General features: G+C 37.4%; 2 protein-coding genes and 1 long non-coding RNA gene across 4 annotated transcripts; 1 reads left to right on the forward strand and 2 right to left on the reverse strand.

The window, feature by feature from the left end:
- Positions 1–14,922: 14,922 nt before the first annotated feature.
- LOC141642937 (plant cysteine oxidase 5-like) lies at positions 14,923–20,226 on the forward strand. Of its 2 annotated transcripts, none has more exons than XM_074451938.1 (6): positions 14,923–15,168; positions 15,575–15,785; positions 17,799–17,962; positions 18,067–18,214; positions 19,526–19,726; positions 19,823–20,226. In XM_074451938.1, the coding sequence occupies exons 2-6, from the start codon at positions 15,686–15,688 to the stop codon at positions 19,948–19,950; spliced, it is 741 nt and encodes a 246-aa protein (XP_074308039.1). In that variant the 5' UTR covers positions 14,923–15,168; positions 15,575–15,685; the 3' UTR covers positions 19,951–20,226. The 2 variants fall into 2 exon arrangements, with proteins under 2 accessions (XP_074308039.1, XP_074308038.1); XM_074451937.1 differs by having other exon boundaries at positions 14,925–15,168; positions 15,570–15,785.
- A 258-nt stretch (positions 20,227–20,484) lies between these two features.
- On the reverse strand, positions 20,485–23,090 carry LOC141642936 (low-temperature-induced cysteine proteinase-like). Its single transcript, XM_074451936.1, has 4 exons — positions 22,506–23,090; positions 21,654–22,024; positions 21,076–21,573; positions 20,485–20,871 (listed from the first exon to the last, which is right to left on the reverse strand). The coding sequence occupies exons 1-4, from the start codon at positions 22,978–22,980 to the stop codon at positions 20,734–20,736; spliced, it is 1,482 nt and encodes a 493-aa protein (XP_074308037.1). The 5' UTR covers positions 22,981–23,090; the 3' UTR covers positions 20,485–20,733.
- Positions 23,091–48,138: 25,048 nt separating this feature from the next.
- On the reverse strand, positions 48,139–50,680 carry LOC141630187 (uncharacterized). Its single transcript, XR_012537453.1, has 3 exons — positions 50,438–50,680; positions 49,371–49,509; positions 48,139–48,438 (listed from the first exon to the last, which is right to left on the reverse strand). It is a non-coding gene; the product is annotated as an uncharacterized LOC141630187 (long non-coding RNA).
- Positions 50,681–72,089: the final 21,409 nt, after the last annotated feature.

Below are 72,089 nucleotides of genomic sequence, written 5' to 3' on the forward strand. Positions count from 1 at the left end.
AATCCCTGTTTTGAAGCATCGCTGAAAATTTCAAACCCGTCCGTGCCATTTGGAAGGGTAAGAACAGGTGTCGAGGTAAGTCGTTTCTTAAGTTCACTAAATTCTTTTTCACATTTCTCACTCTATTCAAACTTGGTACTCTTCTTTATAAGGTTTGTGAGTGGTTTGGCGATCTTTGAAAAATCCTCCACAAAGCGGCGATAATACCCCGCCAATCCCAAGAAGCTACGTACTTCTGTAACGTTTTTGGGTTTAGGCCAGTTTATAATTGCCTTAACCTTTTGGGGATCCACTTGCACACCTTTCTCTGAGATAACGTGCCCTAAGAAAACAACTTTGTCTAACCAAAACTCGCATTTCTTCAGCTTAGCATATAGCTTATTCTCCCGCAACGTCTCCAAGACTATTCTCAGGTGTTTACCATGCTCCTCTCTGGTTTTGGAATAGACCAGGATGTCATCAATGAAAACAACCACAAATTTGTCCAAGTATGGCCTAAAGACTCTATTCATGAGATTCATGAAGACCGCGGGGGCATTGGTAAGACCAAAAGGCATAACTACAAACTCATAATGCCCATATCGAGTCCTAAAGGCTGTTTTTGGAATATCTTCGGGTTTTATCCTCAATTGGTGGTATCTTGATCGTAGGTCAATTTTGGAGAATACGGTCGAGCCTTGCAATTGGTCAAATAAGTCATCTATCCGGGGTAAAGGATACTTATTTTTAATGGTTACTTTATTAAGCTCACGATAATCTATGCACAATCTCAAACTTCCATCCTTCTTTTTCACAAAGAGTACGGGTGCACCCCACGGTGAGGAACTTGGTCTAATGTAACCTTTTTCTAATAGTTCATCAAGTTGATCTTTGAGTTCCTTTAGCTCTGCAGGAGCCATCCTATAAGGTGCCTTAGAGATAGGTCCTACACCGGGTACTAATTCAATGGTAAAATCTCTTGTAAAAAGCAAGAGCAAGGGTCTCCCAGTTGGTAACCCCTGCGGCCGCGCGGTCCAAATCAGTCAGCCACTCCCTGGCTGAGTTAGTCAAAGAAAAACGGAACAAAACCTCCTTAATCTTGTCTTGAGTTACCCCCTTTGTGGCGGGGATAATAGAACAGTAGTCCGTAAAGACCTTCATGTGCTTCCTCGGGTCTTCACCTGTCACACCTCTATAGAGATTTCTCTCCACCAGATTGATATAGGAAGGACGGATGTCAAATGTATTCCCATCCTCAGTCTGGAGATTGAAACCCTTTGGAATTGAAGCTGCTTTAGGCTCCGAGTGACTAGCAATGTTCGGCATATTTACTGGTTGGCTTACAGAACTAAAAGTATCTTCTTCAAAAGATGGATTTTCTGCAAATAGAAAATGTTGAAGCTCTGGTTCGAAAGTACTCAAGTCTTCCTTTCGTGATTCTCTTTGCAGATGAAGTCTATGCCTAAATAGTCTCTCTGGCTCTGAATCAGCTGCAACTAACTCAAACTCGCCTGACCTGGGCATACACAACACTGAAAGAAAATAAATAAGAACTGCCTCAAGGAATAAAAATTCCCTAAGACGGATAAAATAAAAAAAACAAAGACAGATAGGGCAATTGCCTCCCCGGCAACGGCGCCAAAATTTGACAGGGTTGTCGTGTACCTATCAAAAATAAACTAACTATATAGCTAGGGAAGTCAGGTCGATCTCCTCGGGGAGGCAAGATATCTGTAAAAGTCCGTCTATTTGGTCATAAAATGGGGGGTGTTTAAATTGGTTTTCTAAACTAAAAGGTTTAAAGGAAGAGAAGCAGAGAAAGAGCAATAAAGGCAGAAAAAGGTGATAAACTATCAGTAGAGAGGGGACACGTCAGGATTTCGGATCACTACGATAGTCCAGTGACTCAACTGTAAACAACTTAGATAAATTACTGCGAGACGGATATGGAAAGGTCCTTCCGGTCCAATTTCTATCCTAAACTTCCACTAACTTAACTTCCGTCCTCGTCAGGATAGTCTACTGTTCATAGCAGGTCTATTTAGTCCAATCTTCCGATCCAGGATTAAATTTAACCAGATTAAAAAGGTGACTCAGAAGCGTGCACTCAACTAAGTCGGTAAATACAGTTATATTGCTATGGTGACAGAATCTCACAATTAATTCATCTAACTTATTCACTACATCGTCACATTTCTACCGTAGATCCCCTAATCCCAACATGAAACAAGTTTAACTACTCATATCGCTATTTATATTATCAAAACTAATAATGATGAATGGAATAACAATAAACATAATAAAACAATAAATAAAGTGCATAAAGAGAATTAGGGCAGAAATTAAATGAAGCAAAACAAACAATTAAAGCAAATGAAATAAATATTATTATTAGTAAAGGAGAAAGAGATTACAATCGTGAGAATCCGGCGTAAAGAACACACAAATCCGAGCGAAATAACCCCGAAAATAAAGTTACAGTAGAGAAGGGAAAAGCAACGTAATGTTTTTACTGTGAATGCTAAAAAATGATAGATGATAAGATAGCTAATGACCTAGTAAAGTTGCGTTTAAATAGAAAATAAACTAAGTCCAAAAGCTAAAACAAGCTTACGGGCTAATTAAAGCCCACGCCAGACCAAACCACTCGATCGAGTAGAATAAATCCACTCGATCGAGCAAAACTCCAGAAAATCTACTCGGTCGAGTAGAATAGTTACTCGATCGAGTAACCTCTCTTTCCAGCACTTCTTGATCGAGTATAAAAGTACTCGATCGATCAACCAAGGATGTAGAAACCACTCGATCGAGTAATAAAACCACTCGATCGAGTCTTCTTCCTTCAAATCAGCCTAAACTCATGCCCGACTGCCTCGTAAACCGTGCCTTCACGCTTCCCAATTCAGGAACTCACTCCGAAAAATCCCGTCTCCTCAAAATGCATGCAAAAAGGACGAAAAATGGTACGATTCCACTACTTTCGCGTTCATTTCTACAAAACGGACAAAACGAACCAAAGTAGCCAATTCGGGGGCAAAATGCAATATAAACAGTATGAAAGTGCATAGAAATACGTGCTAAAATAGGCTAAAAAGACTATACAAAATGCACGTATCAGGAGTGAGACCCGCTAATTGTCTCATATTGATTATATTAGTAGGCTAGTTTAAATAAAGGTCCTAGTTTTAGTCACTTCTTTACTCGGGACGTGCAAAGGTTCGGTTTGGGGATGTTTGATGTGACTCATATTTGAGCACATTTAGTCCCCGAATTAACCTCGTTCCCATGCTTTCTAGCACATATTTGGGTTATTTCTTATCTTTAGTTTCCCATTTTGCATATTCTTTGAGGTTTTGTGTCCTTGGTAGGAGAGGATTGCTAACCTTGCATTTATAAGGCAAAATGGAGCCAAATGGATCACATCTAATGACCAAATATCAAAGAGAAGACCAACACTAGAGGCCTAAGTAGATAAATAAAGTGAAATGGGCAATGATGGAAAGATCTTTGCATCCCCAACATGATCCTCGCAAATTGTTAAGGAGCCAAACAAGAGAACAACTCTGTCAAACGATCCGAGCGGCTCGAGCACATAACGAGCGTACCAAAGTGCCAGGATCCGAGCGGACTGATCCCAGGACGAGCGGATTGAAGAGGCACAGGATGAGCGTCTCCATTATGATCCGAGTGGATCTTCTTACAGGATAACCGTGCTTCAGCTAAGGACGAGCGGATCGTGGTGGGAGTAGCAGCTTGATCCGCGCATGTCCCTCGGGAGTTGCATTTCCTCAAGTTTCTCTTAGAGTCTTAATAGTCATTTAAGCCCTTAGTAACCCTAATCCTTGTACTTAATTTTAGTATAAAAACCTCCATTGTACTACCTAGATTATCATGTCATCTTAATCAAGTTTTAATCAAGCTTTAATATCATCTTAATCCTCTCTTAATTTAGTCTTAATTTAGTTGTAATACACTTTCCAATATTAATCACATCTTAATCTTTCATTAATCTCTCAATTGTTCTTCCTTTTATTTGGGTAATTAGAAGATTATTTGGGTTTATTTGGAGGATTGACAACCTTCCATCAATCATCATGTACTTCTATTATTCTTTGCTTTATTATTTGGATTATCTCCATAGGTATAATTCCTTTTTACCCTTGTTTAATTATTGTTAATCACTTTCATTTATTCATCATGTTTTGCTTTGTTAGTATGATTGACAACCTTATTAGCATGCTAAACTTGAACATGAGTAAGTAGTTCTTTAGCTAGGGTTAATGGGGAATTAGGGGAAATAAACATGGGAATTAATCTATGCTTAATCTAATATGTTTTCATAATTAATTTGCTTGCTTGTTGTGATTTCAACATATGCACATGTTATGTTTGATGAAATGCGAGCCTATGAATCTTTGCATTTTTTTACCATCCCTTATCTTTTCAATGAGGCTTGTAAGACATAAACCAACTCGAGCCTCATTAGACCATTCATAGAGTTGAATAGGAGGAGACTAAGTCGACATGTAGGTGTTGTACAGTCTAGACGACTCGGCTCCGGGACCTAAATTCTCCTAGGGATTGTAAGATATACACCAACTCGATCCCATCACAACAATAAGTGCTTGCATCTATTTGAGAACATGTTTTTATAATCTATTCCCATGAATCCTCTATGAACCCATGACACCCTAGTGCTTTTAATCATTTGTTTACAAACCCCTTTATTGTTTTACTTAATTTACATTCATCTTGTTGATTAGTTTAGACCACATCTCATCTCAACCCAATTTGTGACACTCTTAGACATAGCTACTTACAATTGAAAATCCTACATCAATACCCGTCCCTTAAGATCCGGCCTTTACTTACCTCTTTGTTAAAAGTAGTTTGTGAAGTTATAAATATTCTTTTGGTTGATAGCTTTTGACGACGAGTTTTGAACCGAACCATGTGCATTTAAAAAAATCCATAAAAATTAAAAAAAAATCAAAATCAAAAAACATATTTGCCTTTGTTTTGATTCGAGTCTTAGTGAAATATTTAGCAATTATGATAATTTGCATTGTTTTTACATTTGAATCCCAATATAGATGTCCATGTACATTATTTTGACCCGTTATTCATGAAAACAAAGACCATAATTCAAGTCTTGACCGTAATGACATGCCTTATGCTAATTAGATTTGACAAAATTATGTTGGTAAATCACTTAAATTTCTGAGGGCTATAACATTAATAAACTGGTCTCATTGTCAATTAGGCTTGAGTGTGGTTCTCTTTCTGGAATATGTAATATCAAACTGTATAAATGTGACATTAGTTTCTTAATACTTTACGCGTTTATATGATAAATTACATGAGGAAAGGCGGTTCTTACCGTTCAAATAAGCCTTAAATTACCTTTTGTTTAGCCCGTTTGAACCTTTGTAGCCGTTTTATATTCCATCTAATACCTACGATCCTATAATTTGCCTACATTATCGGGACAGTCACAGTTGCATGTTTATCATGTCTACTTAGCTACTATGGTTGGGAGGGGACTATATTTCGTCTTGTGGGTGTAGCAGGTTTTATTAGCAATTGTGTTGTATCCCTTTTGTTGAAAAAAAAAAAGAACGAAAAATATGAAGCAAGAAAGAAAGAAAAAAAAATGTGAAAAAGAAGGAGAAGAAAAAAAATATATGCTTCATTTATTTGTATTAAGGGAACAAAAAGATGGTACTAGAGTGTAATGCATTGTTGGAGAGTAGTTCTTTTGTCTCTCATATGTTGTCAAAGATAAGATGATTTCTCTAGTGGCTTTAATTTATGCTTAATGTTTTAGATTTGTTTTTTGTTAGCAAGTGTAGCTGCGACTACCTCTTAGCCACCTTTATTGTCCTTGATACATGTACTTTTGTCTATATTGTGAATGCGTATTAGTTGGAGAAATTTCTATCACATTAGAATGCATGCATGTTTCATAAGTTGAGTGAGTGTCTTAACTCTTTCTATCTTACATATAACTCACCCTTTATGAGTGCATGAGTGAATTCGCGAGAATCCAACTAATTTGTCTTGTAAGATTGAAAGGTATTTGGCCGAATTACGGTATCATGTTATATCTTGAGACTTGAGCTGCATTTTTCTATTACCCGTACCTTTGAATTTGTTTTATTGGCACAATTTTGGTCACTACTTTGTTATAGATATGGATAGCTTGGGATTTGTATGTGCATTAACATTAGCTTTGAGTTATTCATTCACCATTTGTATGATTGCCATTTTATATTGTGCTTTTCCTTTGCTTAGGGGCAAGCAAAGAGTTGGTTTGGGGAAGTTTGATGAATCATATTTATATATACTTTTATGACTCCCTTTAAGTTGTTTTTTATACGGTTTTCGTGCTAATTGCGTTATCTGTATGTCATTTATATTAGAACGTCGATATTGTCGCTATTTGGTGTTTAATGCAGAAATAATGCATTTATGGAGCAAAAGATGAAATGGAGCGTCGCAAGATTAACATGACGGGATACACGGAGTAAGACACAGAAATCTAGAAGAGTGAAAGAAGAGAAATTAATAAATCCACACGAGAAAGAGCTGAAGATTGTGGATACTCGATCAAGTCAACTTGTACTCAATCGAGTGGATGTGTACTCGATCGAGTGTCTTATACTCGATCAAGTATGCAGTCTGTTGAAGGTTTATCGAATATTATCTAAAATACGTTATCTTGTAATATAAATAGAAGGCTCGTGTTATGTTATTAGGTTACGCTTCTACTATCATTAGAACTCCTAAAACTCTTAAGTTAGTCGGCTACTTTCATTTTTTCGGATCTACAAGCTTGTCCTTCATAATTATTACTATGGTACTTTGTTAATCTTTCTTCGGTTACTAATCATTCTTCTTCCAGTTATTCAATTGCTTCTTTGTTCTTCTCATATGCTTTTAATCATGTCTTTTAATTATGTTGTTATTGTTAATTTCATTAATATGAGTAGCTAATTACTTTATCTAGGTTAAAGGGGGATCTAGGTTGATTAGAAGGAGGTTAATTACTTAATTGCTAGTAATATCGCATGAATTACCATTTCATTATTTTTCCTTCTTCTAATTAATTGATTTAGGCCTGAATTGTTAATTAGTCTGACGAATTAAGACTTTCTCTGACCGAGTTAGAATTAATATAAACTGCGATAATCAGATAGGTATAGATATAGTTTAATTATAGCGATTGCATTTAATCTAAATTTAAAGGGCATAATTGAATCGACTGATCTTATGACCTTAGGTAATTCGATTGACCTTATAATTGATTATATTACACCCCCGGATAATTGACCTAGTGAACACGCTCCCTAAATGATACGAAAATTAAGCGAAACTTTCGTTTTAGCGGAAGCAATAATAACAAGAACCACAAGCTGAAATGCGTGAGATACGTTGTTCCTTTGCTTAACATTGAACACAAACTCGTCATCCTTATTTGAGCTATCCATCTTCGTATCACTAAACCTTTCTAATATTTTTGTTTACATCCTTTATTTACATTGTAATTAGTTCTTAGAAATCAACAAACAACTCTTCAAGAAACTGTTACTTTAAGACACTTTAAATATTAGCAAACTGAATATTACCGCCTCCTTGTGGATTCGATACTTGTCTTGCCACTAGCTATTAGTTAGTAGTGTTATAAGATTATTTTGATTTAGGTGACATGACTTTACCCTTGGCACTCTTTATACATAAGCAACCATTTCCATGACTGTCATTCTCTTTCTTAGGGTAAGATTATTGGTAGTTTTGAGACAAGACTTTGGTAAGTCTTAAGACAAGACTCACTAAAGACTACCAATAATTTACCAAAGTCTTAACCAAGTTTTAAGTAATCCAAGACTCAACTTAAGACGTTGGGTGAGTCTTAACCCCACTTTAAAAGGAAACTATCCAATGAGTGGATCCCATGTGTCATTTACTTTAGTTCTTTTTTTTTCAAGTTTGTAAAAAAAAAATGAAATTGAAAAGTAGAGTCTAAGGTGATTCTGACTGGTAATGTAAGGAGTCTGAGCTGAGTCTGAACAATAACGAAATAATAAAAGTTAGTGAATAGCTGATGTGGCAGAGTATTAAGACTTTGGTGAGTTTTACCAATAATCATACCCTTAGTTCTCCCTTTCTTTATCATCTCCCCTGGCCATTTCTCTCTCTTAGCTCTCACATTTCTTCTCATATTAGTTGCCATTATAGTCGTCTTTCAATCATAAATTACATGTATAAATTAAAAGCTTTTAATTTTATCTATATTATTTGTTAACCCTTTTTCTCCAAATTGGAAATAATTAGCGTTCATCAATTTATGTGAGAAATTATGTTTAGACATAAATCCTAAAATCTAATTCAATTAATTTCAGAAATAACTAAGAAAGGAAAAGAATTTGGAACAACAACAAATTTACAGTTAACCCCACTAACAACAACAAATTTAAGATAAAATTAATTGAATTTTAGGTGCTTGAAGAGTTATTTTTTGTTGGAAAATTAGCGTCAATCTCCCACGCGCAACAGAAGCAACCAATCGACAAGTAAACCGTAAAAGTAAGTAAATGTAAGAAATATTAAGATGAAACGATATTTTAGGGTCAAACCCGGGCAAAATCTTCCAAACTGGAAGTAGAACTCACTAGCCAAATAGACTAGAATCCACTATAATAATATAGAACTAGTACAACATAGCCGTCACGAATTAATACCAATTCGAAACCCACAATAATATAAGATAACAACCTCTAGCCCTTTAGTAATATTAGTCAATGCCACTAATATCACCCCTAGAGTAACCTCCTAAATTATTGTATAAAAATACCCGTTGTACTCCACCTCATCCTCAAATAAACCCCGACTTTTTAGTCACTTTGTTTGATTACATTTTGTGAGATATATTTTCCAAAGGATTTGCCATCCTTTATATAGCCATGTAAAAGTGACGTTACAACTACCCATCATAAATCACCTTACGTTATATGAACAAATGAACTAAAAACTTCATAAGCTTTTACGTAATGTTAAACAAATGAATTAATATTCATTTAACATCACACAATGTTACATGTACTAAATTAATAATACATGTAACACTTCTCATTAAGCCTTGTATTGGATGTTACTCAACATTTTCCGAAGAAGAACTGTCTGACGATGTCACCGCTTTGCCACTCATGGTTCCTTGTCTTAATTGAAAATCGCCAATGGGGATGGGATTTCTACTCAAATTAGGGGAAATTTTGTGAGATGGACATATGAGAGAATTTTGAGGAAAATGAAAGGTTTTAAGGTGAAAATAAGTGGGAGAAGTAAGAAATAATGAGTGAGGAGGAAGAGTTATAAGAAAGGGTATATCGGTCACTTTTTTAAAAAAATTAACTGCAATTCTCATTCTGAAGCAATTTTAGAAGAAAGTGATTAGTTGGGTGTAATTTAAAAGAAAAAATTATACTCCCTCCTATTCTCTAACATCTTCCACATTTCCAAAAACGACAAATTCACTAAGATCTTCCACTTTTCTTATTAATCTATAATTTGTGGTTCTTAGGACTTATGACCCCACATTTTCTCTCTTACTTTCCATTTCCTCCATTTTCCACCACAAACCTCAATTCTCTTAAAAACTACTCAAAAAGCAATGTGGAACATCATAGTGAATAGAAGGGAGTACAAAATTATAAGTTTTAAAAAGTTGTTTTTATAAGGCTGTAATCAACAATTTCTCTTGTTTTAATTTATGTTCTCAAATCAAAATACAATAATCAGAAACGTTAAAAAATTAATAAATTGTCAATTATTATATACAATATGCTAAAAAGTAAAACACATAAATACATTTCACATAATTTATACAGTTAATTAACATTTGTTTTTGACACAAAACCAAGGAGAAAGCCGTGTGAAGCATCGAATACTATCTAGTATCTTATATACCTAGAATGGGTGAAAACATCCGCAAAAATATCTCTAATAAAAACGTTTAGCTACAAGGTATTTTTGTCTGTTATTAAACTGGAATATAGCAAAAGAGTATAGTAACATAGATTTTTTTTTTTTTGTAAAGAGAGCTCATAAAGGTAATTTTGATATTGATATGAGTATTACATCTCATAAAATATAAGTTAACTTAGTTGGTGAAGTTATATGAGACATCAAATTTGCCCTTATGACCTCCCTTGACAGTTGACACCAAAAAAAAAAATTTATATCTCATATATAACACGGAATATGTTAAAAAAATTGAGGTGCCAAATTAAGCTATAACTAGTATTGGTACTCGGCTACGCCCGGGCTACCTCTGTTTAGCATTAAAATCCCCTATTTACTAAATGAATAGGTGAAACTCCCATTTTTTCCGCCTAAAAAATATTTTCTAATTTGGGCTAAGTATCTATAACATATACTATAGGTATGATGAGTAATAAATGGGCATAATTTTTTACATGTAAATATTTACAAGATTCAATATATATATATATATATATATATATATATATATATATATATATATATATATATATATATATATATATATATATATATATATATATATATATTACATCCCCTATAAATATTTACAAGATTCTATTTTATGATAGTGAATTTTTTTTTTCTTTGAAGAGTTTTATGATAAAAATTTATTGACATTTAATGATAAGAAGTTCGGCTAAAAAATATGTGTTTTATAATTCTATTTTTCTGTTTTATGATACAAAGGTACTACAAGTTGACCAACTCCTTTGCAATTTTTGAGGTTATTTTTTTGGTTAATGTAATATAAGGTTCTGTTAGAAGAACGTCAATCGTATCTGGTGTGAAAACTATCAAATATTCTTTCTTACGGAGTATAGTACTTAAACATGTTACTATACTAATATTTGATATCTTTGTAAGTTATTATTTAAAATACCGCGCATTTGCGCGGGACCTACACTAGTTTATTTTCAATTAAATAAAACTATTTTAAAGTTGCATAACTCATAAATTTATCTTTAATATATTTTCTATTTCATATCTTAAAATTACGATGAAATAAATTATGAGACAAATTCACTACTCCCGCCATTAATATTTTACTTAAATCGATTAGTTAGCTAATTTTTCATATATGTTTTCTTTTGTTGTTAGTATTGTTACTTTTAGTACATCCGTTATTACTACTAGTTTCACTACTCCCGCTGTAATTACTGTTACTTTCACTACTGCTGCATGAATATTGATAATTTCACTACTCCCCTTGTTGCTTCTATTACTTTCACTACTTCCCTTACTAATATAGTTACTTTCACTATTCAAATGAGTGATTACTAACATATGATTATATCCAATGTTAGTACAATTATTTTCACTATTAACGTAATTACTGTTACTATTTAGGGCTTGCTTGGATTGAAGGGGGGGGGGGTGTTGAATAGGGAGTGATATACTGATATGTAAGGTGTGAGAGTAATTATTCACCTTTCGAATCTACTACCTTCATGGAGGGGTAATACATTACCCACGCCCCCGGGTAATGATTAAGGGAGTAAAACATTTACTCATTAATCATTACTTCTATATGCCAAACTTAACTTCAAGGGACTCATTACCCAAGTAATTAACTTCCCCGGTAATTATCACCCAATTAAAATTTACCTCCTTATTATTCCATGGATTTCAGGCAAGCCCTTAGCCATACAATTTCAAGAGGTTATATATTTATATAAATATATTACATATATGCATTAAATCAAATCGAAATAATTATAGAATATTATATCTTTTGAAAATTTAGCTTGATTTATTAACCTTTTAATAGTTTCCAAAATATAACCTACTTATATTATATTTGTGTATGTTAAATAATTGTATAATTATATGATGATAGTAATTAATAACATAAGTGGGGCATGTTTATTTTAAGGAAAATCACCATATTTTGATATTCTCTAAATTTATACTTCAACCAAAACTATATAATATTTACATTGAAATCCCTTGATCGTATCCATCACACAATGCTATCGATTAAAAACTATATAGCATAATTAAGTTGCATAGATTTATTTAATTACATTGAAGTCCATTGGTTTCTCGAATATATATAGTACTAGTATTGGTGCCCGGCTACGCATGGGCTACCTCTATTTACCATTAAAATTTATTTTCAATTAAATAAAACTACTTTAAAGTTGCATAACTCATAAATTTATCTTTAATATATTTTTCTATGCCATATCTTAAAATTACGATGAAATAAATTATGAGACAAATTAACTATTCCCGCTATTAATATTTTACTTAACTCGATTAGTTAGCTAATTGTTCTTATACGTTTTCCTTTGTTCCTAGTATTGTTACTTTTATTACATTCGTTTTTACTACTATTTTCATTACTCCCGCTGTAATTACTGTTACTTTCACTATTGCCGCATGAATATTGATAATTTCATTACTTCCCTTGTTGCTTCTATTACTTTCAGTACTTCCCTTGCTAAATATTGTTACTTTGATTATTCAAATAAGTGATTACTAACATATTATTATAACCAATGTTAGTACAATTATTTTCACTACTAACATAATTACTTTTACTATTTAGCCATACAATGCAGTAAATCAAATCGAAATAATTATATAATATTATATCTTTGAAAATCTAGCTTGATTTATTTACTTTTAGTAGTTTCCAAAATATAACCTACTTATATTATATTTGTGTATGTTAAATAATTATGTAGTTATATGATGATACTAATTAATAACATAAGTGGGGCATGTCTATTTTAAGGAAAATCACAATATTTTGATATTCTTTAAATTTATAGTTCAACCAAAACTATATAATATTTACATTAAAGTCCCTTGATCGGGACCATTACACAGTGCTACAGATTAAAAATTATATAGTATAATTAAGTTGTATAGATTTATTTAGTTACATTGAAATCTCTTGGTTTTCGAATATATATATATATATATATATATATATATATATATATATATATATATATATATATATATATATATATATATATATATACTAGGTTTGGTGCCCGGCTACGTTCGGGCTACCTTTATTTACCATTTAAATTTTATTTTTTATGAAATATGATTCGCTAAATTTTGTTAATACATACATTTACAATTTATATCTTGAAATTATGATGAGATGTAAAATTAATAAACAAATTATGAGACACGTTCACCATTCCCACTGTTAATATTATTACTTTCACTACATCCCATGTTAGTACTTTTACATTCACTATTTCTTCGGTTACCGTTGTTTATTTAACTATTCCTGCTATTTTTACGGTTAACCTGGTAGTTTTGTCAAACTCATATATTTAAATAAATTAACATTTTCTTAAAATCGAATTGTTAGTTAATTTTTCATACTCTCTCCGTAGTTTCTACTGTTACTTTCATTACATGTGCTGTGACTATTATTACTTTCACTTTTCCCGCCGTCATTGTCTTTTCTATCACTACTCCCGCATTTATTATTGTTAATTTCACTACTCCCTTTGCTGCTAGTATAACTTTCACTATTCTCGTTGCTATTATTGTTACTTTTACTAAATAAATCTGAAATATTAGATTAAAATATTATTTAAGAGCAATCATTATTATTTACTAATTAAATTACAAATCTAATGAATTACGGAATATTATATTTTTTGGAAATCTAGATTTATTTATTTACCTTTTAATAGTTTCCAAAATATAACATACTTATATTATATTTGTGTATGTTAAATAGTTAAAATTTTTATACTAATTAATATCATAAGTGGGGCCTATTTATTTTAAGGAAACTCACCATATTATGGTGTTTTCTAAATTTATATTTCAACCAAAACTATATAATATTTATATTGAAGTCCCTTGTTCAGGTCCATTACATAGCGCTACGATTTAAAATATATATATATAGTATTGATGACAGTATATATATAGTATTGATGACAGTATTGATTGATTGATTGATGTTTTAGGTTCTGTTCTTTTTCGGCTGAAAAAAGTTGAACTTAACTTAATGAACCGAATTGAACGAAGCTAAATTATATTGAAATAAGAGTTAATTCTTGAAGAAATGAGATGAACTGAACTTAATTAAAATGAGTTAAAATTAAGTTCAAAAGAAGAGCGTAATTGCTAAATCCCGCACACCATTTTAGTAAATCCTACACAAATTTACGTTTTATTCCAATTTTGCCCCTCATTTAACCTAGACAATAACGAAAATTAAACACAATCCCCTCACTCTTCCATTTCTCTCTCCTCTCCCAACCGGCTACCCTCCTCCGCCGCCTCAAACGCCGTCGCTAGCCACAACCGACGACAAACCGACAATAACTAAGTCAATTACCTATTACCTCTCCGCTGGCCCACCTTTCGCCACTCTTCAAGACCAATACCCATTCGAAGGAACCATTAATACGCCGACGCCGTCTATAAAATTCTAACGGCAATTTTTTGCGCTGAAGTCAATTCCACCTCTTTCGACAATGCGACAGACGATTTCGTTCCGTTAACGACATCGATTTTGAGCGGTGTCCCCGTGATTTTGATTTTAGTTTGAAGTGTTATGTGAATTTAGCAATTTATTGGTTTAATTATATTGAAATGAATTAGTGTTAATTAGTAAATGATCTCCTTTGAAACTAATATGAGAGGAGCTGTGTGTACAAGTGGTATCGTTTGAGGCAAAGGGGAGTTAGTTGGGAGAGGAGAGAGAGAAAAGGCGAGAGATTGGTTTATTTTTTTTGGTCGGGTATGTGAAATGAGAGGGGTAAAACTGAAATGAATGACAATTTTGTGTAGGATTAAATAAAATGATGTGCGAGATTTAACACAAGAGAAGAGCCTTATTCGTATAATTGTTGGGTAAAAATATCTTTCCTCGTATAATTGTTGGGTAAAAATACCGTCATAGCTCATAAGATGACTTGAGGAAGAAAAACTGGATTTCAGGAATGTGGCACACGGTTTCTGAAAATATCGCATCCAAACCCTCTCTATCAAGTCTCAAGTAGCTCAAATAAAAACGCAACTCCTTTTTTGCTTCACAATTTTTTTTTTTTTTTTTTTTGATTTAATTCATTTGGACGCTCACGCAAAAATGGACCAATAAACCCCTCTTCCCTTTCTTCGTCATCCTCGTATTGCCAGGTACTCCGTATCTACTTCCTTCTGATCTAAATCTTTCCGCATTTCTTCATTTTATGCTTCTTATCTTTTACTCTATTTATCTTCTTATTGATTCTTCATTTTTTATTTATACGGATGCTTGTCATTTTCAATTTCGGTATTTGCAATTTAGGGTTTTTCTGATTAATTGTAGGTAATAATTGGGTGTATTAGGTAAACATTGAGGGAGGATTTTTAGGGTTTATAATTGGGGGTCCAGAGTTCTGTGATTTATGAATTCATGTTGGTAATAATCATGTGCCAAAAGCTCAGTTCTTTTTACTGGAGTCGAGCTTTCTATTCGGGTTGCATGACTTGGGTTTTGTTGGATTTTGCTCTTTTTCTTGTTGAGATGTGCTTAAGCATATTTTGATCTGTTGTAGGGTAGGTATTCAATCATTGATATCTTCACTAAGTTGTCGACGAAAACCCGATCCCCCTTGGAGGTTTTTAAAGATTGGGAGTGGTCAGCTAATTGATTATTTAGCCTGGCCACAACATGCCCTATGTGAAGAAAATATTCAACGCTTGCAAGGATTCTTTCACCCCTAATGGTCCAATATCCGAGGAGGCACTTGAAAAAGTTCGCGCAATTCTAGGTTTGTGAATTGTGAATTTCTTTGTTTTACATGAATTTGTATGCTTTGTGAGTGGTAACTATAATTTTATCTTGTTCCTAGTGGATAGCTCACTTGCAACAAGTTGAGAAATAACACCCGAGTTTAGGATTGATTTTCTATGTAACTAACCTTTGGAGCTGCTCTCTTTTATAGAACTTTGTTTATTTTCCATGTTCTCTAAAACAACCCTTTTATTTGGGGTGGTTAGCTGTGATATATTGTCTGGTTCCTGGAGTACTTTTATAAACTTCATTAATAGCTCAATCTTAAATTCTGTTGACCACAACAATGTCCTTACAAGAATATACTTGCTAATTATAAACGGGATTGATGTAGCTCCTTTAAGTTTTCTGATTATGACTTCTAGGCCTTGTTTTGATAGATGGGTTTGGAGGGGGAGGGAGGGAAGGGAGTGGAGGGATATAATTTCCCCTGTTTGGTTAGCAAATAGGGTAGGAGGGTTAGAGAGACGCAGGGATCCATTTTCTCTCGTCTAAGGCAAAATTAGAATCTCTTTGACATAGAAAAGATTTTGAGGAAAAACCCCACTTACTCCGTCCCCCCTTTCACCCCCTTCCCCCCTTGCCTTCCCTGCATCTCCCTCCTCTCCGTTTCTCTTCTAAATTCTATCTTAATGCACTCCTAGATACACTTTTATAGGAGTATATTGCATATTACCCCCTCTGTCCCGGTCATTTGTTGTCCTTTTCTAAGGTGTCTCAGTCAATTGTTGTCTTTTCTATTTTAAGAATGAACTTGATGAACAATTTGATCATTTACACTCAATTTGTTCCACTTGTCATTTAGTAATTAACCCCCTTCTCTTTCCTTGGTCTTTGTGCCAAAACCAAAGGATAACAATTGACCGGGACAGAGGGAGTATATAATTTTCTGATATGGAGTATATGAATTTATTTTTTCCATTATTGTAAGACCTATGGACAAGAATCTGGGAGCTTTTTACTTGTTTTTTTGACAAGAACATAAGGTTCTTTAGATGACATTGCTTTGTTACATTTCTGGGTTACTTAAAATTTGCTGATATGAACTGAGGAGGCCGCCGAGGCCGGTATATACAGATTGTGTTGCCCTTGGGTATTTGTCAGCATCAGCTTCCTTTTCCAATATGAGTAATGGTATCTACTCCTTACCTTTTCACGCAATAATTTCCCCTCACAAACTCATGCAATAAACAAACATTACTCTTTATAATTTACTTACTTCACTTGACATTGCAACCTACAAGATTGGTATGACAAGTGAAATAAGTAAAAAATAATAATTTTGTATGAAATTGCTGTAGGACAATGTTGGAGAGGAGAAGAAATAGCATTACTCATAATAATAACTTTAGAATTTTTTCAATTGGCACTTCTATGTTCTACGTGCAAAGTAGTTGTTGGTGCAGAAATAAAGTTCTGTTTTTTTCTCATTTTTTTGGATAGATTTTAAGGTATCCAAGAGGGTCATACATGGTTTAAATTGCCTTTTATTTCAGCTACAAGTGTATTATGAAGGATATATCTTGTCCCTGAAACTATGCTTCTGTTATTGGGCAATATAATAGTACTTCAAATTACCCGATTTCTAGCTGAAGTGATAGGAAACAGAACTAAGATGCAAGAGCAACTACAAAATGCCACACTGATGTGGTAAATGCATCCTCATTGTCACTTTAAGTAAATTCAGTGGCGGTACTATGGCACCATATTACTACATAACAGTCAATGAATCTACCTATGTCACATCTCTATGTTGAATTATGGGCCATCGGTCGCATGCAGTGATGTGAACCTTTGGCGAATATCATCCATGAAATCTCAGTGTCATAAGTAAATTTAGTGATGCCACAATACAACGCATAAGATTCAGATGGCACCTTGTACCCATACCATACTATTGCTTTAGTCAAATGGAGTTTTCTGATCTCCCACCAGGCTTTGCTTGTTGTAGTCTTGGCTATTAGTCATCAACATAGGTTAAATCTTGCAGATGATCTAAAGGCTGCAAACGTGGGTCTCGATCAAGAGGCACAAGCAGCAAAGAAATGGAAACCTACAGCCAATGGTAACAATGGAAGACGAGATCGCAATGGCAGCCAGCAGTATCCTCCTCCTATCAAATATCTTCACGTACATGAATGTGAAAGCTTCTCTGTAAGATTTAACTCTTTTATTCTAAGTGGCGTGCACCCTATTTAACATTTTTGTCATGGGCTTTCTGAGCGATGTTTCTTAGTGAGACTTTTGATTTGTTGCAGATAGGAATCTTTTGCATGCCACCATCATCAATAATACCCCTTCATAATCATCCTGGAATGACTGTATTGAGCAAGCTTCTCTATGGCTCCTTACTCGTAAGGTCTTATGATTGGGTTGATCTTCCCGAGCTTCCATCGTCATCTCAAGGTATCCTTACCTTGCTTTGTTTAATTGGACTCAAAAGTTGCCTAATTTATTATGTATACAGTTATATACTACATCTGCTACGCGATAGTCTCGTAAGTTTTTGCTGTATAGATTCTAAGTAAGCTACTAGATAGGACACACTTGAACCGATTTACGATTCTCTAGGGCTCGAGTGAATCCAGTAACCAAGATTGAACTCTGAGATTTTTTTTCCTGGATTAAATGACATGTTCATAGGACTCCGCAGTATCTCGCATTCTTGTGTCTATCTGCGACACTTTGGAAAGTGTATACATGGACTCGTCATTTAAAACCAAAAACATGAGAATATGTCATAAAATAGCCGGGATCTTGGAGACACATAGATATCAGATACTTCTACTGAGGCTGGGGACTACAGTGGAACCAAAAACTGTTGATGTATCATGTTTATGATTATACCTTACAGGCGGCTTAAACTACTCAGAAACTCTGGTACTTCTGCTGAGTTTTTTTAGCACTTGAAATATAGGCCCCAGTTTTAGGCTCTTCCAATTTTCACTTGTGATTAATTTACGCGTGAATGATGGTCTTGATGTTACAAATACTAATGATTTTCTATGTGGATTTGTTATTTGATTAACTATTTCCTTTTCAAAAAATTATACGGGGGATAATGTATCGAGTCTGAACTCCTATCTATCAGACCTGTGTCCATGTGCTAGCAGCTATCAGTTAGATAAAAATACTAGTCGACAGCATAAACCCCATACTGCGTGTTTTGTTACTCAGACTCGATTTGCAGTGTCAAACGCTTAGCGTGCAATGAAAGTTGTTATGCTTTCGATTTAGCATGACGCGTCTCTGTGTCATAACAACTTAGGAGCGTTGAGTGTTGACACAGGTGCGCGAGGATTATGAAGAGTCAAACCAACATATTATGCGGAGTAAGGAGGTCGAATGTACCCAGAGTCTTACTCCAATGTTAAACAACAAAGAGATACTATTTCATTCCAAGTTATTCAATAATGATAAATTTATGGGGTAAGGAGATACGGTGATATGCAGCCGACACGAGGGGTATTTTTGAGATGAAAATTTACTCTCATGTTAATACTTAAGAATGAGATGCGCTAATGCTCGAATATTTCTGAATGATTTAGTAAGCTATGTGGAGGTAAAGAGGGTATGTGGGGAAAGCATGGAAGCAATGAAGCTGTGGACATATACATCTCTTTTTTTCCCCTCATTTTTAAACATGAAAGTTGAAGAGAATTTACTACAGCAGTATTTTTACTCGTACGATTTTTGTCCTTTCTTTTTGACTTGCAGCTCGACCTGCCAAACTGGTTAAAGACTGTGAAATGATGGCTCCGTGTGATACAACTGTACTGTATCCGACAAGAGGGAACATCCATTGTTTCAAAGCAATAACTCCCTGTGCCTTCTTTGACATTCTTACACCACCATATTCCTCAGAAGACGGGCGACACTGTTCTTATTTTCGCCAGTCTCTTATTCAAGAGTTACCAGGTATTTGACCTAAAAATTTCCGTAATCACATTTTATCTACTCTATATCCTCCAACGTCTCAATATTGACACTTTCGTGTACTCTCCCTACTTGTAGATGGCATAGAGGAACAAATAGAGGGTGTAGATGTCAGTGAATTAATTTGGCTAGAAGAAATTCAACCCCCTGACAATTTTGTCGTTCTTCGAGGGCAGTATAAAGGTCCTGTTCCGAAGAAATCATAGAAGTATTGGCAGGCTGGTTTACACACTATCATTAAACCAACTGGTTTTTAATTAGGAATAATCTGTTTTAACTACTACTACAACATGAGGAGTCCACATAAAGAATTGAAAGGTACCTACCTCTATTGTTTTGTACATAAAGGATTTTCACTTTGGATCATTTTGTGATGGGTGATAATTTGCAAGCCGGGTTCATCTTGTTATATCCACATGTTACCATTGTTCATCACTTGTATTCTACGACACTATTTTCCTAAGGACTCCTCATGCTTCCAACTATTCTTTCTTACTAGCTTTATGTCACTGCATTCTTTAGATATGTTTTACAAAACTAACATGTACTCCCTATGATTGTCCCTTTCGTGGAAGTGCCACGATAGTGTACACTGAGCTTCAAAACCCTTTCAGATTTGTGTTTGTGCTGCCTTTGATGGATGGATAATCACTGACCAAATTACATAAAACATACCATACATGACTGGATTTGAAGCCATTAATTTTTGGGCGGGGCTCGAATTGAACTCCAAGTAGCAGTTTAGCAAGACCGGCATTTTCAACCAGACAATTTCATTGGAATACCAGAGTTGCAATTATTACACAAACAACAGTTTACAGATAATAATAAGAGTTGGTACAATATGATACAAGCCATGCCCCATATCGATCCTTCACATCAACTGCGGTCTAGTATATCAGGAACAATGAGAAAGGATTAAGGACCATGCTTATCCATTTAGTGACGAAGGCGACGAACTCGACTTTCATAGCTCTCTGTTATTAACATCATTCTGCAGCTATACCATTCCTCCTCTGTTGCTGCTTGAATATAGCTGCGAAATTCTCTTCATGTTTGCGCCAGGGCAATTTCTGTCTTGCCAACCTCTTCTTCTTTGTAGGTACTCCTAAAGAGTCTTCGGATTTCTACATAATATCAGGTTAATCACTAAAGGTTAGATCTCAATAGTTGTCAACGAGTGAGGGAATGCTTGACTCGCGTGTTGTGTTAAGGTCTCAATTCAGGCTCTTAGGACCCATTACTATCCTGCCTATTCCAAAGATGAATTTATGTTGGATAATAGACAAGTGTAAAACGAGGCAAATTCTGAGTACAAGAGGGAGTAATACCTTACGGCATAATCCGTTGTGAACGTCACAAATAGGATAGTCTTGAGGACAACAGTAGTCAGTTCCAGCACAACAAACAGCATCCTCGTACTCACAGCAACCGTACATCATACAAAAATTAAACATCTGATATAAACAGCAGCATGTCTGGCTTGCAGGACAGTATGAATACTCTCCGCAATCCGTTGGGGCAGGAACAGGTGGCGGCGGTGGCGGAGGAGGATTATGTGGTGGTCGTGGAGAGGAAGGTGGTGAAGGGTACGGAGATGGAGCTGAAGATGATTGAATTGGGTAAGATGCCTCGGCATTTATGGCACATACACCATATGGTAAGTTTGTGTTCCTTGTTATGTAAATGTAGCCTTCCATTCCCCAAGACGTTCCCCACGAGTTCTTCACTATCCAGTAATCTTTGTCGCCTTCAGACCCATAGCCGACTATGAGAACGGCGTGGTCAATATCGTCTGGGTTGCTCGAACAATCCCCTTCATAGATTCCCTGATACGAAGAAAAACAACTAGTAACACCAAAATGTCTGAGAAAAGAGAGATGAAAAAGTGAATAGAGGCACTACTAACTCGGGTGTATAGCTGAAAATCCAAAGAGGAAGCATGAATAGCAACACTAAGAGGCTGATTGACAGTAGCACATAGGAGAGCACTATCTGCTTCTTCAACATCTTCATACCCATCTATGCTTACCACTCTTTTTCTCTCCTTGTTTGAGTTACACATAGCGCCAATTCCAGTATAAGGGTAAGCAGTTTCAGTATCAATACCACCATTGTTGATGACCCACTCAAAAGCATAGTCCATGTAACCCCCATTACACCCTTGATTACTACTATCGCAATCAACAAGTTCTTGCTCTGACAGGCTAATCAGTTCACCATTGTTTATCGCGTTGATCCCTTCCATTGCTCCCGTTGACGAGAATGCCCAGCAGCTTCCTATAGATATGGTCAGTTTATGTCAAAGTAGCCTTACGTGCGCGGAATTGCTAATTTGAAGCATGAATTATATACGGAATACATTTATTATTATTATTATTATTATTATTATTATTATTATACTCCCTTCTATTCATTTTAACTCTCCCTTTTTTTTTCCATCTATTTATATAACTCTTCCATTTTATACTTATTTTAATCACCTTATCCCACAACAATACCCTACAATACTCATACTTTATTTTATTTTAATCACCTTATTCCACAACAATACTTATTTTAATCATCTTACTCCACAATAATACATTTCCTCTCTCCAATTACCTTACACCACCACAATATTTTACAATAAAATAACTCTCCCCTTAATTTGCGTGCCTTTTTGAAAGGGGAGAGATAAAATAAATAAAAGGGAGTAATATTTATCTTTTACAAACAGGGAAATGAGTCCCTGTGAAATCAATTTAAAATGAAGACTTACCACATGAACCTTGATCCTTAACCGGCGTAACCATACCCTTCTTCCTCCAATCTAGCGACACCGGCGCATTGCAAGTCGATACCAAGCTCCGCCACGTATGCTTCCGGTTCCCCAATCGGACCGGTCTCCTCACTTTTCTCAGATACATCTCCTTAAACTCTTCATTACTCAAATCAGCAAACCGGTTCAAACCAACCATATGACCGCTCCGGTTCAAAGTTTTCTCCTCAATATACTTCAAATTTCGCTTAAAATTTCCAAAACGTTTCCTCATTTCCTCACCATGTTTGTACACCTTTCCATGTTTAACCCTCCAGTTTTCGAATAGTTCAACCTCTCGGTTCTCTCTCTCGACAACGCCTACTTGAGAACCAGTGATGGAATACTGAACCGGAAGACCGGTTGAGTAGAAGCATTCCAAGAGGACTATAATGGAGAATAATGTCAGGAAATAAAATAGTTTTTGGGCACCCATTTGTGAATAACGTGTGGGATTATGAACAAAAATTGATGATAATTCATTTTATTACAAAAAATGATGATAATGTTTAACAAATTTGAGCAACAGTCGGTCAAATAGTTGAAGGAAAGGTGCATAAGCTGCATGAAGACTATTACTTGTATATGTTATCTCGGAATGTTTTATATTTAAAAGAATATTATTATCACATCAAAATCGACATTTTTTAGAAAATTGTGGTAGTTGTCTTGTTGGCTGTTTTTCTTTAGTGTTTTGACTTGTGGAGAGAACGTGTTTACTTCTAATTGTCAAACCTAGCTACCACGTGAAAGAATTCCTAATTGTTTTTTCTTACAAGGATTAACTAGTACGGAGTATATATTAAAGGTAAAGGAAAACAAACAAATGTATCTGGTACACGAAAGAAAATCATCCCGTAGCTAAGCTTATAGACGGCCATTGATGATACGTGTGAAGGAAATTTTGAAGTGCGCGTAACGAGCGTAGCAAATTGATTGATATTATGAACAATACGCCACACTAGAATAAGGAACTTGGTGTAACACCCTCGTACACCAAGGTGTCTTATCAAAGACCACCCTAGTGTATGGAGGTGTTACCATCTCGGTTGCCTGAGATAGTAGACCAAATAAACAATAAAAGAACATTTACTAATAGTTTAAGTCTTTAGAATGTAACAGCATGCATGGTAAGGTACAACGTGAATAATTATAAAGACCGCTAAGCATGATTGTCGATGACATCTATTCCGGTAGCGTGGTGACTCAATTCCCTTCCAAGCCCGCAAGCAACAAGACCAACTGCACCTGCTAAACCAACTGCTCACCATCCCCAAATGGATCACCACAGTTTTGAAAACACAACACGGGGTCAGTTTACTGCATAATAAAATTAAGACAAATACGATAAGATAAACAGCTGATCACAACATATAACTGACTACACACTAAAGTGTGTAGCCCTGCCAGTGGGGGACCGCAGCCGTACCTGTAATACTACGGTTTTCTATGTCTATGGGTACTCTATCGAGTGGGGCTTACTCTGTCGACTAAGTATGTTTTTATACGAAACAGTAGTCTGCCTGATGGGTACTCGATCGAGTATGTGTGACACTCGATCGAGTAAGGGGCACTCGATCGAGTAAGTTGGTCTTACGGGTTGTTTTAGCGGGGATTTGTTAATAACGCGTGATTAATATATAAAGCCTTCCGTCACTTTCTTTATCATTTTTCACCTTTTCTAAAACCTTTCAAAAAGAAAACAAGTTACGTTGCTTTCTTTCGTCGCGTTGCTATCAAATCCCAAAGGCTAAGGTTGTCGGATCGTCACGTTCATTACGCCGTTGATTTCGTCGTATTGTGGGTAAGATCCTAGTATAGTTTTTATGTTGTTTCATTGATTTTGGTTGAAACCCTAATTGGGTAACTGGGAAACCCTACTCGGTTATTGATTACATAATGTTGTGTATTGTTGTTGATTCATATCATATTGGAATTGGTGATTGGTGATTATTGATTGTATAGTTGGTTGTGATTGTTTGTTTGTGGTTCGCGAGGTGCGCGCTCGGCTGAGTGGAGTCACTTGCGGGAGTGGCTTCACGCCCTTGATTCGCCCTTTGTGGAACCCGCCACAGAAGGGGATGTGCACATTAAGGAACATGGGTTATCGCTCAGATGAGATTAGCGGGGCTTAGTTGGGAACGGTTGCGGTCCCTCACTAGCGGTGTGGAGTTCTAGTTGCGACGGGTATTCTGGCAGGAGTACACACTTTAGTGTGTAGTCAGGTGTGTGGAGTTATGTTGGAGAATTGGATAATTGTGTATGATCGGGTGATTGTCGTCGTGTCTCCCAAGTCCCAATCAAACACATTTATATTCTCAACAAACAACTAGTTAGTGGTTAAGTCGAGGTCGATTCATGGGACGGTGTGCTTTGGGTTCTAAGTCTATCTATCTCAATTTGTGCTAGTGTCACAATTGATTTGGGTTTGTAGTTGTGTTCTAAACTAATGCAAGCAACAAAGTAAAACAAGCAATAAGGGTGTAGACAAATAATAAAGGATACTAGGATGTCATGGGACCATAGGGGATTCATGGGATTTGATCATACAAACATGTTCTCAATTATATTCAAGCAATTATTGTTGTGATGGAATCGAGTTAGTGTATATCTTACAATCTCTAAGAAGGTTTGGGTCCCGGAGCCGAATCGATTAGATTGTACAACACCTACAAAACGACTTAGTCCTTCCTATTCAACTATATGCATGGTCTAATGAGACTCAAGTTGGTTTATATCTTACAAGTCTCATTGAAAAGATAAGTGATAGGTAAAAATGCAAGGATTCATAGGCTTAGCATTTCATCAAACATAACATGTGTATAAGTTGAAATCACAATAAGCAAGCATATTAATTATGAAGACATATTAGATTAAGCATGAATCATTCTCCATGTTTGTTTCCCTTAATTACCCATTAATCCTAGCTAAAAGACTACTCACTCATTATCATGGAAAACATGTCATCGATGGTGTCAATCATTACAACAAGTATAAACATGATAAGAGCTTAAGGAAATAAACAATAAAAAGTAAAGAGTAAAAGAATTATACCAAAATTGAGATGATCCAAATAATAAAGCAAAGAATAAAAGAAGAGAACTTGATTGATTGATGTAAAGTTGTCAATTCTCCAATAATAACCCAATAATCTCCAATTACCCAAAAGTAATAAACTTGAACAATAATTAAGGAAAGATTAATGTGTGATTTGTGGAAAGATTAAAGAGTAATCTATTCTAATCTACTCCTAATCTAATCTAAGAGAATTTCCTACTATGGGAACCTCCTTCATAATCCCCTTTCATTATTACAAAATGGGGTATTTATAGTAGTGCATTAATAAATTAAGTACGGATAAATTAGTAATTAACATTGCCAAGTTCTAAATTAGGGAAATGCAAGTCTCTTCAAGGAGATGCGCATATCGTGCTAGAGTCATCATTATCCGCTCGGACCAAGGAAGGAGACGCTCGGACTGTGGGTTGCGGCGACGAGCGGTTGATGGTCGGGACGCTCGGATGAAGAGGCGGGAAGACGAGCGTCGCCTGCTCGGGACGCTCGAATTCTGGGCAGGGGAGACGAGCGTCTTCTTTGTAGTCCGCTCGGATTGTTCCTCAGAATGGTCCTTGCTTTTCCTTCTCTTGCATGCTCTTTATTCTTGTGTTGTCGGTCTTCATTCTTGCCTCCTCTTTCACACTAGTCCATCCAACATCATCAAAAAGCTTCCAATTATGCACGGGAGACGGGAATTTCCGCCTAATTTGTCTTCTTTCCTACAAGACATACGAAATGCACTAGGAAAGAAAAATAGAAAGCATTTGACGGATAAAATGGCTATGGAATGTTATAATAGTATGCAAAATAGGTTCAATTAGGGGACTAAATGTGCGCAATTATGAGTCACATCAAATATCCCCAAACCGAACCTTGTCCCGAGTAAAGAGGTGACTAAAATTAGACCTTTATTTAAACTATCCTAATAATATAACCGATGTGAGACAATTAACGGGTCTCACTCCGCCCCTTCAACTCACAACAAGACAACCATGAGGTAGGATGCCTTCTTGAAAGGCAAGACGGGGCTTGCCAAAATGGCTATACATCCAATCATTAAGCACACAAAACAAGTAATGGATGCATCTACAAAAATGAATAGCCATTTTCCTCATCTAAGTGGCGGAAATTATCTACAAGGGAAGCAATCTAAGGGTACACACTCCCTCATAGATATGGTTTCTTCAAACTACTAAGCCTAGAAGGATACCAATAAATCACCTCCAAGTTGTGTCAAGTTAGGGTACCTTTGTCCTCAATTGTTAAATGCTTTCGTTAAGAGTAGACTCCCTAAGGTGTTAGAAACACTGGAGGATCGTGGAATTCCCCTTCTTACCTAGACAAGAAGAAGGGCCGTCCCCTCTCTACCATGCACAAAAGTGGATTCTATGGAAAAAGGGATCAATATGTTTTGAGTTTCATATGGGAGTTTGCTTTTGTTGTTGTTATTTCCCCCAATTTGTTGTGGCATTTGACATTTGAGAACACTTTCTTTTTGCCATTTCTTTGATGTTTGACATTTTCAATACTTGACAACTTTCGACTTTTTCTTGCATTTTCTTTTGAACATTTTCAAAGTCACCCCATTTGTAGTGAGGATGCTTATATTTGAAGCATAAGAGTTTTCATTTTTGTTACTCCTCTTTTCTTTTGATGCAATTGCAAACTTTTTGACTTTCATTTCAATTCTTGTACTCAAATTTTGAACAATTTTTGTGTCCATTCCCTTTTTGATGACAAAATGTGGTAGAACATGGATGATGGTTGCATGGTTTCAAGGGTCACCTTGGAATAAATGGTAGCCAAGGAGTTATCACACCACAAGGTACTCTTGACTAGGCCTTAATCCATGGATCAAAGGATACTAGCAAGACACATCCTAGGGTGTTTTACACGCATTCTAACAAGCAAAGTCTTAAGAAGAAAAAGTATCTACAAGGGCCTTATATACACTTGTCAAGTTTCCCAAATAAGTGTTTTCACAAAAATTTTCCTAAATGCAACTATATGCCATGATGCAACTAACATATATACATCCTAATGCATATGCTTCTACCAACTAGTATGCCAAATAATCTAGATGCAATCCTATAATCACATTGTTTGTACCGCATCAATCAAAATAAAGCCACATAGTCATTAACGTAAAGAGGAAAAAGGAGATTGGAAAGATCATACCATGCGGTCTTCAATATCCTCATGTCTCGGATGTGGCGTAGTCGATCAATGTGAAAAAGGATAAACAAACAAGCAAACAAGTATATACAATATATACAATTCTACACTAAAAAGAAATGAACATGTTTTTGGTTATTTAAATTTTTCAAATTTTTATGGTTTTTATGATTATGAAATTAAAAGACATGTTTTTGTATTTTTTAAAATTTTTCAATTTTTATCATTTTTGGAATATAAATTCCCATCCCCCACTTTATTTTGGACATTGTCCTCAATGTACATGTAGGAGTAGGAATGAAAGGGAAATACATGTTTTTGGATTTTTAAAGTTTTATGGAATTTAAAGTACAAATGCAATGATATGAATGAATGCATGCTCTAACTAAATGCAATTCTATATGACATATATAACAAATGAATGCAATCTAAACTACACTAGTTGATGCATGTTTTCTATTAAACTATGGTCACCTATGATCAAATCTCCCCAAACCGATTTAAGCACTATTTCTAGTGTAGAAAAGAATAGGATTGGTCATTAGTGACTATGTATGAATTCTAGTCTATATGCAACTAACTACATGAATCATATGAGATATATTACAATGCAAACTATACTATATGAACTAACTAATGTAAATGCAATATGGAATATAATGCAAATGCAAGTGAAGCGTAAACTAAATGCAATGCAACTATACATAAGAGATAGGGAGAGAATAGTATCATACAATTGGAGATGGTGTGGTAGGCATCTCTCATTCGTCATCGTCACCATCATCGCAGTATCCATACCCGCTAGAACCTCCTTGGTCATACCCTCCTCCTTGACCATAGGATCCTCCACCTTGACCGTAGAATCCTCCACCTTGCCGCCAAAGTTCCCGTCTTAGTTCCCTTGATTAGGGAACAAAAGGTGCGGCTGAGGCCAAGATGGACGAGGGCCATTAGGGTCTATATACCCTTGTTGTGCCATTTGGTAGTATTGGGGATAGAGGGCCAAATAGTTGTCTTCTTGCCCTCGGTGTACCCCGAGATCGACCCATTGCATATGGCTCATCAAATCATTCACATCCGGAGCATTGGGGACTTGTGGTCTAAATTGCACATACGGAGTGGGGTATGGTGGGATGGGTACATAAGATGGTGGTGCAATGCCCCTTACCGACATCACACGAGGTTGTTAAGGTTGGCGAGGTGCTTCTTCTCTTTGAGGCGGGTTGGGGTAGATCTCAATGTCGAGGAGGTAGCTCGGAGCAGGTGAGTACCGGCTCAACCTCGGGTCGGTAGCGGGTACACTCCACCCCGTAAGAACAATAGAAGAACACCCTTTTGTAAACCACTCCACACTCCCGGTTTGAGTGTAGGTACACCGCCGGTGGTGGTTGAAGATGACATCCTCATCAATTAAAGTGCTACCCTCAAGTTTCACATAAGCCCCATGAATGTTAAACCCGGGACAAAGATCATTAGCCAACATTGTAACTAGACCTCCCATCACGAAGGTCTTGATTTGGGAGCTCCCTTGAGCAAAGTCGAAGAACCTTGTGAGCATCTCAAGAGGGGTGTTGAAATTATAAGGCCTCGTCCCTCGAACATTTAGATAGGACTCTAAAAAGGTCAAATCAAGGAGAGTGCACCTATCTTGCTCAAATCTCCCATTAATAGTGCCGGCAATGAAACGTTCGGTGATTCGAATCACCGGATGTTGGATTGCGAAGGTATAACATTGTTTCAAATGTATGAAGTCCCTCCCGGAAATAGCCCTCCAAACTTGGTCCACATCAAAGTCGGTGGGTTTGTCGATGTTTTCTGTTGGCACAATAAGACCAAAAATATTCGCAAATTGGTTGAGGGTTAGTCTAGGGTCGTCATTGCACAATCGGAATTCCATACAAATGGTTCTTTGCGTGTTTGTGACGATGCGGAGGCTACTCAAGAATTCCAGGGTAAGGCTAAGGTAGGTCTCTTCGTGGGCATAGAATAACTTTCCAAGCCCCAAACGATCAAAGAACATTTCAGTATGGTACCTTATACCTAGGACTTCTAACACTTTGGTATCAATGAATTGAGTCGGCTCATAATGCTTACCTAGCAATGTGACGAACTTTTTGCGGTGCTCATTGGATGTGAAGATCACTTCCGGGAAGTAATAAAGTTGCTCCACCCCTTCTATCATCACATTGCGATGGCCTCTTGCCGGCATCCCTCCTTGGGCGGATGAAGAAGAGCCCTTGCGTTTCTTGGTGGCGGACTCAACGATCTTCTTGGCTTTTCCCTTTAGCTTCATCATTTTTGATTTGAGAGAGTTAGGGTTTTGGGGTTGATTTTTGTGATGAGAGTGTTTGGGAGATGATAATGTGAGTTTTAGGTTTAGATAAGGTAAGGAAATGAGGGATGGTGGGGGTGTTTATATAGAAAAAGGGGTGAGGGACGAGCGGCTGAGGGTCGGGCTCGGGCGGATTTCATAAGGTTTCAAAGGAATCCGAGCGTCTTGATGTCGGGACGAGCGTCTCGCAGGAGGAATCCCAGCGTCTTAGTAAGAATCCGCTCGGATTCTTAGTCAGTGATTTTGGCTCTTCTGAGATCAGCTGAGGACGAGCGTCTTGTTGTTGAGACGATCGTCTTGTGCAGGACGAGCGTCTTAAATAGAATCCGCTCGGATTCTTTTCCAGTCCAAAATTATTTTCATGCTGCTACACGGGACGAGCGTCTCTCCTCTGGTACGAGCGTCTTCTTTTAGGACGAGCGTCTTTCTTGTAATTGTTGGGAAATGTGTCCTCAACAATAGTGCGATCACATGATTTAAATATCATTATTAAATCTCATTTTAAGAATACATGTGGGATGTAATATTTTACAGTCAACTGGTCCACACATATCGGTAATGATTGGCTGACTAGAGTTTGACATTACTGTCGTGCGACGGTGGTGATCAGTTGATCCCCTTAGGTCATACCTAAAGGGTAACACTCTTAATTGATTATTTAATTGATCGTATGACGATACGGGTTAATTAAATTACTTAAAATTGACGGACGATTTTGGAAGTAAAATTTACGTATTTCATTATAGTATGATTAAATGAGATACGGTCTAAGTAATCGAATTGTTTCATTACTTAGATGAAATTATTGTTTAAGGAAACAATTGCATTTAAATGAATAAATTATTATGGGGTTTTCTACAAGGTAACCCTTTGTTTTTTCAAATTCTACGGGATAACCCTATCTTTTTATTCAAAACACACGGTAACCTTGTACTCTATAAAAACTAATTAGGGTGACCTCTACCTTGCATTATGTCAAATTGGGACATTAAGTTGATGACTTTTTGGCAAATTTTTTATGAGTAAGCATTCCATCACAATATTCACACCATTTCCGTTTCTCACCCTCACCATTATCACCACCACCACTAGTACAGTTCCCAAACTCCCACCGTACCTACCATCCCGACGTACCACAGCCCCACTCATCTATCACCACTTGCCGTCAAATTCTCTAGTAAAAAAAGGACGTCATTGTGATTTTGTGAACTATCATTGTAATTCCCACGGTGGCGTCGATCCACTGTCATTCCCGTAGGCCAGCCACCCCACAATTACCCCCAAGACCATAACGGATACCACGACGACGACCACCACGTAGTAATGCAACCAACCGCTCCACAATCAAACGCAAGAGCATCTTTGACATTCGGCGCCGACGAGTGAAGTGACGCAGATGAGGGAGGTGAGTGTGGGTGTGGGTGGCAGGAGATTTGGGGAAGTGGTGGGCAGGAGATTTTCAACTTCGGTGCTTGGAAAGTTGGAATTGTGGGTGCGGTGGTGGTCCGTGACTGGGGTGATGATGGTAGTAGTGAGTGTAAGAGGATAAAGATGAAAAATAAAATGGTGGCTGAAATGGTGATTGATGGTGGTTTGGTATTCAGTCATGTCAGCCTACATAATTATCTAAATTAACATACTTAACATCCCCAATTTGACGGAATGCAAAATAAAGGGTCATGCTAATAAGATTTTATAGAGTACAGGGTTACCATGTGTGTGAAATAAAAAGGTAGGGTTATCTCGTAGGATTTGAGAAAATACGGGGTTACCTTGTAGAATAACCCAATTATTATAAATACAAGATGTTGTGATTTATAAATTGGTAAAATTTTTGGTACAAGTAATTATGAATTACTAGGTCGATTTTGTATATGACGTATTTTATTAATACGTTGATTTTTAATATGTTAAAAATACATAACAATTTTATGTGACATGTGACATGTGACATATGACAAATTGACTAAAATAAAATGGAATCCATTTTATCTCATTTGGACCGAAAATAAGGAGGGAGTATGGTGTTTAAATTATGTTGTATTTTTGAGTGGAAAACAATATAATTACACCTAGCCATAGCCATGCAAGCCTATGTTTTCTTGGATAGAAAAACTTCACCATGCATTGGCTCCCTCCCCCTCCTTCCCACCGGTTTTCCAAGAGCAAAAGAGAGAGTTTTTCTCTATCTTTTTCATTCATACTTTTGCATAATATTTTTCTAGTGTGAGAAATAAAAATGCTCTCTACATCTTATGAAATTAGAGAGATAAAAACTCCAAAAATCCTTCCTCTATATACCGAAATTATAGAGTACAAAATAATTATTTTGGGTCAATTTTTAGTAAGATTATTATTATTCTAGATCTAATAATATTAATCTATTAAGGGGTTATCTTGGGTATATGCTTTTGGGAGAGGTTCTAATTTGAACCTTGTTCATCCAATATTTGGAAGCTCAAGAACAAGTGAGTAGGTGAACTCACTTGTGCCCATAAAACCGAAACATCCAATGTAAGATGATGATTTCTTCTCTATATTTTATATTGTTTGCATGCATAAGATCACTTGTTAATTTTATGACAAATTAAATTAAAGCATATATGAATATGTTGAGTATATAGATCTACTTTTCCTTTCAATCGGTATCAAGAGCCTTGGTTGTTTGCATGCAAATCGGTTAAAAGTTTTTCCGAGTTATAAGAATAACATATAAAACTTGAATAATTAGTGTTATTATGAGATATCACGAAATTAATTTATGCATGTTAAATTTCTGGTCCTAAAATTTTTTTAGGATATTTTGGTTAAATTTACGGATTTTTATTGTTCATATTATACAATAATGACATTTAAATATGATTTTATGAGTAAAAATGTCATTTTCGGACTAAAATTAGCTATACTTCGTATTTTCCAGTGATTTTTGTATATGTTGTCACATATATTATTTCGAGATAACCTGTAAATTTTCATAATTTTTGGACTTCTTATGCTCGAAAAATGGATTTTTTCATTATTAAATTCGGATTTAAGTGATAAATAGGTTAATATGAGATAAATTTCGAATCTGGTCATATAAATTTAGTATACACATGCAATTTTACAAGATGTGTGTAAAATAATAGGCTATAGTGAAGTCTTTTTGCATGATTTATGGATTTTTGAAGAAAAATAGCATAAATAGTGACATTATTAGTGAAAAATTAATAAAACATAATCTATGACTAATAAAAAACATTATATGTTGCATTTTATTATCTTTTTCAGATCTAAAATTTAAAAATTGATGTATATAATTTTTCACATGTTTTTATGATTATTTTAGTTAAAACCGATAAACCGCAACATTGTTTTTCCGGAAAAATTCGAAATTTTTAACCTAAGGTTTTGAACATTATGAGTGTCATGGTATTTTTCCAGAATGTTCATGAGTTTAAATTTCAAATTTCAAATTTATTTGAAATTTTGTGATTTATTTGAAGTTTATAGCATTTTATTATAATTTTAAGTCCGTTATGAACAATTTTTAGTAATATGAGTTAATTATGGTCAAATTATTAGTGAAGACTAAATTTTGAGTCCTAAGAGGTTAGGGTAATTAACTTATGCATAAATATGAATTTATGTAATTTTTGTGATTGTAAAATGTTGAAATCACGCAAATCCGTAAAAACCGAGTAATATACGATATTGACTAATTAAAGGCGATTTAGCATAAAATCGGCATGTTCATACATATTATAATGCTGCATTTTCTTTATGATTGTCATAATTTTAATTTATGTAATTTTACTTAGTATGGCCTTAGATTTTAATTGGTATTTCCCGAAATGTATGGGAATATCGATTCGGTTGTAATTTTATTGTGATCTCGTATCACCGTTTTGTAATTTAATAGATTTATTTTATTTTAGTTACAAATGTATAATAGGAAATTATGTAATTTATTATGTAATTTAAATTCATCTCGGAGTTCCCAAAGACGGATTTCTTCAAGATGGCGATACATAAAGACGGTGTTACCTCGAGATGCGTGCCACAACCGAAGTTCAAGGGACCAATGGAGTTGGTTTCCGAATATGTAATAGTTAAATAGTTTTTCTATGTTAGGAAAGGCCATACTAGGATTTATTTTATGCTTGCATTTTATTTTATGTCACATGCATCGCTAAATCGCCATAACTAAAACATGCATCTTCTTTCATCGAGTTTATCGACCGTGTCAATTAAAATTATCGTAGTTCACCGCTTTAGTTCACTTAAAACGTGATAGATAATAAATTGACATGACCTCTCGCTAAAACAATTAATTGAGACATAGCCTTACCAAATAGTAGAAACCATGAAAACCTATTTCGCGAGGGAGTGCACTCGGCTACCCCGGGGTACAAACCTTGTTACGTAGGGGAAGCGGGTGATAAATGTCCATCCACCGAATTCATGTTGATGAGAGTTTCATCGGCTACCCCGTGCCTAAGTTAATGTGGGTTTGGATAATGGACACATTTATTCGAAATTTGGATTGAACTCAACAAAAGTTATTGATAAGGGTTTCATCGGCTACCCCGTGCCCTTGTTGATGTGTTTTGGGCTATAGATAAACATTAGAGTAATTTTATCGACCAAGAGTTCTAAAAGTAGAATCGGTTAAAAGGTTAATCCACCGAGTTATATTGATAAAGGTTTCATCGGCTACCCCGTGCCTAAGTTGATATGAATTTGGATCTTGGAATCATTTATCATAGTTGGGTAGAGGTCACTATGTAAATGCTATACTAGTTTTTCAAGTATTAATAAAACGATAAATGTTAAGTTTTCCACTATTCCGTTTTTATATTGTTCTATTTCTTTACCACAATTCATATACGATATCATTTCGATTTTGATACAAATCTCCATTAAAACATCGTAACTAAAGACAAAATTTGAATTTGCTTCTAAAACCTCAAACGAACCATTGCTAAGGATCTCTTGTAAAGAGTATAGATTAAAGTTATTCATTATCAAACAGGTTTTTGATTCTTGACTAACACTTCTACTTACAATGTATTATGTTTCATATACTTAATTGAATTAAGTACCTTGAAGCGATAAATTGTTTTGGTGATTAGATTTTCAGAATTCGTAATTGACCAAAATAACGCAACCACTTCAATGAAAGTTTTAAGACTAAAACGAACAAATGAAGAGTAATCTTCATGAATTCAATTTTGCTTCTCAAAGCAAAAACTCATTGAAATGAGTGGGAGCATTCTCTTAAACCGTTAAGATAAGGACGAGGTTCGAGAAGTAAAAATTATAATGGAATTGATACAAGGTAATGTTAAAAGTAAAGTTATTGAGAAATAACGATACTAAACCTATCAATCCCGACCGATAAAGTTTCCATTGTCTTAAATGTTGGACACAAGAAAGGAAACTACCCCAAATTATTGAAGAATCAACAAGTTAGTTGTGGGACATCTAATGGGACCTTCTTCTTTAAATGTTTATTTGATTAAACATAAATTTTGCTAGTACCACTTCGTCAATATTAGAAACCAGTTGAGGTTTTCATCATTGTACTTGATACATAGGATGATTAGAATATGACGACTAGCAACAAGAGATAGAGTAATTGTGTACTCAATCTAGTTTTTGGATTTAAAGTTGCACTTAATTGTGACTATTAAGTGCATAAACTCTAAATAAGAATATAAACTTGTTAAGTGACAAAAGAGGTTTCACTTTTGTGACCCTATACACCATGATTTGATGTATGGCTAGCCCATTATCAAGGTGATTATATTCTAAACCAAACTAGAAAGATATATCATGTAGATGATGTAAGACTCAAATTGGTAACCCAAGATTAAACCTTAAATTTTGGAATGATGAACGCAAAGAGTTATCGAGTACTCTTGAAACCACTAGATTGTTAATGGTATATGCGTATCTTGTATTCAAAGCAAGATGTCTCGTGCCTTTTGGTTGAAAAGGAGATCGAGGTTGTAAATCATCGATCCAAAATAGGTTGATCATTATCTTTACCGACGAGTTAAGTTGACACTAATATGTTCACTTAATAAGGTAAATAGAGAAATCTTTGAAGAATTTCAAAGAGTTCAAGGAATTACGATTTAGTCGTGATGGGATTATCAAAGTGAAGACTTTGATATAAGCCAAATGAATTGTGATATAGTATCACAAATTAATCTCTCTTAGCACGCATTATGGAATAATGTGTGGTTGGATAAGAATTCAAACGCTATTCGATATGGTTTGGACTTCAATCAAGTTACTTTGAGTTACTTGATCCTTTTGGGGAATTTATCATTTTGTCTAAATTATTTTTCCACTAAATCATATGAGATATGAAATGGTAATGTACCATGTTTGTAAGTTTTCACAAGAAACAAATGCTCATTTTTCCCTTACAATTATCACGAGTACGACGGGTTTGCGGCTCGTGAAGCTGTCTTTCTAAAATACAAGTTTATTTCTAGAAGACAGAGTGAGAGAAATTATTCAAGAGCCACAAAGAATGTTATGTTGCAAGAAACTGGTCTTTCTTGGCTACATGAGACGTTTAGTGTAAGACATTGTTTCTTCAAAACCTAGGAGGTTAAATTCGTCACTTGTTAAAAATGATGAATTCATGCTACTTTTAAGAAAGTAAAGAGCTTATAACTTACAAAAGAAATTGTTTGATTCAAGTTGATTACTTCTAGAAAGTAATGAACATATGACTTACATAAGAGTGTTTAAGTCACAACTCAATACAAGGCTTAGAGCCATGAAAATCCGAAACAAAAGGGCTTGATTAGTGACAAAGGGTTTTGCACTAATAAAGAGATATTTCAAAGCAAGATTGGTTGCAAAGGGTTTTGCACTAATTGAAATGATTAAGTTTAATTGGATCTTCTTAGGGATTGTATTTCATTATGAGGATATGCATACAGCAAGTGAATCTAAAACCCACTTCTTCAATAGAAGGAATGTATTCAATACATGTCATGAGTTTTATAGATTCTTGCAATCCTAAGATAATGTGAAACTTAAGAGAGGATCTTAAGTAGGACATCAATGAGTTGGAATCAACATTTTGATCATGTGATAAAACATTTCTCGATAAGTCGAGAAGTTGTGTTTATACATGGAGTTTAGTGGGAGTTACGGAATTTTTAATTAGTCTGATATGTGGATGACATATTAATCATTGAGAATGATTTAAGACTTTTGGAGTATTATAATACATCTTGAATATCCGGATTTATGAAGATAAATCCACATGATATTAGCGTCAGTAAGAAGTCTTATGTTGATAAGATTCATGACTAGTTCAATTAAATTGAACATATTTGATTGATTTCATTTGCTTCCGCTGCCGAATCAATTAAAAAGAAATGATGTATAACACTTCATATGATTTAAGTATGATGAATTGTTTTCAAAATCGAATTTAAGTAATCTTTACCAAGTAAGCTATAAAGATTACCCTTAAGTGCTTGCAGAAGCATTAAGGAAGTAAAGCAAAGTGTTTATGATGCAATTTTGTGTAAGGGTGTTACACAAGTGACAATTGACAATTGAGATTGCGCATGGTTTCCGACAAAACCATAATCAAAACACATTAAGATGGTTAAGATACCATTGTGGCTATGTTAATTAAGAAGTAGATTTTCTAGAATCGTTCTAGGCAATAAAGAACAATGAGAGATATTTATAACGGAAATAGAGTACACTTGCAATCATGAGATGTGCAAGAGGATGAGTCCCGCACACTGTGAAAACAGTGGGAGCTATTCTTAGGCTAGAGGACCTATGTCTTGATTGGATCTCGACACGTACTCAGAAAGTTTTGTGATGCAAATGTATACATTACAGAGGAAAACGAGTATGTAGTAAGGTTGAGTAAGGTACAAGAAATTGATAAAACCTACTAACCAAAGCCTTCTCAAAGGCTAAACATGATGAGTCATGTCATTACAATTGAATTGAAATGAACAACTACGTACAAGATCAAATTAGATTATAGAACATGAAATAGTAATCAGGCATTGACTATTCATATGTGATAATCGCATTTGTCGTTCGAGTTTTACTTTAAAACTATTTTATTATACTTTGTTACATCCAAACGGGTTGCAGAGACAACGTTGAACCCCGTTAAAGTGAACCCGGATTAACATAGTATTAGCCCATAGTCGCTTGTATGAGGTGACGTCTCGAAGTGACTAGAGTGTGATGCGATTGATGGCAAGTTCAAGTGCCATAGAGTCATGTGAGATGACTAGTCGATCACATAGGCAGATTGTTAGGAACACTCTGTCGGGCCTTATGACCGCTTATAGAGTTCGCAATTTATAAAGCCCGGTCGTGGCGAGAGCTGCTATAGTATTCTAATGAGTCGATTCTTTTGACTAAAGACTGCCTAAGATGGCACAGTTTGATTAACTTTGATTTGTGTTACTACGACCTTCGTAAATGGGGTCAAATGGGCATATTTTGGGTTATGATGGCCGTGGCTAGTCGAAGGGAATAAGTGCGATAGAATTGTCCACCCCCTTGTCGTGGTTAAAACAATATCTCGGGGCCACTCTAGGAGTAATGAATCGGAAATGCGTGGCCACGCTCGGAAGGTATCTGTGATAGATAAATCCGGTCAAACAGTTATTCTCCAGATCGAGGAAACCACTCTCGATATGATCACTTGCAAGTACGACCTGAAAGACACCTTGCATTGAGTGGGAGATTGTAATAGGACAAGAGAATTGGTGACGCACACTTATCGAGGACAAGTGGGAGATTGTTGGGAAATGTGTCCTCAACAATAGTGCGATCACATGATTTAAATATCATTATTAAATCTCATTTTAAGAATACATGTGGGATGTAATATTTTACAATCAACTGGTCCACACATATCGGTAATGATTGGTGACTAGAGTTTGACATTACTTTGTCGTGCGGCGGTGGTGATCATTGATCCCCTTAGGTCATACCTAAAGGGTAACACTCTTAATTGATTATTTAATTGATCGTATGACGATACGGGTTAATTAAATTACTTAAAATTGACGGACGATTTTGGAAGTAAAATTTACGTATTTCATTATAGTATGATTAAATGAGATACGGTCTAAGTAATCGAATTGTTTCATTACTTAGATGAAATTATTGTTTAAGGAAACAATTGCATTTGAATGAATAAATTATTATAAATACAAGATGTTGTGATTTATAAATTGGTAAAATTTTTGGTACAAGTAATTATGAATTACTAGGTCGATTTTGTATATGACGTATTTTATTAATACGTTGATTTTTAATATGTTAAAAATACATAACAATTTTATGTGACATGTGACATGTGACATATGACAAATTGACAAAGATAAAATGGAATCCATTTTATCTCATTTGGACCGAAAATAAGGAGGGAGTATGGTGTTTAAATTATGTTGTATTTTTGAGTGGAAAACAATATAATTACACCTAGCCATAGCCATGCAAGCCTATGTTTTCTTGGATATAAAAACTTCACCATGCATTGGCTCCCTCCCCCTCCTTCCCACCGGTTTTCCAAGAGCAAAAGAGAGTTTTTCTCTATCTTTTTCATTCATACTTTTGCATAATATTTTTCTAGTGTGAGAAATAAAAATGCTCTCTACATCTTATGAAATTAGAGAGATAAAAACTCCAAAAATCCTTCCTCTATATACCGAAATTATAGAGTACAAAATAATTATTTTGGGTCAATTTTTAGTAAGATTATTATTATTCTAGATCTAATAATATTAATCTATTAAGGGATTATCTTGGGTATATGCTTTTGGGAGAGGTTCTAATTTGAACCTTGTTCATCCAATATTTGGAAGCTCAAGAACAAGTGAGTAGGTGAACTCAATTGTGCCCATAAAACCGAAACATCCAATGTAAGATGATGATTTCTTCTCTATATTTTATATTGTTTGCATGCATAAGATCACTTGTTAATTTTATGACAAATTAAATTAAAGCATATATGAATATGTTGAGTATATAGATCTACTTTTCCTTTCAGTAGTCCGCTCGGATTTCAAGTCAGGACCAAACAATACCCATAAAGAGGCTTTGGACGAGCGCCTTGCCCTCGGGATGAGCGTCTCGTGCCGTCTTTCTCACTTCTTTATTCTTTTATTCCAAAAATCATTCCCTTGCACCCTTTTGTGATTCCTCCTTATCTTTTTCTGAAATTATGCTCAATAAATGGGTAAGAAAACCCTCTCTCACTACTCTCATGCAAGAAATGCGAAATTACATGCAATATTATACAATTTTATACAATGCAAATATTATGGGAAGGAATATCTTACTATTGGTGGTTTAAGATAGGACTCCACCAAACTAGTTCAAATTGTCGAGATTCTTTGTCCATAGAGCTCAAGGCTCTTAGAAGGAGATCAAAGGCTTGTGAACAAGCCCCAAATAAGCATAGGTATGGTTTGCTTAACTTCAAAATGAAGCTCGGCCAAAGGAATTTGTCATTTATTTTCTTTTTCACCTTTTTCTCGGCACTTGAGTATTTACGATGCTTCAAACCAACAAGCCCATGATTCTTGTCAACATAAGGTATGAAGTATGGTTCATACTTGTCCGGAGACTTCCACTTACCATCTTCCTCTTCAATTTTGGTAATGATGATAGCATTTTGATTACTCAATCCTTCCAAGGTAGAAGGAGAATTCTTATGGCATTGATGATCGGGTTCTTTAGAAGTCGAAATTGTGGATGCCAAATTTCCACAAGCAAGTTAATTTGTAAGTTTCTTCTTGAGCTTTTCCACCAAGTATCCTTTATATGATGTTTTGACCTTTTGGAGAAGGTCCACCATATCATCTCCAACAATCATAGGTTCCATGGTGGGTGTAAAATAGTCTTCATAGGCAATAGGGGAGGGGCATTCTTCTTCTTCATGATAAGGTATCTCAAATTTCTCAAGGATAGGTTCCTCAAGTAGAGTGATCTCACAACCTTCCGCTTCCTTGTCCCATGAGTTCTTGCAAAACACGATCTTATCATCATGGCTATCTTCATAGGAATCATAAATGGGGGTTTCATCTTTCTTCAATAATCCTTCCTCCACCATCTTAATGTTCACATCAAAAGACACACCCTCATACTCACAAAGGCTAAGAGTAATTGGCGTACTCAACCTCATATCTTCTTCATCAAATACAACACTTTTATACGCACAAGAGCTCAAGGAGATTAGCTCTTCCCACTTCTCATCTTCTATACCAAAGGTCACTACTTCAAATTCGCATTCATGATAAATGTCTAAGGATTGGTGGGGAGTAGCCACTTGGGCTTCCTTCATTTGGGCAATTTGATTTGCCAACTCCTCACCGTTGGTAACAATGCTTTGAAGAACATTGTCTCTATTTTGGCTCTCCTCTAGCATTTGTTTGAAAAAGTTTTGTTGATCTCCCATCATTTGGAGAATCACATTTTGAATGGGTTCATCTTCTTGTTGTGGGTGGGTGTGAAAGTGGTTGTATTGTGGCAATTGAAATTCATTATGAAGTGGGTATTGGATGTGGTGATTTTGGTGGGAAAATTTGGGGTAGTAGTTAGGATTTTCATTGTATGAATAGTAAGGTAGGTTTGTGTTGACTTGCTCCTCAAACTCCCTATACCCATAGTCATACTCAAAAGATCCACCACATACTCCATATGTCAAGTCTTGAGCCATCATCATAGCTATGACAAGGAAACAACTACAACCAAGGAAACCACACAAAAACGGTAAGAACAAACCTTGGGGAACTAGTCCTCAAGGCTAAACCACAATTAAAATAGACAAACAAGTAAGGACTTAATCATATAACACCCTCCCCGGCAACGGCGCCATTTTGATCGGGTGATTGTCGTCGTGTCTCCCAATCAAACACATTTATATTCTCAACAAACAACTAGTTAGTGGTTAAGCCGAGGTCGATCCATGGGACGGTGTGCTTTGGGTTCTAAGTCTATCTATCTCAATTTGTGCTAGTGTCACAATTGATTTGGGTTTGTAGTTATGTTCTAAACTAATGCAAGCAACAAAGTAAAACAAGCAATAAGGGTGTAGATAAATAATAAAGGATACTAGGATGTCATGGGACCATAGGGGATTCATGGGATTTGATCATACAAACATGTTCTCAATTATATGCAAGCAATTATTGTTGTGATGGGATCGAGTTAGTGTATATCTTACAATCCCTAAGAAGGTTTGGGTCCCGGAGCCGAATCGATTAGATTGTACAACACCTACAAAACGACTTAGTCCTTCCTATTCAACTATATGCATGGTCTAATGAGACTCGAGTTGGTTTATGTCTTACAAGTCTCATTGAAAAGATAAGTGATAGGTAAAAATGCAAGGATTCATAGGCTTAGCATTTCATCAAACATAACATGTGCATAAATTGAAATCACAACAAGCAAGAAAATTAATTATGAAGACATATTAGATTAAGCATGAACCATTCCCCATGTTTGTTTCCCTTAATTAGCCATTAATCCTAGCTAAAAGACTACTCACTCATTATCATGGAAAATATGTCATCAATGGTGTCAATCATTACAACAAGTATAAACATGATACGAGCTTAAGGAAATAAACAATAAAGAGTAAAGAGTAAATGAATTATACCAAACTTGAGATGATCCAAATAATAAAGCAAAGAATAAAAGAAGAGAACTTGATTGATTGATGTAAAGTTGTCAATTCTCCAATAATAACCCAATAATCTTCAATTACCCAAAAGTAATAAACTTGAACAATAATTAAGGAAAGATTAATGTGTGATTTGTGGAAAGATTAAAAAGTAATCTATTCGAATCTACTCCTAATCTAATCTAAGAGAATTTCCTACTATGGGAACCTCCTTCATAATCCCCTTTCTATATTACGAAATGGGGTATTTATAATAGTGCATTACTAGGTTAAGTAAGGATAAATTTGTAATTAACAATGCCAAGTTCTAAATTAGGGAAATGCAAGTCTCTTCAAGGAGATGAGCATATCGTGCTAGAGTCATCATTATCCGCTCGGACCAAGGAGGGAGACGCTCGGACTATGGGTTGCGACGACGAGCGGTTGATGGTCGGGATGCTCGGATGAAGAGGCGGGAAGACGAGCGTCGCCTGCTCGGGACGCTTGGATTATGGGCAGGGGAGAAGAGCGTCTTCTTTGTAGTCCGCTCGGATTGTTCCTCAGAATGGTCCTTGCTTTTCCTTCTCTTGCATGCTCTTTATTCTTGTGTTGTCGGTCTTCGTTCTTGCCTCCTCTTTCACACTAGTCCATCCAATATCATCAAAAAGCTTCCAATTATGCACGGGAGACGGGAATTTCCGCCTAATTTGTCTTCTTTCCTACAAGACATACGAAATGCACTAAGAAAGCAAAATAGAAAGCATTTGACGGATAAAATGGCTATGGATTGATATAATAGTATGCAAAATAAGTTCAATTAGGAGACTAAATGTGCGCAATTATGAGTCACATCAGTGTACTGTTTCTGTTGTATTGTTTTGTGTAATCAGTAACTGACCCCGTTTAAATGTTTTAAAAACTGTGGTGATCCATTCGAGGGTGGTGAGCAGTTATTGAGCATGTATGATTTGGATGCGCAAGGGATAGCTGGACATGTGTCACAACGAGTCTATTTGAAGTCTTCTGCTGTTATGTCGAACATTGTATTTACTTTAGTTGGTTTTAGTTTTGGAACGGTTGTATCATACTTTACAGTTTTTGGGTTTTGATGTATTCACTTAAACTATTTTTATTAAAGTACGTTCTTTTATAGTCTATTTGATATTCATTGCCTCGGGTAACCGAGATGGTAGCACTTCCATTTGCTAAGGTAAGCCTTGGTAAGGCACTTTGGTAGATGGGGGTGTTACAAAGTGGTATCAGAGCGATGATTTTGGAACCTGTAACTAATGAGCCCAATGAATATAGAGAGTCGAATTACAATGAACCCGGGTAGGAGTTGTTAGGAGCTAATGCAAAGACTTGGGAGACGTCCTAAAGCCGCGAACTCGCCCTACAACTTTAAACCGGTCACTATGGGGTGTCATGAGATCGCTATGTGTTTACTTATGTTTATATGGATATGTTGGATGAATGTTATGTGGTTGAATGGAGGTGTGTTGGAAAGGATGAAGTTAATTGTTTATGATAACATGAATTGTGGTTGGGATCGCTACTAGTTTACTATTGTTTATGTGAATATGATTGGATGAATGTGGTGGTTATATGTTGGATGAATAAATTGTATGAATACGTTGTATGAATATGATCTATGAATTGGTCTGAAAAGATGAAGTAAGGAATTGCATGAGAATATGAATTCACGTGGAGAACATGTTTATGTGATGGAAGTGGATTTTTTACCTTTGCTATGTTAGTAACATGTGAATAGAGGATTTTATGTCGTATATTATGTTATTGTTGTACGTAAAGTTATAGAATAAAAGCATGTGGGTAATACATGATTGACAAGTTAAATAATATATGTGCATGATGGATGTTGTTGCTTGGCTTTTGAATATAGTAACATGTGATTAGGAATACTGGTTTTATGAGTATTGAGTTGTTTTTGTCTACTTTGTTGTTGTTTAAGTTGTTTGGAAGAAAGAATCTAGTAGTCATGTTGTCCGATTATAGAGAGGTTGTCTTTAAACTATTATAACTTGAGATGTATATATGATTCTGATGTGATTCCAATTGGAGGTGATAGCTTGTTCTTTTACGATTCTAACGATAGGTTACACGCCCAAAATGACCAAGAAACGAGTGAGATATGGCCGTTTTACGAAAATTGGACAGTGCTGAGAACTGCGGAGGGTACTCGATCGAGTGCACCTCTTGTTACTCGATCGAGTAATCCTTACGCGATCGAGTAGCCCTGGTAATTTATTATACGTGCTTCTGACCTTCACCTACTCGATCGAGTAGGCTACACTCGATTTAGTGACCCCTGTTTTGGGTCATATGCTTATCTTTTCACTTCGTCGCATATCATATTTAATCCAAAGGTGTTCTTTTGCTTCTTTATACATTGTTTTACGTATTTGTTGGTTCTGATGCGTAAGTTACCAGATCTTATGATGTAATGAGTAACACCTTGTGATGGATGTGAGTTCGGTGGGGAGGAAATGCGTTATATGTGGTGGTGATGGATAGTGGAAAAGGAAAGGGAAGATTGATGAGCTCATTGAGGCATGTAGCATATTTTGTGAGACGTGGTGAGTGATATAATTGCGAGTTTGGGTCATGTAAGGTAAGTGTATATGGGCAAGGGGTGATGTAAGTGTAAGGAACATGAGAATTAAATGAATGAGATGAGGGATGCAAATAGTGGCAAATTGAGATATGTAAGGATTTATAGAGAGAGATGGTTAGGAATGTGTTGGTTAAGAATGTATGTGATGGAATGTCGTTGTAAAGGGATGAAGAAGAATGGTGTATAATGAACTTAGATTGAGGGATGCCGCGACGTGGATTTGTAGATAGTGATTGATTTGGGAATTTGGATTATTAAGAGGTGAGCTAGTGTGTAATTTTCTTGGGCAATTAAGTGGTATGAAATGAATTTTGATTTCTAGAGATGTAAAAGGGAGATGCAATTGATTGAACAGTAAACGTTGATTTTATGAATAGATTAGTGGCAAGTGTGAGTCAGTAGCATGATGGGAGAAGATCCATGGTAAGAAAGAGTGAGATGGTACTGATATGAAATAATGGGATTTGATTTTTGGAGCAACGAGAAGGTAACCGGAGCGCTAAAGAGTTAGGTAGAAGAAATAAGGAGTTGAATTGTTAATTGATTTTGTCGAGTGTAAAAGAAAAAGAATGAGGGGAGTCAACTAAGAGAACGTTGACCGGAGTTGAGGAGCATGAAAGTAAGGAATCATGGAGATGTACGATAACATTATGAGAGGGTATGAGTTAATGGTTATATAGGAGTTTCGGGACAACATATTAGCCATGAGTTTCGAGGAATTAAGGAGAGTAAAAGTTGGTAAAGTATCGACACGATATGAGATTTTGATGGTGAGTTAGGTGGCGATACAATTAAAGACAGAATTGGGATAAATGTTCAGGCAAATTTTATTGATGGAATTGATGTTCGTTGTTTGGGATGTTAACCGAAAATGGGAAAGAAACCGTGATATTTAGAGATGAGTGTAACAGGTTTGATATACGAACGGTGGTAGTGTTTAGGTGTTATCACTAGTGGTTAAGGGAGATGATAAACAGGAAAGATAGTCATTCTAAAGAGATTGATTTTGTAGAGACCAGATTGATATGTATGGTTGTGAGGAAGTATATGACGTGGTTATAGGAGGCGGTTGCTAGTAGTTGAGTATTAGCGGTATGTTTATAGTTGGCAGGAGGTGATGGTTATGCGAATGGGAGAATGTGTTATGAGGGGCATACGAGTTAAGCTCGGGCGAGAGGTAACCTTTATCAGGTGGTAACTTACGTGATCAGGATTGACTAGTTGGATGTGATTACGGGTCTATGATGTGTATAAAGTTTTGTGTGAGGTTCTGACCTCACGAGAAATGGTATGCTGTGATAGTTATAAAGTTGTTGTCTGAATGTTCTGTAATATATGTTGGGCATGGTAACCTAATGGAATGATATTCAAAAATGATAGTTTGGGTGTTCTGCAATGGCTAGTTATACTTGTATGTGTATTCATGATATATGTTTATTCCGTGAAATGGTAGGGATGATATTCATGAGGTTCTTATCTGTTTATTCTGTGTAATATGTTGCGTTGTGATCTAGTAAAGCGGTTTTAAGTAAGTTTTCTTGTCTGGGAAGTTATACCGAGTCAGTGATTATGGGAATTGTGTAAGTTGCGATGACTGCGGATGTGGCTGTTGTGCCTCGGGTGGTGATCCGGGCACGATACTTCGTGTTGTGATGCGGGTATCTTCGCGCTGCGGTGCGGCTGTTGGTGGCGGTGTTGCGATGCCATCACCGGTTGTGGTGGAGTAGGCGGGATGATTACGATACGAGTTTTCGAAAGTACATACCAGTTACACATAGATTGTTGTTTTGTTTGCTGCTGCTTCCTGTGAGTTTCGGTTTGTAAATATAGACGGTTGTTTTGTTTATTGATGTTTCTTACCAGTTTCAGCTTGGGAGTGAGGGTAGAGTATGATATGAAAGAGAGTTGGGTATGTTTCTGTCGTTGTTATGATATAGTAATATTCTGTTGATGGGACACAGTTGCGCACTACAAGAAAAAGTGCTTTGGGCAACAAAATAATTTGTCGCACAAAGACTGTATTTCGTTGCCCATTCATTTGTGCGACGAAAATCAAGTCGTCGTGGGCTCGACGCCCTTTGTACCATGTGCAACGGCATTGTTTTTCGTCGCCCCTGCTTTACTTTGTGCAACAAATTTTTGTTGTTGCCCATTGAGTGTTTGTGCAACGAAAAGCTTATTTGTCGCTCATACAATTCTTTTTTGGCGTCAACCTTTTTCGTTGCCCCTTCATGTTTGTGCAATGACAGCAATTATCATTGCCTTTCCGCAGCTACTTTGTGCAACAAAATATTTCGTTGCACAATACTTGTTTTGTGTGACGAAATGATGGCCTTGTTGTCATAATGTCAGTTTCCGGCGTCCATGCATTTCTCTAGCTATAACAATATCCTACGAAACTCGAGTCTGTTGCTTTTCCAGATAAATGATTTTCATTAAAATATAATACAATGTGCCTCTTTATACATATTTCAACCACCTTAAAGATGTGTAACATATACAAAAATTAAAACCGTAAGGAGCTAAAAAGTTTATATCTAAGGCTTCGGTGGTAAACAAAAAAAAAAAGAGATTCAAATGTCAATACAACTTGCAACATCCCATTTGCCCAAAAATATCCGAAAGATCCATGAAGGTTTGTGTAACTCCATTCAGCACTCCCTCCTGTATATCAAGACATAAGATATTACATAAAGCAATGTTTGATTGATACTCCGTATAATTTAGTCTCCAAGTTGTCCCATTTGTAAAAGGTCAGATCCTTTAAATACTGAACTTGGCCAAAATAAAGAGAAATCAACCTCTATGTCCAGTAGACTTAGCTTGTGCATTGAAATCGCAAACAATTATAAAAAGAACTGGTACTATACAAGGAGTACTAGAGCACACTACCTTGGTTTTAACTACTATATCACGACTACGTGGATACGAGGATTTGTGCATTGAAATCGCAAACAATTGACATTCATTTGCTTGTGTACATACGAGGACTCGGTTGAACAAGATTCCTCAGATATTCCACTTTTGCCTGCAGAACCATTGGACACAGAATCAGAGTCTAAATTGAAAACATGAGACTTCAGAAGAGTGGCACGGCAATGGATACGACTCACATCTCATTTTACTCTCATTCTGAGGTGCAGCAAAGACAATAAATGAAGACCAGAAGAACTTAGTAAACTCATACACATAAATACCAAGTGAAACCTCGAAAGAACTTGTACCAGTTCATAGTTTATCAGAAAAAAACCATCATCTATTAAATCACTTATTCAATGCCCTTCCATTTACACCTCCTTTTGCAAATGTCCGACTTTTAGTAAACATCAAAACATCCAGCAAACATCATTGAGAAAAGCTTGAACTACAAACCAATTACCCCATGTGATCCCTATTCAACATTTCTCTCATCTGGCCATTCAATAATCTAAACTCTCAAAACTTTATCTTTTCCAAATGAAACAAACAAGCACAAAAGCTTAAAATCAATGGGTATCAGCTATTTCTAAAAAATTAGTCTAAAGCAATATTAAACAAACTAAAAACACTATAAAGAACATGAGTTAAGAGCATTCATTAAGGAATTAGGGAAAACAATTGGCACTTACTTGATTAGTGAGAGTTTTAATTGGGTTGTCTTTTACTAGGAGTTGCAACACCTTCTTCATCGTCATCCTAGATGATGTTTACGGCTTGAGGAAATGCCACCTATATGATACCCTAAAATCCTAAGAATAAAATGCATATTAGCAAAAACAGGAACAAATTGTGAAGAACATTTACTTGCCCATCCTTCACATACTAGATAGTACAGCTTCAGCAAAGCAAGAACAAAATTTCACCTAAATCATTTACACACTACTTATAGCACCAAACAAAGAATAAATTATATTTCAAAGAAATTCTTAGACGTTCATTGTTAATATTACTCTACCAGAAATATAGCACATAGAACATTACCTTTTGCTTATCACTATCCCAATACCCGTAAACCAACCAATCCCAATCGTCTTTATTCACTGTCAACGATCTGCTGTCTTTTGCTTATGCTAACGACTTCTCTCTGAAATGCTTTCCTTTGAGCCGATATCGCCAGTGTCTATATAAAGTTAAGCATTAATAGTTCAAAGAAACGATCATAAGCTTGTCATCAACAAAATATCACACAACATGCATGCCTGGCACAATGAACACATCATAGTCCTCCCTTTTGTCTGCTTATTTTAACAAAATAATTACTAAGTCGGCAGTTCAGTAAACAAGAACAGTTCAGTAAACAAGAATAAAGATCATGCCACCAAAAGACCAAGCAATACGAAGAAACCAACACCACCAAAAGGACCACTTTGCTTCTTGTGACCAAAAGATCAAGCAATACACAAAGGTACGTCTCACAATGTATACCGTCTTATGCAATAACTACTGATGGAATAATGGCTCACTTTGAGTGAGGGAGCCATGATAAACTAATTTGACCCTACAAAAATACTGAACACAATTTGAGGTACAACTCCCAAATTTTAGACCGTGATTGATGTTTTATATGAACCATACAAGGCAGTGGACTATTACATTGTTCAAATTCAAAGCACTTTATTGTTTGAATTTTCAATCTAATTTTGCTAAGTTTTTTATCTTTTATATTGCTTTCCATTCTTTCTTCTTCGGGGTCCATGTCGTCAAGTTCCGTAATCTTGCAGAAGATGGAGTTTTTCTTAGCCCAATATGCTCTCGATTCTTTGCTACAAACTCAGATTTTAGACGATGATAAATCAAAGCCCCCACAACTCTATAACAAAATTTTACCAACAAAATTTTACAGTAACTAAAAAGATGATGAATTATTAACAAAAAAAACAATAAACTTATGAAATATGATAGATTAGTATAACTTTACCAACAAAACTAAAGAGTTGATAAAACAAACACACAATTGTAAAAGAATCAGATTAAAGGTACAACTACTATTTCATAACCAAATCCATTAGATGATAAAACAAACCCATAAATCTAATTGAAGAACTAACCTGCTAAAGTCCACAGTCAATGACAGGAAGTAGGGTTCCGGTGAGGCGATGACGGAAAGTACGATAGAGGAGAGGTTTTAGGGTTCCGGTGAGGCGATGACAGGAAGTAAGATAGAGAGAAATTAAGGTCGAAAGAAAGTATAATAGGGAAATGAGCTATGCCTCTTAGTTTCTAGAAGTAACCAGTGAAATGTTTTTTACAAATTTTTAGGGAGGTTTTAGGAGGGAATTTTTTGCGCCTTATTTTTCGACCAAGGGCAACAATAAATTAAAAGTTTGGGGAAGATTGACGGTTAAGGGCAACAAATATTTAATGTCGTTGCCCAAAAGTGGACCATAGGCAACAAAATTTTATCCCGTTGCACAAGCTATAGGTTTGGGCGACAAAAACGCGGTCGTTGCTTAAAATATTATTGTTGTGCGACGAGTAAAATATTTGTTGCACATATTTTGCCCTTTTGTCGCCCAAAGTCATTTTTCTTGTAGTGGCGAGAGGTTGTTGGAGTACTTGTGATCTTCTTTTAGAGGAGGCATTGGTTGACATAGTAATGGCAAGTGATTTGTGGAACATGTGTTGTACTGACCTGGAAGCTGAAGGTGGTTCATAATCTTTTATTGGGACAGTGAGTATAGGGTGTTGGAAATTAGTATCATGTTAAGTTGTGGATGAGTTGTGGTAATAAAAGGGAGAGCTTGAGGATCTAGTGAGAGCGTGTGTAACAATTGTGGATCGTGAATTATGATTATGGAGATAAGTGCATGTATAGAGGAGTATGTCGTTTTGCGGTAATGTTGAAGAGTTGGTGTTGTGATGTTGCTGAGGATTTTATGGTATAGATTAGATGGAGTGCAGAATGAATTGAGGAATGAGGACTGTTAGAGGAAGAGAGACCTGGATATAGGAATGGTTGTAGGTGTTGAGGTTATAGTCGGTTGTGGTTGACATGTGGTGGTGATAAGTATTTTGGGAAGTATAGCAAAGGATTTAGTATTAGTGGGTTACGAGGACGTAACACCTATCTTAAGAGGAGTAGGATGCAACAAACAGAGCTTGATGGTTGTACATGTTGCGGTATAATTGGAAGTTTGAGCCTTGGTGTAGAATAAAGGATGGATTTGTGTTGTGGTTGATATTATTAAGGTCATGCCCGTGCTTGTAGTAGTTCTATGTTTAGGAATGGGAGAATACTTCGATAGTGTTGACAGTTGGATGATGTTGTTTATGAGTTCGATAGTGTTGACAGTTGGATGATGGTGTTTAGGAGTGTGAGTAAACTTCAAGGACGAAGTTCTTTTTAAGGGTGGTAGAATATAACATTTCGTTTGATGTTTATGCGTGTCTTGATATTAGATTTTCTAGGGGATAATATGTTAGTGAGACGAATCTAGCGGCGTTTGTGGATGGTATTTGGAAGTGTACGGAGTTAGTGTCGAGAGAGTATAAAACATGATAGGAGATGATCACATAAGGTTTTGGTGTGGTTTTATGTTAGTCTTTGCATAGTTAGTACTCGTTTTGAGTCGGTTTGAGTTGTGATCGGGAGTTTTGTTTGAGTTTTAGTTGCGTTGTTTTGTCGTATTTGAGTTAGTATGTTTTGTTTGTGAGTACGGGTTGAACTTCGGGGACGAAGTTCTTTTTAAGGAGGGAAGACTGTAATACTACGATTTTCTATGTCTATGGGTACTCTATCGAGTGGGGCTTGTTCTGTCAAGTAAGAATGTTTTTATACGAAATAGTAGTCTGCCTGATAGGTACTCGATCGAGTAACGGGCACTCGATCGAGTAAGTCACTTACTCGATCGAGTAAGTTGGTCTTACGGGTTGTTTTAGCCGGGATTTGTTAATAACGCGTGATTAATATATAAAGCCTTCCGTCACTTTCTTTATCATTTTTCACCTTTTCTAAAACCTCTCAAAAAGAAAACAAGTTATGTTGCTCTCTTTCGCCGCGTTACTATCAAATCCTAAAGGCTAAGGTTGTCGGATCGTCACGTTCTTTACGCCGTTGAGTTCGTCGTATTGTGGGTAAGATCCTAGTATAGTTTTTATATTGTTTCATTGATTTTGGTTGAAACCCTAACTGGGTAATTTGGGGGCTTTGGGAGTATTTTGATACTAGATGGTGATTGTATAATTGTGTATTTAATAGGAGGTGATTTCGTAGTGTAACTTTGCTGATTCGCTATTGTGACGGTATAGGTGATTGTTTTTCCAGGCGGGGTTTCCCTACTCGGTTATTGATTACATAATGTTGTGTATTGTTGTTGATTCATATCATATTGGAATTGGAATGGTGATTGTTGATTGTATAGTTGGTTGTGATTGTTTGTCCGTGGTTCGCGAGGTGCGCCCTCGGCTGAGTGGAATCACTTGCGGGAGTGGCTTCATGCCCTTGATTCGCCCTCTGTGGAACCCGCCACAGAAGGGGATGTGCACATTAAGGAACATGGGTTATCGCTTAGATGAGATGAGCGGGGCTTAGGTGGGAACGGCCGTGGTCCCCCAATGGCGGTGTGGAATACTTGTTGCGACGGGTAATCTGGCAGGACTACACACTTCAGTGTGTAGTCAGGTGTGTGAAGTTATGCTGGAGAATTGGTTGATTGTGTACTGTTTCTGTTGTATTGTTTTGTGTAATCAGTAACTGACCCCGTTTAAATGTTTTAAAAACTGTGGTAATCCATTCGGGGGTGGTGAGCATGATGTGACTCATATTTACGCACATTTAGTCCCTTAACTAGCCTAGTTCCTATGCCTTTTAGTGTGTAGTACGGTCGTTTCTTGTCTTTAGCTTCCTATTATGCATGTTCTATGAGGTTTGGTGTCCTTTGTAGAAGAGGAGTACAATGACCAAGCATCGGAGAGGAGACCAATACTAAAGGCTTAGGCAAATAAATCAAGTAAATTGGGCAATGATGAAGATCCCCATGACCCTAAATCAATCCCCACGGATTGTTAGGGAGTCAAGAATAGAGGAGAAACCCTGTCCCAGGATCCGGGCGTCCCGAGCTCAGGAGGAGTGTCCCAGGCCCATGATCCGGGCGTCCCAAGGCTTAGCTCGAGCGGATTCTCTTCAGGCCAGGCCGCACGTGTCCTTGGGGACTTGCAAATTGTTAAACTTCTTTAGAGACTTAATCGTCATTTAAGCCCTTTCTTAACCTAATGATGTACCACTATATATACTCCATCTTGTAATAATCAAGGGGAATTAAGCCCTCTTGGTGGAGGCAAAGTTTTCTTAAATTAAATCAAGCTCTCTTAGATTAGATTATGAGTATATTAGAATAGATTATCCTTTAATCTTTCCACAAAATTACACATTAATCTTTCCTTAATTATTGTTCAAAGCATTCTTAGATTTATTATTGGGTAATTGAAGATTATTGGGTTATTATTGGAGAATTGACAACTCTTCATCAATCAATCAAGTTTTCTGTTATTACTATTTCCTTTCCATTTGTTCATCTTAAGATTGGTATAATTCGTTCACTCTTTACTTATTTATTGTTTATTGTTTCACTCTTTCATCATGTTTATACTTGTTAAGATGATTGACATCATTGTTAACATGTTTTCCATGATAATGAGTGAGTATTTTCCTAACTAATATTAGTGGGGGTTTAGGGGAGTTAATCATAGGTTAAATTTATGCTTAATGAGTTCATATGAATGCTTGCTTATTGTTTTCCAACTTATGCACATATCATGTTTGATGAAATGCTTGATTGACAAACTAGCATGTTTTCTTATTCTTTCAACAAGACTTGTAAGATATAAACCAACTCAAGCCTTATTAGACCTTGCATATAGTTGAAATAGGTAAAACCCAAGTCAACTTTTAGGTGTTGTAAAGTCTTAACCGACTCGGCTCTGAGACTTAAGTTTCCCTAGGATTTGGCTTGTTAGATCTTGCATGTAGTTTAATGGGAAGAACTAAGTCGATTGTAGTTGCTGTAAAGTCGTGAGTGACTCGACTCTGGGACCCAAATCTTCCTATGAATTATAAGACATGAACTAACTTAATTCCAACAATAATAATTGCTTGCATCTATATGGTTCATGTAACACCCCCATATTCAGAGAAGCCTTAACTAGGCCTTCCTTAGCATATAAGGGCATTACCATCTCGGTTGCCCGAGGACAATAATAACCAAACGTCGATAAAAGAACTACTATGTTATATTACAAGTGATTTAAAACCAACTAATGATATAAACGATACAACTCAAGGACTACTCGCTACAACTATCAGATCTCGTGAGGACTCATCCCTGCCCGGACTCCAGCTATCCACGATATCAACACCTGCTAAGACAGACTGCTCACCATAAGGGATCACGACAGACACATAGACAACAAGACAACCACACAAGGTCAGTACTGAGATAAGATACAATAAAGCCAACAACACCTAACAATGCAACACAACACAATCATTCACACACAAGCAACCCACACCAATCAATCTCCGTCACCGGCTGTCCACTGGACCAGCCCTGCCAGTGGGGGACCGCAGCCGTACCCACCAAATCCCCACTCATCATACCGAGCGATAACCCTATCCCATTAATGTGCACATCCCCTTCCGTGGCGGGTTCCACGAAGGGCGAAACTAGGGCGTGAAGCCACTCCCGCAAGTGACTCCACTCAGCCGAGAACGCATCTCGAGAACCAGAGACAACAATCACAATCACAATACAATATCAACAACCGTCTGAATCAATCAACAACGACACAACAATCGACACACTAGACTATCTACAGAAACTGAGTAGGCGAACCTACCTTTAAGCAACTGCAACCAATCCATGCCAACATATGACATATCCAGCAACCAAGCAAAGCCTATAACCACAACACAATCATCTATTACTACCAAGCAAACCCTAATCGTAAAGACAAGGACACGGATGATGATGATGACATACCTATAAAGAGAAATCCGGCAAAAGACCGCTACCCGACTCAAACTATGCTCTCCTAAGGCACAAGGACCTTCAAAAGGCTTCCATGGAGGTTTTATGGTGAAGGGAAGGGAAAGGGGCGACTAGAGGATAGAAGGAATGAGGCGGAAATGATTTGCGGATTTAACAAAACGCGATTAAAAACCCTCGCTGCAAACCCGATACTCGATCGAGTACCACACACACTCGATCGAGTGACCCCCTACTCGATCGAGTAATCACGCTACTCGATCGAGTAGCCTCTACTCTATCGAGTACCACTCATAACTCGAGACCCAAGATAGCTTTGGCACGTACTTCTAAGAACTATTCCCGCTCCCAAGGTCAGTCAACGCTGGTCAAGGGTCCCTAAAAGGGCGGGTATTACAGTCTTCCCCCCTTAAAAAGAACTTCGTCCCCGAAGTTCAACTCACCTAACTCAACGCACAAGACACGGGATGACACGACATCACTATTCTTTTGACACAAATCACCTACTTCCCTGAAACGCCATCCCCCATGTCATCATATCATCATTACCTAACGCTCTATTCATATCGACTCTTACAGCTATCATATAAACATCAACCTCACAATACGAACCAGCACAAACAACGATCACCCATCATATGGTAACAACTATCAACCCGAAACATATCACATAACAACTTCATGCTACACAACTAATACCACCATGTTACTCAACAACGCGATTCTATTACGACACATTGCACCACAACTATCTCTTTATGACCGTCCTTTAAAACATACTATCACAGTCACTTCAATGAACTAAAGTAACCACTTACACTTCATATAAGCCATGTGATCAAGGTACTAGAAAATTTTGTAATTAAGCAACAAAACATTATAAACGAATAACAACATAACTTCAAAATCAGCCTTTTTATTTTACGACATTACTCTTCCCCTCTAAAAGGAACTTCGTCCCCGAAGTTCACCACCAAAATTACCACACATATTACCTATTACTTGTATCATAACATAAATTAGAACCATATTATTTATTACGAACATTACTCACTAAGCCTATACTCGTTAAATTAGAAATCATACACAAACCACCGGAATAACTAGCCGCCGTCGATAAAGCACGTTAATATCGTATGCACAAGCGTATGAAAAGATGTAACTCCGATGAATAGATCGTAATATGGCGGATTTAATATTAAAGCAACAAGAAACCATCACCACTTCACTATTTGTGACGAAAATGTATATAAAACTCAAGCACGACTTTTAACATATGAAATTAACGGTTCAAAGGTGTTACTAAGCATCACGAACCATGCTAAACATCAAACATGTAATTATAAAACAATTAAACACTTTTAATTTTCGAAAATTTCCTGTAACAGTGCTACTCGATCGAGTATGTAAGGGTACTCGATCGAGTGCCATGCTACTCGATCGAGTGTCTTGGCTACTCGATCGAGTAGCCCCGAGATCAGAATGCATCAATTCTGTCATACCTGTAGCTACTAGACCGAGTATGAGGGTACTCTGTCGAGTACCTACAGGTCAAATGCCTTTGGAAAACTTGTCATAAACCCATGTATATACATAATCATCGCATAAAAGTGAGCCGAGATGACTTCCCGACCCCAAAATCCTGCAACAAGGTCAAGTAGTAAATCCGGCCTTATGGCCAAGCATACAAATCCAAAACTAAAAGGTTCTAACAACCAAAAACTACCAACATCCAAGACCAACAATCGTAAACAAGGATAAAGAAACTAGGAGCATCACTCCTGCTGCTGCTGCTGCTCAACCATCAACTCATCTCCTCCACCATCACCTCCCGAGGTGCCCGCTCCTGATGACCCGATGCCTGCATCAACTCCCGCTCCAACTCCCGGGCCTACATGCCATGGGGTCAAACCACCGTAGGGAAAGGACTGAGGCGTCCCCCAAGCTGACTGATCCACTCCGTAAGAGTGGAAAACCCCAATATTGTCCCCAACACCACTCCACCAAACCGGATGCGGTCCCTCGGTCCCAATCCCCTGAGTGTACGCCATCTCATTCATATTCCTGAGTGTCAAAGTAGATGACACTCTCTCTGCCAAGTAGCTAGATCGCGTCTCCGGGGTGTCGAGGTAAGGGTAGCACGGAAAAGGGTGCTGCTGCTGCTGTGGTGCTACCGGCCGTGGCCTAGTCTCCGCGGTCCTCTCCCTCACTCGACGGGGTCCTCTCCCCAACCTGGGCCTCTCCACCACCACTACCGCCGCATTCTCGCCCTTCTTCGGCTCGGGCATCACCTCGAGAATCGCGTCATCGATGAGGTAGGTCTGCAACTGTCGGGGCACGTCATCATCCTCCTCCTCCTTGTCGGAGTCAACAGCTGTCACCACCGGCTCTAACGGCTCGGTCGGTGGAAGGTGCTCAGGAGCCGGAATCCCCATCTAACTCATGCCCCATACCCTCCAAGCTAGGCTACCGTCAGCCAAAGTTCTCAACCACTTCAGGTCGAGATAGTAATCACGGTCCATAGTAGGCACTGGGGTAGCCAGAGGCACATACTCCGAAGAAGCCTCAAAGGAGGTTAGCTTTTCAGCTAACCGAGTGGCGATAGCGCCACAACTCAAGTACCGGGAAGAGGTAGTAGCCATCAAGGCAAGGGCAGCACAGAAGATGGAAGGAGCATTAAAGACCACTTTCCTGGCCCGCTCCGGGTTGAGGTAAGACATCAAAATCAAAACCTCATGGTTGTTCAGCTTACTAATGTCCGGTCTATCATACAGGAGGTTCGAAAGAGAACGGAGGAAGACCCTCAAGGTAACATGCTGAACGTCATTTATCAACATGTTACTTGAGGTGGGAGCTGGCCTTCTAGTCAGACAAGGCATTAGGCGGCAGACACCGCACTCAGCAGGAATATCAGTGATAGAATCCTTGGGAGGCTTGGCCAACCCAAGGTGAGACGCAAAAAGATCCATAGTCAATAGAAAACTGGTGTTCATCAACCTAAACTCAACGGTTTGGGCAGCTGGGTCATAGCTGAAGGAGCTCATAAACTCCAAAGTAAGGAATGGGTAGGAATGTTTCCTCAGCCTATACAAACCCGTAAAGCCCAAAGTCTCGAATATGTGACGGACATCCGTCTCTATTCCCAAATCCTCCAACAGTGTAGTATCTATACACCTCGTCGGCCTTATTTTGCGTTTTTGCAAAACTACAAAACGCTCTCTCTGTTTGAAATCTACAAACACAACAGAAGGGTACTCCGGAACTGCGGGTACCACGGGTCCACTCCCTTCCCCAATCTCAGGTTGTGTAACCCTCCCCCGTTTACTCTGACGGGTCCCTACGTTCGGTCTCGGCATCTGTTTCAGCATATAACTTAAACAAACTTGCATAAACATGTAAAGCATATACTTCACGCAATTGGATATCACATACTCAGCTAGGTACACAAATTCACCAACAAGTTCCCTAATTTGATATATAGACTCAGTTTATAGCTACTCATAACCATAGTTGTGAAAAGTTTATCATGGTAGACACACATACCCAACCAATTCCAACACCCTAGCATGATTCTAATGTTACTCTATACACCCATGTAATAACATGTGAGACATTTGTGCAAGCTCATGAAAAGTAATTTAGAACATATCATCATCACCTTCAACATTAGAAACAAACAACTCAATTAACTTGTCAGACGGTCTCTACAGCTGTAATTATTTTGACATATTCTTTATCAATTAACATCACTACTATCATATTGAAGTCCAACCTTTACTTAAACAGTCAAATACAACACCAAATTTCAAATATAGCAACGAATTTCCATTTGGGGCACTTTTAAGACGGAGTTTTAAGGCAACTTTTTAAGGTGATAATCATCAAAATTCATTCTTCAACATGATATAAACAACGTATAGTACTCAATTTCATCATCTAATCCATGTAAAACAATCAAAAATCAATTTCGATTTTTGTAAACCCTAGAAATTTCGGTTTCAATTTGGTAACTTCTAGTCTATTTTACAGCAATTAATCACCAATAATCAAAGAAAGAAGGCATGTGAATCATATTACAACAATTAAAAGCAACAAATTGATCATATGAATCGAAATTTTAGATTATACAATCATCCCAACAATTTAAAGGCATAAAAACATGTAAATAGGGAAGAAATCATACCTTGATTAAGTAATAAAGTAAAGGAACGAAATTAAACAAAGAAAATAACCCCAAATTAACCACCACCAACACAAAATTATGAGAGATTTTGAGGGTTTTGAGGGCTTAGGTCACAAAAAGAAGAAGGAATGAGAAGAATAGGAAGAAATAAGGGTTTTAAGAAACCCGTAAGATTCGTTGTACAGTAACCTACTCGATCGAGTGTCTAGGGTACTCGATCCAGTACCACCCTACTCGATCGAGTAGGCGCTATTTCATCGAGTGTCTGCAGAAATTTTTCCACATCCCAATGTCGTAGCTTCCTAACTAGATCAAGTAAGGTCTACTCGGTCTAGTAAGCACTCGCACTTGGTCAAGTATAGTTAAGTACTCGGTCAGAAATACGAAGTAACTTGAAGATTCCTACAAAAACAATACCGCGTGTCGATTCCAAACTAAGTTCGGAGTCGTCACTAGTTATCATGCTCGTTCACGCATTACCATTATTACCCAAGCCTAACGTGTCGTCTCCACACGTAAGGTTTATGTCACATTACGCTACACGAATTACCCAACTCGGTTTACCTGCTACCGAGTCATTCATAAGCATAATCACGTCATCATACTACACTTAAACTTATTTTACACATTACTACCAAACTCGTGTTCACTTCAACTTGAAACATATAATTAACATTAATTCATTCTTTTCATATATTAAATGCATACTCTTCATCACAAATTAATCTATCATGTTCCAAATTCAATCATAAGCAAATCATCTTACATAAATCGTTTGTCACGCAGCGGAAAAATTTCAACCAATAAACAAGGCATATACGCATTACTACATGCCATGTTTCATATTATAACTCAACAATTTCATAACTATCTTCGTTGTACTTACGGTAGGGCTTATAAACTCATATACGACTACCGTTATCACCAACTTATGGCAAACACCAACATGTTCACTCTTCTATTATAGCACACCCATTCACATTTCCATGCATTTTTGTCGAATAGACTTTTGTTACGTATCTCAAAATCATCGTACAGGCTCACTAATCATGCCAAAACTTCACTAAGCACCATTTAAACGCAACTACTATACCCATCTCTACGTTAGCAAAGACTCGACCTCAGATAACTCCGACACAATTAACATACACATCACACATATACACACGGACTCCACATTCCCATACCATGTGACTGGCTTAAGTATCATGGGGCCAAGATTTTGAAATGAGGGCGCCTACTCACCCAAAATCTAGCATCAGCGGGGCTCCCATTATACATACACCAGGTTCATTTTATTAGACTCACTACGTTCATTAAGTTCATTTGTAACAGGTTCCAAAATCGCCGCTCTGATACCACTTTGTAACACCCCCATATTCAGAGGAGCCTTAACTAGGCCTTCCTTAGCATATAAGGGCATTACCATCTCGGTTGCCCGAGGACAGTAATAACCAAACGTCGATAAAAGAACTACTATGTTATATTACAAGTGATTTAAAACCAACTAATGATACAAACGATACAACTCAAGGACTACTCGCTACAACTATCAAATCTCGTGAGGACTCATCCCTGCCCGGACTCCAGCTATCCACGATATCAACACCTTCTAAGACAGACTGCTCACAATAAGGGATCACGGCAGACACATAGACAACAAGACAACCACACAAGGTCAGTACTGAGATAAGATACAATAAATCCAACATCACCTAACAATACAACACAACACAATCATTCACACACAAGCAACCCACACCAATCAATCTCCGTCACCGGCTGTCCACTAGACCAGCCCTGCCAGTGGGGGACCGCAGCCGTACCCACCAAATCCCCGCTCATCATACCGAGCGATAACCCTGTCCCATTAATGTGCACATCCCCTTCCGTGGCGGGTTCCACGAAGGGCGAAACTAGGGCGTGAAGCCACTCCCGCAAGTGACTCCACTCAGCCGAGAACGCATCTCGAGAACCAGAGACAACAATCACAATCACAATACAATATCAACAACCGTCTGAATCAATCAACAACGATACAACAATCGACACACTAGACTATCTACAGAAACTGAGTAGGCGAACCTACCTTTAAGCAACTGCAACCAATCCATGCCAACATAGGACATATCCAGCAACCAAGCAAAGCCTATAACCACAACACAATCATCTATTACTACTAAGCAAACCCTAATCGTAAAGACAAGGACACGGATGATGATGATGACATACCTATAAAGAGAAATCCAGCAAAAGACCGCTACCCGACTCAAACTATGCTCTCCTAAGGCACAAGGACCTTCAAAAGGCTTCCATGGAGGTTTTATGGTGAAGGGAAGGGAAAGGGGCGACTAGAGGATAGAAGGAATGAGGCGGAAATGATTTGCGGATTTAACAAAACGCGATTATAAACCCTCGCTGCAAACCCGATACTCGATCGAGTACCACACACACTCGATCGAGTGACCCCCTACTCGATCGAGTAACCACGCTACTCGATCGAGTAGCCTCTACTCTATCGAGTACCACTCATAACTGGAAACCCAAGATAGCTTTGGCACGTACTTCTAAGAACTTTTTCCGCTCCCAAGGTCAGTCAACGCTGGTCAAGGGTCCCTAAAAGGGCGGGTATTACAGTTCATTTATGCTATCTTACCATGATTCCTCTATGATCCAATGACATCCTAGTGCCTTTTATCATTTGTTTACATCCTTTTATTTGTTGCTTATTTTACCTTATTGCTTTCATTAGTTTAGAATCTTCAACCCATTTCAATTGTGACAACCCTTGGCGCAACTACAATTAGATTGAACAATACAAATGCCCCCGTCCTTTCGGTTCGACCCCGACTTGCTTGCTATGCTAGTAGTTGGGTATAAATGTGTTTGAGGGCATACAATGACACACCTCACCAAAATGGCGCCGTTGCCGGGGATGGTGTTGTGTATTTGAATCGTTCTTTTGTCTAGTTCTAGTTGTGGTTCTTCTTGAGAAGCCTTGGTTCTTTGGGAATTTCTTTTTTGTGCTTTAACCTTGAGGAACTTGTTCCTCAAGGTCCGTTCTTACCGTTTTATTGTAGTTTCCATGTTTGTAGTTGTATTTTTGTCTTAGTTATGATGATAGCCCAAGGCTTGGTACATGGAGTATGTGGTGGATCTTTTGAGTATGACTACAATGGGTATGGGGAGTTTGATGAGAAAGTCAACACAAACCTACCTTACAACTCATACAATGAAAATACTAACTACTACCCCAATTATTCCCACCAAAATCCCAACATCCAATATCCACAACAACTACCCTCCCATTATCCACTTTACAACCAACTCCAAATGACACAATATGACTATTTTAACACCCACACACAACAAGAAGATGAGACGAACGTTGACATTCAAAGTATGGTTCTCCAAATGATAGGAGACCAACAAAATTTCTTCAAACAAGTGCTATAGGAGAACCAAAATAGGGACAATGTTCTTCAAAGCATTGTTACCCATGGTGAGGAGTTGGCAATTCAAATTGCCCAAATGAAAGAAACCCAATCAACCACTCCTCACCATGCCTTAAACATTATCCACGAATGCGAGTTTGAAGGAGTGACCTTTGATATGGAAGATGTGAAGTGGGAAGAGCCAAACTCTTTGAGCTCTTGTGAGTATGAAAGTGTGGTATTTGATGAACAAGATATGAGGTTAAGTAAGCTAAATACTCTTAGCCTTTGGGAGTATGAGGGTGTGTCATTTAATGTGGACATTAAGGTGTTGGAGAAAGAGTTAATAAAGAGGGGTGAAGCCCCTATTTATGATTCGTATGGAGAAAGCGATGGTGACGCATCTATGGAAGAAGATGATGAGGGAAAGATGGACTCAAATGATAAATGTAGTTACGAGATCAACTTGCTTGAAGAACCCATCCTTGAGAAGTTTGAAGATTGCTTCGATGAAGAGGAGTAATGCCTTCATGAGAACCTTTTTGCACCCACTATGGAGCTCATGATAGTTGGAGATGACATTATGGACCTTCTCACGAAAGTCAAATCATCATACAAGAATTACTTAGTGGAGAAGCTCAAAGACAAAGTTAAGAAGGGGCCTAAATGTGGAAATTTGGCACCCACTATCCCAACTCCTAAGACACCCCATCATCAATGCCGTGAAAGTTCACCTTCTAACCTTGAAGGATCGACTAGTCCAAGTATTTTCGTCATCAACTTTGGTAGAAATAGGAGCAACCGGAAAACCCCCTATGCCAACAATCTCAAGTTTTCTAGTTATGAGAGCCGGGAAGGCCATCATGGTGAAGCAAAGGAGAAAAAGAAGAAGCTTGAAGGGAAGTCCACCTTAGATTGGCCCCACTCTATCTCAAAATGGTTCAAAAGTTACTCATGCTTACTTGAGGACCATTCACAAGCTTTCGACCAATTTCTAAGAGCCTTGAGCTCTATGGATAATGGATTTCAACATTTTAAACTAGTTTGGTGGAGTCCTATCTCAAACCACCATTTGTAATATATTCCTTTCTAAAACTTTGCATTGTATAATATTAAGCATATTTTTGGATTAATTGCATTTTTCTTTACATGAGAGTTGTGAGGGAGAGTTCTTTATCTATTCTTTAAGGAAATTTTCAGAAAATGATGATAAGAGGAAATCACAAAGGGTGCAAGGGAAAGATTAGCATGAAACGATTGAAAGTTTGACAAAGAGCAGATCAGGACGCACGTTCCGACAGTTGCCAGCTCGTCCCGAGCTGTGCTTCAGACAAATAATTCCCCGAAATCAGATCTGCACGATTTACAGTGAGGCTGCGCGTCCCAGCTACAGATCCGCTCGAGCCAAATTTAGGACGCTCGTCCTGAACGGTGCATTAAGCAAAAATTTTCCCTGGTTGAAAATCTGGGCAAATTATTCAGAGGACGCCCGACCCTGTTTATGAGCCGCTCGAGCTGACCTCAGGACGCTCGACCTGAGCTTTACTCAAAACAAGGAGGATCTGCTGCAAGAGAATCCGCGCATTTCCTTGACAGGACGCCCGTGCAGCAACTTCAGGACGCTCGTCCCGACGTCAAGACGCCCGGACAGCGGGGAATGATTGCTGGGCTGCAGCTTTGTACGCCCGAACCCAACCGTAGCCCGCTCGTCCCATCACCTTTTCTTTGTTATAAATTCCTCCCCCACCATCCCTATTCCGTTATATTATCAACATCAAAACCACATCTCATCATCCTCTTTACAATCTCCATCACAAAAACCCCATCACCACCACAAATCCAAGTTTTTGAACAAGTCCCTACCAACCACATCAAGCAAGAATGAATCTAAGGAGCAAGAGCAAGAAGGCCGCAGAGACCGCGCCCAAGCGTCACAAGGGTGCTACTTCAACCGCCTCACGGGAGGCAAGGGCCCATGAGAATGTAATGATACCGGATGTTGCACAACTTGAGTATTTCCCGGAGGTACACTTCACCAAAGATGAAGACCACCAATAATTTGAGCAATTGCTAGGTAAGGACTATGAACCTACTCAATTCATCGATCTTGATTTGTTATAAATACTTGGCAGAAGGCATCAAACGGAGGTATTCTTCAATGGCTTGGGTCTTGAGAAGATGTTCTATGCCCATGAGGACACTTACTTGAGTCTCACACTAGAGTTTTGTGTAGTCTCCGTGTTGTCACTAATCGGCGAAAAGACGTCGGTATGGAGTTTCGTCTTTGCAATAGAGACCATAGGTTGACTCTAGACCAATTTGCAAGTATGTTTGGTGTTCAAGTACCAAGGGATAACACAGATAAGCCCTCCGACTTTATTGTTAACCACCTATGGAGGGCCATTTCTGGGAGAGAACTTCATTCCTACAAGCAATGTTATACTTTTGCTATCCACCATCCGGTGATTAGGATTAGTGAACAGTTTGTGGCCGGAACCATAAATGGAAGGCTAGAGCAAGACAGGTGCACTCTTCTCGACTTGACCTTTCTAGAGTCCTATTTGAATTTGCAAGGGACAAGGCCCTACAACTTCAACACACCCCTTAAGATAGTCACAAGATTCAATGACTTTGCACAAGGGAATTCTCCAACCAAAACCTTTATGATGGGGAGCCTAATTACAATTTTGGCCAATGAACTTTGCCCCGGGTTCAACTATGATGGAAGATATGAAAAGCTCAAGGAAACACCTTGATAGATGAGGATTCTACCTTCAACCACTACCATTGGTGTAGATACAATCAAGTCGGAAGTGTAGAGTGGTTCACCAAGGGATGCACACCACTTATTCTCATGGGGTAGAACATACCACCCACCGAGCCCCGCTTGAGCCGATACTCACCAAGGCTAAGCTATCTCTTCCCCATCGAGATCTTTGACCACCCACCACCAAGAGAAGAAGTGCCCCATCAACCTCGCGAGTTGACGGAATGGGGTGATGCACCACCATCTTATGTCCCCATTCCACCCTACCCAACACAACATGTACCATTCAATCCTCAAGATCCAAGAGCTCCATCCATGAGTGAATTGATGAAGCTCATGCGAAATGTTGATCTTCGAGTGCACGATGGGAGGGTTTACAACTACTTGGCCCAATACCCCTCCTACTACAATATGGCTCAACAAGGGTACATCAACCCTAGAGGCCCTCATCCATCTTGGGCTCAACCACATCTCTTGTTCCCTAACTATGGCAACCAAGAAGGGAACTTTGGTGACCAAAGTGGAGGATTCTTTGGCCAAGGAGGAGGCTATGACCAAGGAGGATCTAGCGGACGTGGGAACCGTAATGATGATGATGATGAGTAAGATGGCTAGAGGTGCTTGACCACACCACCTCCATTTGTATGATACTCTTTCTCCCAAACTCTTATGTATAGTTGCATTGCATTTTTAAATTATCTTGCATTTAGTTTACACCTCACTTTCACTTGTATAATATTTTATATTGCATTCACATTAATTAGTTCATATAGTATATTTTGCATTGTAATATATCTCATATGATTCATTTAGTTAGTTGCATATAGACTAGAATTCATGCTTAGTCACTAATGACCAATCCTATTCGTTTTTACACCAGAAATAGTGCTTAAATCAGTTTGGGGAGGTTTGATCATAGGTGGCCCAAGCATCTACATATAGCATGCATCATCTAGTGTAGTTTAGATTGCATTCATTTGTTGTATATGTCATATAGAATTGCATTTATTTAGAGCATACATTCTCCATACCATTTTATTTATTTCCATAAATTCAAAAATCCAAAAAAAAACATGTATTTATTTTTCATTCATACTCCTACATGTACATTGAGAACAATGTCCAAAATAAAGTGGGGGATGGGAATTTATATTCCAAAACACATAAAAATTGAAAAATTTCAAAAAAAAACTCAAAAATATGTTCTTTAATTTCATAAAAACAAAACTGTAAAAATTTGAAAATTTAAAAATTCCAAAAACATGTTCTTTCCTTTGTAGTGTAGAATTGTATATATTGTATATATTTATTTGTTTGTTTGTCACTCTTATCACGGGTCAACTACGCCACATTCGAGGCATGAAGGAAATAGAAGACCGCATGGTATGATCTTTCCAAATCTCCTTCCTCCTTTTTATATGTTAATGACAATGTGACTTCTTTTTTATTGACGCGGTTTGTACCAATGAGATATTAAGATTGCATTTAGTTTATATGGCATAATAGTTGATAGAAGCATATGCATTAGAATTGTATATATGTTAGTTGCATCATGACATGTAGTTTGCATGGTTAGAATTTTTTTGTGAAAATGCCTATTTGAGAATCTTGACAAGTGTATATAAGGCCCTTGTAGATAATTTTTCTCCTTGAGACTTTATTTGCTAGAATACCCTCAAGACACCCTAGGATGTGTCATACTAGTATCTTTTGACCCATGGACTAAGGCCTAGTCAAGAGTACCTTGTGGTGTGATAACTCCTTCGCTACCATTTATGCCAAGGTGATCTTTGAGACCATGTAACCGTTCTTACACTTCTATCATCATAATTTGTCAACAAAAAGGGAATGAGCACAAAAATCATGAAGTTGAGTTCAAGTTATCAAAATCAAAAAGTTTGCAATTGCATCAATGAAATGAGGAGCAAAAATAGACTCCTATGCTTCAAATAAAAGTACCCTTGCTACAAAATGGGGTTACTTTGGAAAATGTTCAAAAATGCAAAGATTGAAAAATATTGCCAAGTATCAAAATGCCAATCATTAAAAATAAATGGCAAAGAAATGTTCTCAAAGAGTCTAATACCACAAGAAATTGGGGGAAAAAAAATCAAAAGCGTCTGCTGCGCCTCTTCCAAAGGACGCAGCTCTGCTGCGCCTGTTTCTGGTTGAGTTCTGTCTCTGAACTCTCATTTCTGCCTTGACCTAGTTTATTAGTTTACGTATTTAATTTACTATTAATCGTATTATCACCTAATCTGTTTGTTTATTTATTTATTCTTTCTTTTCTAAAATTATCCGTTTTAAATGTATTTTCGATGTAAATCAATTAATCCAATGTAATCATTGTAATTTTCTTTATTGTATTTTTATTGTATTTCTTTTATCGTATTGCTTGTATGCTCTCACATGTAATCAATCTTAAATTTCTACTTCGACTCAATTGCATGTTAAATTACGTGATAACCGACTTAATTAATTCTCACATGCTAGGATTAACCTAATGAATGTTGCTTTGCTTGCATATAAATCGACAACATATCGAGTATAGACAATTTCCCTAATCATTAGTAGATGCCGCTATCGAGGCGGGCGGGATTAGGTGTTCGATCAAAAGAGCTTCCTAATACGTACCCTCACCCCTTACTCCAGATCTCTGTGAACATCCGTGTTCATTGGCATCCACGAGAGTCATTCTAGACATAGAATGCTAAGGGTAACGAGTTCTTGGTGTTCATGTCACTACTTTGTGTCTTGACATGGCACGAGGTATTCGAACGGTTTCCAATTTTCCACAATAAATTAGTGGCGACTCCACAAATGCACAAGAAAAGCTTGCTCGCTTTTCGCCCCCGTGGGCCCGCATCCACAGTTTGGCGACTCCGCTGGGGATTTATACACTTACGTGTTGCCAAGGGTGAAACTTGAATAAGGTTAGGGAATAGTTTGTACAAGACAGTTGTCGATTTTAATAACTCGGTCTTCCTAGACCGTTTTATTCGGCCTTCCTAAGCCCAACCCAACCCATTCGACCAATCGTCTCGTCTAGACGATCCAAATTCTTATTTGGGCCTAAGGATGGATAGCGATTGACGTCATCCATACCATGGTACTTACTCTTGTTTGTATCAAGGGCTTTCACTACTCGAGGAAATGGACTAGGAATCGGCTTTACTCTTGTTTGGTACGAGCCTCTCCACAGACCCCAGGTTTGATCGTTCGGTATGGCAACCCACCCTTTTAAGCCAAAACCCTTTTAAATGCACTCAGCATCCCGTTATAATGCCTGTATAAATGCTTGTATGTGATCACCATTTTCTAAACGAAACCATGACGAATTTTGTGAAAATCAAAACCTCTTTCAAAATGTAAAATTTTCGAAATAGTCCAATATTAGTGCAAAACCAGTCAAAATTATGTCCAAATGTCAAGTCAAACTTCGGGCCTAAAACACATTTCAAAACTAAACACAAAACAACAACAAAAAAAACGAAAAAAAAAAAACAAAAAAGGTCCGAAAAAAAAAAAAAAAGAGAAAACCAAAATATTTTTCAAACCGTGTAAATGTAAGTATGTAAATTCAATTGGGCTAAGTTAGAGTCAAAATTCAAACCGACTATGTCCTAGTTGGAACTCGGTCAGGTCATAAACTCGTCTTCCTTTACATTTTGGATCTTTTCAAAATTCAAGTCAAGTCCTAAGGCGTCACGCCGTCATTTGGGACCCCCTACCCCAATTCAATTGGGAGCTAAACATTTCCACACCTAGTCTCACACACTCAAGGCTAACACATCGAGTCATTCCCATATCCGTTTTTTGAATTCTCCTAGTACACGTTTGGGACACACATACCCGAACCTCGAGTCAAGTCTGTCTTAAACACACGAATTAGAATTAACACGTGTCGCCAATCCTGTCAATAAAGTCAACCACATAAATGTCACTCTGTCAAAGTCAACACTCGAGTCTAAAGGTCAAGGTCAAACACCGTGAATCCAAACACGAGAAGTCACTCACGACATTTCCTGGATTCACAGGTCAAGAGTCTAGTCATCTCGTCTCGTCATGTATCCTTTGTTTGTTGCTCTAGTATGCGTGATCCCATGTCAAATCAAGTCGTAATGCGTATCATTTTCTTCTCGGTAGGAATTCTGCAATTTCCAATGAAAGTGTTCAAGAACGTTTATCTGTCGACGTCGAGGGACTAAGTACTGCAGTCATTAAGCTTCAGGCCACTGTTGAAGACTTGAGAACTCGTGTCACCAATATGGAAGACAAGATAGACATGATGAAACCTTTACCATCCTCTCATACCCCAAGGCCAAGTTATAGCTTCAACACGACTTACCCATCCAAGAAGGCCAATGAAGACAAGGGAGTCAGCCTCTTGGAAACTCCACCAAGAAGGCCGGGACGAGCTCATAGGGAATTCCTTGACCTCGGAACCACATATGAAGTAGCTCTACAAAGACTGGTTTCCCAGGGAAAACTTCACCCAATTGGTCCAACCCCGGATCCTGAAAAGATATTCCCTAGATGGAAAGGCAATTCATATTGTCAGTACCATCGAGGTAGGGGACACGATACGGAGGAATGCTTTTGTCTAAAGCATATTATTCAGGATATGATCGAGGATGGCAAGCTTCCAATGCCACCATTTGTGGAGCAATTCGATGGGACCGACCCTCTTGGGACTAACAACACTAAACACAAGGAGAATCATTCCTAGACTTTTCTCATCTCCTCGATCCCCATGATGACAAAGAAATCAAAGCGCCAAAGGAGGACGATGTCCAAAGTGGAATGCTCAAGCTTTCCAAGATAGAGGGACCCCTTGATACTCTAAACTCTCGGCTTTCCAACATGGGGAATCAATTTGCTAAAATGGATAAGAAGCTTGAGACCCAATCTTTCAAGATGAAGAATGTCCAGATAAACCCTCAACCTCATGGTCTCGAGGAGAAAGCAAAAAGTGAGCGATCTATTCCTAGTTCTTCTCATCCAGGAGTCAAAATCAATAAAGGCAACCTCATGGAGCCTTCGTCAAAGAAATTAAACAACTCTCCCAGGTCATTCACAAATCTAGGAATACCTTATGCCCTAGCCTTGAACAAATTATCCTCTCTAGGTGTTCTTCAACCAGTAGGACCTACACCAGATCCAGAAAAGAAATCTAAATTGTGAGATGGCAATTCATATTGTCAATACCATAGGGGTAGGGGGCATGGTACCGAAGATTGTTATAAGCTCAAGCATGTCATACAAGATGGGATTGAGGATGGTAGGATTTCTGTCTTACTCCTAAAATGTTTGGGTACAGAAGTTAAGCGATCTTATAGGGAGTTCAATATCACAGATGATTAAAAAGATGAACGATCCACCAATCCTTTGGTGAAAAGAAGAAAAATAGATTCACAAATACCCGACCAGTCGAAGGCGGCGACATTGGTTGAGGGCGTTATTGACTGTCTACACCCAGTTTACACCTCTCATTTGAAAGGTGGCATCAAAACCGTCGAAAACTTATCGGCAGAGATTGTTCGTATCAATGAAGTCATTCAAAAAGGTTCAACGTCTACATCTACACCCAACAATCAAACAATCTACATTACCGATGTAAAGGTTATAGAACCTTCACCAGAAAGAGGAACTCGACATTCAAGGTCAACTCCAATTTAGGCATGCCTTATACGGTAGCCTTTAAAAGACTCTTTGCCAAAGGACTGATCCAACCAATCGGTCCAACCTCAGACCCTAAGTACGAGATGAGAGGTCGCTTCTGGGAAGGTTCTCAATATTGCTTATTCCATAGGGGTAATGGACACGACACTGAAGCATGCTCCAAACTCAATTATACCATCCACTATATGCTCGATCATGGCAAGGTATCTTTATCGCCTCGATCCGTTAAGAGAACAGAATGACCCTCATAGGTGTCTTACTCTTCAAAGACAGGAAGGTCTCTTGGGCCTTTACCCTTCTAGTATTCCCAATGATGAGGACGAGGTGTTCAAATAGATGAATGCTCAAAGCCGGATGTCGAAGCCAGTTGCTGGAAAAGAAAATGTTCAAGCATGGGCCGATGATTACGAGTCTAGATCTAAGATCGAGTCAAAGTCCGGGTCCGAGTCCGAGTCTTAGGCTTTCTTTCCCCAATTGTTTTAGTATCTTTCTTCGTGTCCATTTTCATTCTTAGTGACAACCTGGGGGCTGTCCCACGAGTCACATGTCTTCTCGAGTCTATGTTAAATACATTCATTATCCATTTCAATAAAAATACAATTTTCACTCCACATATTCTATCCTATCTCTTCCTTTACCATTTCCTGTGAC

The sequence above is a fragment of the Silene latifolia genome, chromosome 2 (genome assembly GCF_048544455.1).
Source record: "Silene latifolia isolate original U9 population chromosome 2, ASM4854445v1, whole genome shotgun sequence".
Lineage (NCBI taxonomy): Eukaryota > Viridiplantae > Streptophyta > Magnoliopsida > Caryophyllales > Caryophyllaceae > Silene > Silene latifolia.

Coding starts and splice junctions, on each gene's coding strand:
- LOC141642937 (XM_074451938.1), top strand. CDS start 15,686: ATGCCCTATGTGAAGAAAATATTCAACGCTTGCAAGGATTCTTTCACC. Junction 17,963..18,066: donor ATGAATGTGAAAGCTTCTCT/GTAAGATTTAAC, acceptor GATTTGTTGCAG/ATAGGAATCTTTTGCATGCC. Junction 18,215..19,525: donor GCTTCCATCGTCATCTCAAG/GTATCCTTACCT, acceptor TTTGACTTGCAG/CTCGACCTGCCAAACTGGTT.
- LOC141642936 (XM_074451936.1), bottom strand. CDS start 22,980: ATGGGTGCCCAAAAACTATTTTATTTCCTGACATTATTCTCCATTATA. Junction 22,025..22,505: donor TAAGGATCAAGGTTCATGTG/GTAAGTCTTCAT, acceptor CCATATCTATAG/GAAGCTGCTGGGCATTCTCG. Junction 21,574..21,653: donor ATTTTCAGCTATACACCCGA/GTTAGTAGTGCC, acceptor TCTTCGTATCAG/GGAATCTATGAAGGGGATTG.